This window comes from Lathyrus oleraceus, chromosome 2 (assembly GCF_024323335.1).
Source record: "Lathyrus oleraceus cultivar Zhongwan6 chromosome 2, CAAS_Psat_ZW6_1.0, whole genome shotgun sequence".
Taxonomy (NCBI): domain Eukaryota; kingdom Viridiplantae; phylum Streptophyta; class Magnoliopsida; order Fabales; family Fabaceae; genus Lathyrus; species Lathyrus oleraceus.
In genome coordinates this window covers 33159079-33231167 of record NC_066580.1, presented here as the reverse complement: position 1 = coordinate 33231167, position 72089 = coordinate 33159079, and the positions used below count along the sequence as shown (strand labels likewise).

General features: G+C 33.2%; 2 protein-coding genes and 1 pseudogene across 2 annotated transcripts; 2 read left to right on the top strand and 1 right to left on the bottom strand.

Annotated features, from left to right (window-relative positions):
* Positions 1-21062: 21062 nt before the first annotated feature.
* On the top strand, positions 21063-22420 carry LOC127121779 (transcription factor MYB10). Its single transcript, XM_051052217.1, has 3 exons — positions 21063-21377; positions 21629-21996; positions 22111-22420. The coding sequence occupies exons 1-3, from the start codon at positions 21063-21065 to the stop codon at positions 22418-22420; spliced, it is 993 nt and encodes a 330-aa protein (XP_050908174.1).
* Positions 22421-30023: 7603 nt separating this feature from the next.
* LOC127121778 (glycolate oxidase) lies at positions 30024-32806 on the bottom strand. Its single transcript, XM_051052216.1, has 9 exons — positions 32645-32806; positions 32436-32560; positions 32228-32274; positions 31995-32072; positions 31640-31764; positions 31389-31455; positions 31209-31274; positions 31041-31122; positions 30024-30043 (listed from the first exon to the last, which is right to left on the bottom strand). Exons 1-9 carry the CDS (start codon positions 32782-32784, stop codon positions 30024-30026), a joined length of 750 nt encoding a protein of 249 aa, XP_050908173.1. The 5' UTR covers positions 32785-32806.
* Positions 32807-62926: 30120 nt separating this feature from the next.
* Positions 62927-63621, top strand: LOC127121777 (photosystem II D2 protein-like; annotated as a pseudogene).
* Positions 63622-72089: the final 8468 nt, after the last annotated feature.

Genomic DNA, 72089 nt, shown 5'->3' with positions numbered 1-72089 from the left:
GTTGGCGTTACCATTGACGATGTTGACTAGGAAGGGGCAAGCGTTTGTTTGGGACTCAAAATGTGAAGGAGGTTTCCAAGAGTTAAAGAGAAGGTTAACTACTGCTCCTATTCTGATATTACCGAGTCCGTCGGAACCATTTGAGGTGTACTGTGATGCTTCATTGTTGGGTTTGGGTGGCGTGTTGATGCAGAATAAGCAGGTTATAGCTTATGCTTCAAGACAGCTGAGGGTTCATGAGAGGAACTACCCGACGCACGATTTAGAGTTGGCGGCTGTGGTGTTTGTTCTGAAGTTATGGAGGCATTACTTGTACGGGTCAAGATTTGAGGTTTTCAGTGACCATAAAAGTTTAAAGTATTTGTTTGATCAGAAAGAGCTGAATATGAGACAGAGAAAATGGTTAGAGTTTCTGAAGGATTATGACTTTAATTTGAATTACCATCCGGGTAAAGCAAACGTAGTGGCTGATGCATTGAGTCGGAAATCATTACATATGTCTATGCTAATGGTTAAGGAATTGGATTTAATTGAGCAGTTTAGAGACTTGAGTTTGGTATGTGAGAGTACTCGCAATAGTGTTAAATTGGGAATGTTGAAGTTAACAAGTGGTATTCTGGATGAGATCAGAGAGGGTCAGAAATCCGATGTGCTTTTGGTTGATAAGTTGACTCTAGTGAATCAAGGTCAAGGTGGCGAATTCCGAATTGATGAGAATGGTGTTTTGAAATTTGGTAATCGGGTGTGTATTCCGGACGTTACCGAACTTAAGAAGAGTATTCTTGAGGAAGGACATCGTAGTGGCTTGAGTATTCATCCGGGAGCTACGAAGATGTATCATGATTTGAAGAGGTTATTTTGGTGGCCGGGAATGAAAAGAGAAATTGCGAGCTTTGTTTATTCTTGTTTGACTTGTCAGAAGTCAAAGATTGAGCATCAGAAGCCGTCTGGGCTAATGCAACCGTTGGCTATTCCAGAGTGGAAGTGAGATAGTATCAGTATGGATTTTGTTTCTGGTTTACCGAGGACAATTAAGAATTTTGAAGCCATTTGGGTGATTGTTGACAGATTGACAAAGTCGGCTCATTTCATTCCGATCAGAATGGACTATCCGTTAGAGAAATTAGCTGAGTTGTATATTGAGAAAATTGTGAGTTTGCATGGTATTCCGTCGAGTATTATTTCGGACAGAGATCCTAGATTTACATCGAAATTCTGGGAAGGTTTGCAGAAGGCTTTGGGGACTAAGCTGAGATTGAGCTCTGCATATCATCCGCAGACTGATGGTCAGACTGAGAGGACGATTCAGTCACTAGAGGATCTGTTGAGGGCTTGTGTTTTGGAAAAGGGAGGTGCTTGGGATTGTTATTTACCTTTGATTGAGTTTACCTACAACAATAGTTTTCATTCGAGCATTGGTATGGCACCGTTTGAAGCTTTGTATGGTAGGAGATGTCGGACACCTTTATGTTGGTATGAGTCCGGTGAGAGTGCTGTGGTTGGACCGGAAATTGTTCAGCAAACTACGAAAAAGATTAAGATGATTCAGGAGAAGATGAGAATTGCTCAGAGTCGTCAGAAGAGTTATCATGATAAGAGGAGGAAGTCACTTGAATTCCGAGAGGGAGATCACGTGTTTCTTCGTGTTACTCCGATAACTGGGGTTGGTCGAGCCTTGAAGTCAAAGAAGTTGACACCTCGATTTATTGGTCCTTATCAGATTTTGGAGAGGATAGGAGAGGTAGCCTATCGTGTCGCTTTACCGCCGTCACTTGCGAATTTGCATGAGGTTTTTCATGTGTCTCAGTTGAGGAGGTACATTCATGATCCGTCGCATGTAGTCCAAGTAGATGATGTACAGGTGAGAGATAACCTGACTGTTGAAACATCACCTATGAGGATTGAGGACCGAGAGTTGAAGCAGTTGCGGGGTAAAGAGATTGCCTTAGTGAAAGTAGCTTGGGGAGGACCAGCAGGTGGCAATGTGACTTGGGAACTGGAGAGTCAGATGAAAGAGTCTTATCCAGAGTTATTTGCTTGAGGTATGTTTTCGAGGACGAAAACTCTTTTAGTGGGGGAGAGTTGTAACACCCCGAATAAAATAAGAGAATTATTTTAATTAAGTTAATAATATATTTATTAATTTAATTAAATAAATTGAATTATTGGATTATTATTATTATTATTATTTGGAATAATAATTATTGGAAAATATATAAGTTGGAATAAGTAAAAAGAGTTCATTTTGGAAAATAAGGTTTTCACGTGAAACTCAGAGAAGCGACTGAAAGAGGCAGAGCAAGAGAAAGAGCTAGAGAGCAAAGGTTGAAGAACGAAAAGCTTGAAGCTTAGAGATTGCCGGATTATCTCAGGTAAGGGGGGTTTATCGTCGTTTAATGGGTATTATGGGATAGCATGTAATGGGTAGTGATAAACCGTTGAATTGACCCTAATTGGGATTTAGAATGCTGAGAAATTGTGATGAATAAGTTGTATGAAAAATTGTAATTGAATCCGTAATTGTGTGAGTCGTGGTTCCCAGAGCGTATAGCTTTTTACGGAATTGAAATCGGAGGTCCGGAAGTCCTCCAACGGCGGAAAATGCGGAGAACTCTGCATTCTGCCTTGTGTTAGCGCAGGAACTGCTGTTTTGTCTGCGTTAACCGGTTAACCCAGGGCGTTAACCGGTTAACACTGTTATATTTTGTGAAAATGTGTTGTTTTGCCTGCGTTAACCGGTTAACCCAGGGCGTTAACCGGTTAACACTGTTGGAAAAGTGAAAAATTGATATTTTAATGTTGTGAACATAATTGGTGATTTTCCTATGTTGGTGTGTGACATAGTAGGGATTGAGTTATGTTATGAAGTAATATTGTAGTTAATTTTGATGAGTAATTTTGTTGGGTTTATGTTATAAAGTGTCGATGCAAGTATGACTGAGTTGTTAAGTTGTTCCGTGTACGGAAAGTTGTTAAAAATACTGAGTTGTAGGCTTGATGAGCCAAAGTTGATTATAAGTTGATTATGTTGAAAACCTTGTTGTGTTGCTATTATTATTATGTTGTCGGAATTGTAAAGTCGTGTATGCCATGTACATTCATATGCATTAAGTCGGAGCTTTGCTCACACCACGTTGGCCTGGATTGGCAAATTTTAAGTTGAAAGTTGAAGGCTTATGCCTTAATGCCCAATAAAATGGCAATGATTTTAAGTTGGGAGTTTTACTCCGATTGGTACCACATGCATGACGAGTCGAGTCTCATTTGAGTTGCATTTGATGTTGTTATTGAGTTGCATTTTACGTTGTTATTGAGTATGATATTTGAGTTGATGTGCCGTTACTGAATGCATGATATGATTAGGGTGATTAACGTGTAAATTTACTTAGCATTACATGATGATTTATAATGCTTATTATATCGATTGAGGAACTCACCCTTACAACTATTTTTCAGGTAACGAGCAGTGAGTGAGTAGAAGCTAGTGCTTGGAGTCTAGTGTGGTCTCCTTAGTGGGTCATGCTCTGATAGATGTAACATCGGGACGGGATGTTTTAACTTGTTGAATAATTTTATGTGTAATGTATTACATATGTTGAATAATCTCTATCCGCTGCGTATTTTGCAAGAAGTGTTTATGTTGAATTAAATAATGAGCATGACTGATTTTTATGGTGAAATGTGTGAAGTGTTGTGTGACACCCTTAACTGCAATAATTACTCTGATTTATATATTTGTTGTTGTAAATTAAATATTTGGGGTATTTTAGAAGGGTGTTACAAATTGCGGTCCAAAACGCAGCGGAAATTAAAATTTTCTCCTTTAGAGATCCTTACGAATGGTCATGATCAGTGATAGAATATTTACCTCTTGTGACGATTGAAACCTTTCGTGCAGATCTCTTGTGACGATCAAAACCTTTGATGCAGATCCACGAAGCGATCACGAACGTTGAACGATGACAACGTCTCTACTCAGTCCACACGAACGGATTCCTTCAATCTCAGTGCTAGCTGGTACGAATGAAGGCTTTGAGTGTGTGAGAGAGAGAGAGAGAGAGAAAACGAAAATAATGCAACCGCAAACTATGCTTCTGCACAAGCGTTCTATTTATAGAACCACTTGTGTGGGCTTCAAGCTAAAAGCCCACTTAAGTGTATTTTGGCCCATATCTTATAATATGCCCAAAATCACTTAAGCCCATGGTACCTTACCATATTTCGTATTCTACTCAAGTACACCGTACCTTACGATGTTCTATAATCCACTTAAGTGCACCGTACCTTACGGTATTCCTTAGTTACTATATCTCTCATCAATCCGTCCTTTGTGTGTGACCCTATAAGTTTTCGTGACGTTGGCAATTATATTAAATCACGCATTTAACATAATAAACAGTGAGCGGTATCTAGCAACACATCATTGCTATCCAAGACACGAAAATGTCATGTGATCTGACAAAACCTTTCTGTGATAATACTTATGTGTATAATTACCCTTTTGCCCTTATGTCTATATTGAACACAAGGCATAGACCGTGTCATCCTTGTCCAGTTCAATATTGGACCCATAGACATTTATCCTGTTATGCAGGATGGGAAAATTCCATCTAGGTCACTCATGTCCCTCAGCATGCTTCGTGGAGTACCCATCAACTGTCTTTATGGTTATCTAGTTACGGACAATGTTGGATCAGCAATAAAGCACTCGACTCTACATCTAGGATCCATAGTGGTTTCAGGTCGAAGAGTGGTATACACCATTATCACCATGAGAATAACTTATGACACTTTGCATAACTTTCTATATAGTATTCTCATAGCAGGTCAATCCGGTATAAATATTACTCCTAATATTCATACCTATGTTTAAGACTCGATAACTCTTTATCCATGATCCATGAGATGTGATCATCAGTCTACAAACATAATAGTCTTAATGCTTTAATGTTATTCCACTTCACACTAAAGCTCGACTACGGATACTTTAAGAATAGTGTCCTTATGTTTAATGTGTTCTCATGATTAAGTCACACTTAATACATTAAACAGACTATCTATTCCAGGGACTTTATTAAACAAACGTAATAAAGAAAAATAATTCGATACAAGTACCAAAAGTATTGGCCTCTAGGGCTTACACCAACAATCTCCCACTAGCACTAGAGCCAATCAGGCATACCCTTAATACCCATAGATCTAGTATGGCCATCATGCTTCTGCTGTGCAAGAGGCTTTGTCAGTGGGTCAGATATATTGTCAAGTGTAGGTACTTTACATGTTTTCACATCTCCTCTATCTATTATCTCTCGAATGAGATGATAACGCCTAAGTATGTGTTTGGATCTTTGGTGAGATCTAGGCTCCTTGGCTTGTGCGATAGCACCATTGTTATCACAGTAGAGACCAATGGGATCCATAATGCTAGGAACTATGCCAAGTTCACTAATGAACTTTTTGATCCAAACAGCTTCCTTTGTTGCACTTGAGGCAGCAATATACTCGGCCTCGGTTGTAGAATCAGCAACTGTATCTTGCTTTGAACTTTTCCAGCTCACAGCGCCACCGTTTAAGCAAAACACATAACTAGATTGCGATCTAGAGTCATCCTTATCTATCTGGAAGCTAGCGTCGGTGTATCCAATTACAGCCAACTCTTCCTGACCTCCATATATCAAGAATGAGTCCTTAGTCCTTCTCAAATACTTAAGGATATTCTTGACAACTACCCAGTGAGCATCACCAGGATCAGATTGGTACCTACTCGTTGCACTTAAAGCATACGAGATATCTGGTCGAGTACATAACATGGCATACATGATAGATCCTATTGCAGATGAATATGGAATCTTATTCATGCGATCCCTTTCTTCCTTAGTTAAAGGGGATTGTGTTTTTGATAGACACAGGCCATGTTGCATAGGTATGAATCTTTTCTTGGAATCATGCATATTAAAGTGTCTCAACACTTTGTCTATGTATGTACTCTGACTTAGGCCAAGCAGTTTTTGTGATCTATCTCTATAGATTCTGATTCCTAATATATAGGTTGCTTCACCTAGGTCCTTCATAGAAAAGCATTTCCCCAACCAAGACTTTACTTGTTGTAGGGTAGGGATATCGTTTCCAATGAGTAATATGTCATCTACATATAATACCAGGAAAATGATCATGCTCCCACTAACCTTCTTGTAGACACAAGGCTCATCTTCGTTCTTGATGAATCCATATTGTTTTACTGTTTCATCAAAACAAAGATTCCAGCTTCTGGAAGCTTGCTTCAATCCATAGATTGATCTTTGTAACTTACATATCTTTTGGGCTTCCTCTGGTATGTCAAATCCTTCAGGATGTGTCATGTACACATCCTCAAGAAGATTTCCATTAAGGAAAGCAGTTTTGACATCCATCTGCCATATCTCATAATCATGATATGCAGCGATAGCAAGTAAAATCCGAACAGATTTAAGCATTGCAACTGGTGAAAAGGTTTCATCATAGTCAATCCCATGAATTTGTTTATATCCTTTTGCAACCAGTCTTGCCTTATAGGTATGTACCTTACCATCCATGTCAGTCTTCTTTTTGAAGACCCACTTGCATCCTATAAGGTTAACTCCTACAGGAGGCTCTACCAAGGTCCAAACTTGGTTTGTGTACATGGAATCTATTTCGGATTTCATGGCTTCTAGCCACTTCTCAGACTCGGGACCAGTTATGGCCTCTTGGTAGGTCACAGGCTCATCTTGATCCATGAGTAATACATCACCTTGATCAGTTATGAGATATCCATATCTCTCAGGTAGTTGACGTATCCTGCTTGACCTACGTTGGTCTTGTTCTACTTGAGCAGGTTGCTCTTTCACAACTTCTTGTGTTTCCTGCTCTAATTCCTCCATAGGTGTATCTATGCTTTGTGATTCTTGAATTTCTTCAAGCTCTACTTTCCTCCCACTGGTTCCTTTGGAAATAAAATCCTTTTCTAGGAAAACTCCAGTTCGAGCGACAAACACTTTGCCCTCAGAAGGATTGTAGAAGTAATACCCTCTTGTTTCTTTAGGATACCCCACAAATAAGCATTTGTCAGATTTGGGCTCAAGCTTAGTTGAAATTTGTCGTTTCACATAAACTTCGCAACCCCAAATCTTCATGTAAGACATATGTGGTCTCTTACCACTCCATATCTCATATGGTGTCTTATCAACCCTTTTGGATGGAACACGGTTAAGTGTGTAAGCTGCTGTCAACAGCGCATGTCCCCAAAAGGAGTTTGGAAGATCGGCGTGACTCATCATGGATCGGACCATGTCCAACAGGGTTCGATTTCTTCTCTCAGACACACCATTCCATTGGGGTGTTCCAGGAGGAGTGAGTTGGGATAGAATCCCACACTCTTTCAGATGGTCATCAAACTCTAGGCTTAAATATTCACCACCTCGATCTGATCGAAGAGCTTTAATATTCTTACCTAGTTGGTTTTGTACTTCATTCTTGAATTCTTTGAACTTTTCAAAGGACTCTGATTTGTGTTTCATTAAATACACATAACCATATCTACTGAAATCATCAGTGAATGTGATGAAGTACTAAAAACCTCCTCTGGCTGGTGTGTTCAGTGGACCACATACATCAGTATGTATGAGGGCCAAAAGATCATTAGCTCTTTCACCTTTTCCTGTGAATGGAGACTTTGTCATCTTTCCAATTAAACAAGATTTGCATGTCTCATATGATTCATAATCAAAAGAGTCCAAGAGTCCATCTTTATGGAGTTTGGAAATGCGTTTCTCATTTATGTGGCCTAATCGACAATGCCAAAGGTAAGTTGGATTTAACTCGTTAGGTTTCATCCTTTTAGTATTAATGTTATATATAGGCATTTCGAGGTCAAGGACATACAGTCCATTTCTCATTTGTGCAGTAGCATAGAATATATCATTCAAATAAATTGAGCAACAATTGTTCTTTATCATGAATGAAAAACCAATCTTGTCCAAACAAGAAACGGAAATAATATTCCTGCTAATTGCTGGTACATAATAACAGTTCTCTAACTGAATTATTAAACCACTAGGTAAAGTCAATTCATAAGTTCCTACGGCTAAGGCAGCAACCTTTGCTCCATTACCAACTCGTAGGTCGACTTCACCTTTTGCCAATTTTCTACTCCCTTTTAGTTCTTGCACATTTGTACAAATGTGAGAACCGCATCCGGTATCTAATACCCATGATGCTGAAGTAGATAAATTAATTTCAATAACAAAAATACCTGAAGTTGGAGTCTCTACTCCATTCTTCCTATCTTCCAGGTACTTTGGGTAGTTCCTCTTCCAGTGTGCGGTCTTACCGCAATGGAAGCAGGTGCCTTCTTTCTCTATGCTTCCACTAGGCTTCAAAGCAGCAATAGTGGGTTTGGGTTTGGCAACTTCCTTGCCTTTCCCTTTATCATGTTTGAGGACAATCCTCATGTTTCGGTACCAATCCAGAAAATTTGTCCCAGACAATTTTTCTTTCTCAAGGTTTGATCGCAATATGTTGTTAGAGGTGTTTGTTGTCATGGTTATCTACATAAGGATTAATGAAAATATAAGTATCATCGACATATTTAATTAGGCCTTTAATTAAACATGCTCCCACTATTTTATTCAAAACAAATGACCCTCATCATTTGATTCGGAAAATCCCGTTGGAAGATTTTCTAGTGGGTCGAGATCCATATTTCACTTCGTTCTAAGTCCGCGTAGGCGGATTACACAAAACTAGGTTATTTAGGTAGGAACTCCTTCCAATTGTATCTCATAAAACTCTTGAATATTTCAGTTGGGTGAATAACTCCTTATTCCAATCCATCATATGGATCATTCCCAACTCTTGCTTCTAAACATATATATAATCTTATTATAATTTGTTTAGTTAAGTTTGACCCATTGTTTTAACAGTTGGATATTACAATTATCCCATCGCACCTTACTAATATATAGATCATGCACCTCGCGTAGGCGAAACCTACATTATCCATTACTAGTCTTGATGAGTGTTAAAACTTGGAAAGCATAAACTTAATATTTAATTTGAGGGAATTGCAATTTTATGATCTCACCGGCTTATTTATCATATAAATCGTCTCTCACATGCATCAACATACATACACATGCATCAACATACATACACAATGAAACAGTTATGGCCCCTAGCGCAATTGTTCTCCCAAGCCAATGAGAGAACCTAAGCTAACCTAATAACGATCTAAGCTTCTCCAAGCAAGATCTTCAAGGTTGTCCTCCTTTGATCTTCAAGGTTGTCCTCCTTTGATATTGAAATCTTCTATTTCTTCATAACATTGTCTTCTTCTCTTTCTTCATAACATTACATTCCAGAAGAAACTCGTTTTACATACGAGGGTTTGAGATGAGAAAAGAAGTTACATTAAGAGATCAAAAGGAGAGGCACGACACGCATGTCGTATTTAAAAACCCAAAACAAAATGAAGGAAGACTAAGGCCACAACTGATCACAACAAGGCAATAATAACAAACACATTATTATTATTAATTTTTAATTCCTTTAATTAATTAAAACCAAATTAAATTTCGGCGACCGATCACACTACGCAGAGTTAGCCGGGGGTCAAGGGGGCAGCGCCCCTTGCGGGGTTGGAGGGGCAGCGCCCCTATCCAAAATTTTAATGAACAATTCATTTGAAATGGACATTGTTTTGCATCAACACAACCCTTGCGTAGTCACAAAACAGAAACCCCAAAATTTTGACTCTGTGAGTGTGACGACCGTCATAGGCATGCTTCGACCGTCACAGGCCATGTGAGTGTGACGACCGTCACAAAGCACGTTACGACCGTCACAGGCCATGTGAGTGTGACGACCGTCACAGGGCACGTTACGACCGTCACAGGCCATGTGAGTGTGACGACCGTCACAGGGCACGTTACGACCGTCACAGCCAGCTTGTTACGCTCGTCACAAGCTCGTGACGAACGTCACGCGGCCAAAATAACGGAACTTTGAAACAGTCTACAGACCTCTTCCAAAAAGCCCTAAATTCACAACTCCTTGACGGCACAACCCTTGCGCCGTCACCAACCCTAATGCGCCAATTTCAGACCGTCAAACACACCTCGATTGTTGATTCAGTATGATTGATCAACAGGTCATTGCTTCACCATACTAATGTCGGATTCCGAAGCAAATGACCATTGATCGCTCAAAGGAAAACAATCATTTAGTGTTTGAATGAACGAAACAGAAACAGTATATCACATATACCGTACTTTGCATTAGGATTACTTATATCATATATAAGTTGATCGGTCTCAATTGCGTAACATATGGACGATCGATGTATCGCTGCTTCACCATACTAATGTCGGTACCGAAGCATAGTCAACATCAATCATCCAACTCTTACACTCATGATGCCAAATTTAATTACCCGTTTAATTAATTGATTCATTATGTCTTTTAATCATATTAATACAGAAATTAAACAACTATCTGATTCATGGTTTCGTAAGTGGCTCTGATACCATTGAAGGAGAATTGCGGTCCAAAACGCAACGGAAATTAAAATTTTCTCCTTTAGAGATCCTTACGAATGGTCATGATCTGTGATAGAATATTTACCTCTTGTGATGATTGAAACCTTTCGTGCAGATCTCTTGTGACGATCAAAACCTTTGATGCAGATCCACGAAGCGATCACGAACGTTGAACGATGATAACGTCTCTACTCAGTCCACACGAACGGATTCCTTCAATCTCAGTGCTAGCTGGTACGAATGAAGGCTTTGAGTGAGAGAGAGAGAGAGAGAAAACGAAAATAATGCAACCGCAAACTATGCTTCTGCACAAGGGTTCTATTTATAGAACCACTTGTGTGGGCTTCAAGCTAAAAGCCCACTTAAGTGTATTTTGGCCCATATCTTATAATATACCCAAAATCGCTTAAGCCCATGGTACCTTACCATATTTCGTATTCTACTCAAGTACACCGTACCTTACGATGTTCTATAATCCACTTTAGGGCACCGTACCTTACGGTATTCCTTAGTTACTCTATCTCTCATCAATCCGTCCTTTGTGTGTGACCCTGTAGGTTTTCGTGACGTTGGCAATTATATTAAATCACACATTTAACATAATAAACAGTGAGCGGTATCTAGCAACACATCACTGCTACCCAAGACACGAAAATGTCATGTGATCTGACAAAACCTTTCTGTGATAATACTTATGTGTATAATTACCCTTTTGCCCTTATGTCTATATTGAACACAAGGCATAGACCGTGTCATCCTTGTCCAGTTCAATATTGGGCCCATAGACATTTATCCTGTTATGCAGGATGGGCAAATTCCATCTAGGTCACTCATGTCCCTCAACATGCTTCGTGGAGTACCCATCAACTGTCTTTATGGTTATCCAGTTACGGACAACGTTGGATCAGCAATAAAGCACTAGACTCTACATCTAGGATCCATAGTGGTTTCAGGTCGAAGAGTGGTATACACCATTATCACCATGAGAATAATTTATGACACTTTGCATAACTTTCTATATAGTATTCTCATAGCGGGTCAATCCGGTATAAATATTACTCCTAATATTCATATCTATGTTTAAGACTCGATAACTCTTTATCCATGATCCATGAGATGTGATCATCAGTCTACAAACATAATAGTCTTAATGCTTTAATGTTATCCCACTTCACACTAAAGCTCGACTACGGATACTTTAAGAATAGTGTCCTTATGTTTAATGTGTTCTCATGATTAAGTCACACTTAATACATTAAACAGACTATCTATTCCAGGGACTTTATTAAACAAACGTAATAAAGAAAAATAATTCGATACAAGTACCAAAAGTATTGGCCTCTAGGGCTTACACCAACACTTTCTCCTCAGTTTCATTCACCTTCCATTTTACAAGTTTGCATACTATGGGTGTGGTTCACATGATAGTTTGTCTTAATTTTCACCTAATTTTTTCAATTAAAGGTATGTATGTTGTGATAAATGTTGTTGTATGTTATTGAAGTTTGTTAATAAATGGTGCTTCATGTGCAACTAGCAAGCGGTTAGGGTTCTTTACTTATCACTAATGCAACTAGTTATGTGAACATGGATCTAATAAGAGAGCTGGAAACTTATGTTCGATGTTGAAATATTATATGAGTCTTTCATATAATATTCCCATAGCGAACACATGTTTTCTACTCTCCCTTCTAATTTATCCTCTTCGTAGCTTCCAAGAATGGTTAGTTATCAAGTTCTCCCAATCAATGTTAGTTAATTGATGTTTTTGTTGATAAATGTTATTAGTGAGTTTTTATATGATATGTGATTGCTTGTTTCACTAACCCCTTATTAAACTTGCATTAATTTAAATAGATTTTCGAGACAATAATTAGAAAAATTAAATTATTCTTGAAAATCAACTATGACAATCCAATGTTTATCGAATGGCATGCATCTTGTAATCATGGTTTCCTCTTTAGCATATAGAATTTGATTCAATGCCACAATTTTTTCAAAATAATGATGATAAATGGATGTTAGTCTAAGTCTTTCACACAAAGTTTGATGTTTGCAAAATAAACTACAAAAAAAAGGAAATCAAATTTTGTGTGAAAGACTTAGAAGACATTCATTTATCATCATGAATTACAAGATGCATACAATTCGAAAAACATTGGACAGTTTAAGTTGTTTTTCAAGAATAATTTTTTTTTTTCTGATTATTTTCTCAAAAATTTATTTGAATGGTTGTATGTGGTTAATGAGGGGCAGGGAAAAATAAGCAATCCCGTATTTTTTAATAAACTCTTACGCATACCACAACGGTTGTTTGATATAACTGTTGTGATAGGTAATGCACTAGCTAGCTTATAACCACGGTCACGTGTCCGTTATGGAAACCAACATATATACAATCACACGCTACCTAACAACGGACATACAAACATCATTATATGTATCTTGCAATATCATTATATTTGTTTTCCGTAGTAGTGTCCCTTTTTTGACCATTGTGATAGGGGGTTTTCATAGAAGTGCATGTGGAAATAGGATATCAACTTTCATGTGATATATGAAATTGAAATAAGCTTCCAGTTCCCTTATTTTTTTTCTGTAGCACGTGGTGAAGTGCTAGTAAAATGATAATAGGGATATAGAACTTTTAAAGCCGAGGGGACTCATGGTGTAGATACGACTCCACTAAGATGTAATATCTCACCCTATTCATGTTGCTTAAATTTCAGGAAACTTAAAGAAGGATATGGGTATGGGCAAGATGACTTGAAAACTCGAAGACTCTGGTGTTCATGTTTTTTTACCACGGGGTGATCTTATGTAGTAATAATTGTAGACATCTATTGTATTTCATGTACCATGTTTTGTTGTATTTTGTATCGTACATGTTTCGAGATGTCATCTAGACATTATATATATATATATATATGCACTCAGTTCAAAACTAATGCTTCGATTAATAAAATTCTAGACATGTATTATATTGGGGTGTTATAGTTGGTATTAGAGTAGGTGGATTCTTGACCAAGCTATGATGCATCGTAATAAATTATTTTCTGCCTCATATGTGTGTTTGCATGCATGATTTCCTAATGTCATATTATATAGTGTTGAGCTTGATAAACTTGATTTCAATATGCATGACAGAAAGGTTCATGGATGAGAAACGTCGAAGACGTGGGAGGCATAGAGCCCAAAATGTAGAACCTAAACAAGGGGTTAGAAATGACAAGAGTCAATGGCCTCAGTCTATGCAGTAAATCCAGCAACAACAACATTTTATGTTGCAAATGTTGCAACAGATGCATGGTCATCCCCAACCTAAATCCACTCTACAAAATGTGGGAAGTTAAGGCTTCCGAGAGTTCTACAGGATGGATCCTCCCAAATTTGAAGGTGGTCTCGATCATCTCTTAGAGAACGATTAGCTTAGCGAAATGGGAAGAGTGTTCAGATGGTTCCTTACAGTGAAGAAGATAAGGTAACTTTTTCCATGCATATACTGAGAGACCGAGCGATAAGTTGGTTGGTTAGTGCCTCGGCCTGCATGAGCACTCGAGAATTCCAAAGGTTTGGCAAAATTTTAAAGTGGTGCTTCTTAACAAGTATTTCCCCGACGGCTTGCGAGCTTAGAAAGAATTCGAGTTTCAACAACTTCGTCAAGAGAGTATGTATGTAGCAGAGTATGCTGAGAAATTTGAAGATATGACTGCTTACTCCAATCAATTTGTTTATCCGCTGATGAGAAATGGAAAATAAATCAATTCATGTTTGGGATGTAAGGTGAAATTGAACATAGTATTGCACAACAACAGTTTCATACTAATGTCAATTTTTTGTAGCAATGATATGTTGTTGATAATAGTCTGAAGAAGATTAACGCAGAGAGAGATCAGGAAAGATAAGGTCACAAGGAGCATGGAAGAACTAGTCACCAATTGAAACTAAAAGGCTTTCCTTCAAAAGGATATCAGACTCAGGGTGCGAGAACACCACAACCCTCTCAATGTGCTAGTTGAAAGATATTCCACTTTAAAGAATGCAAGAGATAAGTGTGGAGATGTTACCATTGTAATGGGATGGGTCATATTACAAGAGACTTTCCAAATCATAAATTTCAAGAAGCTACGGGAAAAGGATTAGGTCGGGTGTACACCTTACATGCTAAGAAGGCCAAGAGTAATAATGATCTGATAATTGGTACGTGTTACTTAAGTAATCAGCTTTTGTTTGTTCTATTTGATTGGAGAGTATCTCATTCGTTTATTTTTACCGAATGTATGCAACGATTTGGGTTAGAAGTAATTCCTTTTCCACCTTCGATGGTAGTCATCACCGCGACAAATAGCAATGTAGAGACCTAATAGATTTGTGAGAATTGTTCAATATCTGTAAATGGCCATGTTTTTCTAACTAATCTAATATGTTTGTCGTTCAAGAAGATTGATGTGGTTCTTTAGATGGATTGGCTCTCCACTAGTTATATGTACATTGCTTGTAAGGATAATACTATTTTCATTCCTACCGAAGGAGCTACTCCAGATGATGTAATTACCACCTTATTGGAAGTTACGATTAATATGTTCATCTGTTTATTTGAGAAAGATAAAACTTTTCTCTTGATTCTCACCAAGGATTCAAGTGAAAAGAAGGTTACCTTGCAAGTTGCAATTGTGTGTGAATCTCCTGAAGTATTCCCAAAGGATGTCACTCTTCTACCTTCCAAAAGATAAGTGGAATTCTCCATCGATCTAGTTTGGGGAACTGCTCCAGTTTCCTTTGATTTGTACTGTATGTCTCCAATCGAGCTAAGATAATTGAAAATTCAATTAGAAGAGTTGTTGGAGAATAACTTCATCCACCCAAGTGTGTCTCCTTGAGGAGCTCCTATCTTGTTATAGAATAAGAAGGATGGTGGTATGCGTCTATATATTGACTAGCGTCAGTTAGACAAGGTCATTATCAATAACAAATATCCTCTACTACAAATTGATGACCTCCTAGATCAATTAAAAGAAGCTTGTGTGTTCTCTAATATTGATTTACAATCAGAGTACCATCATATTCGAGTGAAAAGCTCCGACGCACCAAAAACTACATTCAGGACCTGGTATTGTCATTATGAATTTCTTGTAATGCTTTTCGGAGTGACCAATGGTTATGAAATTTTTATTGATTACATGAACCATGTTTTCCAACCTTATCTAGATTAATTTGTGGTGATATTTATAGATGATATCCTAATTTACTCAAATACTTCACAAGAGTACGATGAACATTTGAGGATTGTGCTATAGATTTTATGAGAAAATCAACTCTTTAAAAAACTTAGTAAGTTTGAGTTCTAGATGTCAGAAGCGATGTTCCTTGGTCATGGTATATTGCAAGGATGTGTAGAAGTGGATCCTTTGAAAGTCGAAGATGTTATTAATTGGGAAAGACATAAGAATGTGTATGAGGTTAGAAGCTTCTTAGGGCTAGCTGGATATTATTGGAGGTTCATTAAAGGATTCTCTCACTTGGAGTTTCCAATGACTAGATTCAATCTAAAATAGTTTCCTTTTTATTCGGATCCAGAGTGTGAGAAGATTTTTTTTTGAAATCCAAAGAGAAATTGAGAACTGCTCCCTTTCTAATAGTCCTCGATCCTAACCGAACTTATAAGGTATTTCTGATGCTTCGAAGAAAGAGTTAGGAGATGTTCTAATGCAAAATAATTAATTTGTAGCTTATGCATCTCAGAAACCGAAAGCCTCGTGAAGAGAAATATCCAACACATGATCTCGAGCTAGCTGGTATTATTTTGCACTCAAGGTGGGGAGACATTACTTATATGGCGTACACTTTGAGATGTTCGGAGATCATAAGAGTTTAAAGTATCTCTTTGATAAAAAATAATTGAATATGTGTTAGCGAAGGTGGATTGAATATCTAAAATATTATAACTTTTAGTTGAAGTACCATCCTAGAAAGACAAATAAGGTAGCAGATGCGCTTAGTCGGAAAGAGATGCATATAGTTATGATGATGGTGTTAGATCATGATTTATTGAAAATATTATGGAACCTTGACCTACAATTTACAAGGGCTCAGGCAGGAGTTCTAATCAGCAGTCTGAGTATCACATGTGGTTTGAGGGAAAGGATATGGCAAGGCCATTTGTCGGATGTTGATTTTTAATATAGGGTTGATCATCCCGGCTTCACCCCATCCATGGATGGATTCTCCTGTTTAATCAGAGGATATATATACCAAACAATTTAGAGTTGAGAAGAGCAATCCTAGATGAGGCACAAAAGAGTGAGTTTACCGTTCACCTCAAATCTTCTAAAATGTACCAAGATTTTGAAGAAGGAAAATTGGTGGCCTAGAATGAAGAGAGATATAGCACAATACGTAGTCAGATTTTTAATGTGTCAACATGTGAAGATTGAACATCAAAGATCGGGTGGTATGTTGCAATCATTGGAAAATCCAGAATGGAAGTGGTAAATTATTTTGATGGATTTAATTGTGGGGATACCTAAAAGTGGGAGAAATACCCGCGCATAATGGCCACGTGAAAACATGGCGGACCAATTTTTATTCTTGAGGAATGCCATCATGAGGTGAATTTAATGCTACCCCATCCCCCTTCCCCTCCAACACTAAATCTGGCCAAGTCGGTTGACGTCCCGTCAATACCGACATGTTTTTCCATACTTTTTAAACGTGTGTACAACATAGTCATAGGCCAGACTGAAGAACTTTCAGGTGAGGGTCTCGCATGCTATTTTTCTCTCCCTACGTAGAGGGACGCTCCATCAAGAGGGTGTTGACCTCAACTAGGAAGACCATCGGAAGAACGAGGGGTTCCTTTAGAGAAGAAGGATGGTTGTAAAACATTTCGCCATTTAACAAAAATCGTGCTTGAGGGATTATGTAGTATCCTATTTGGAAAATTCCTAGATCAGGGTGTCCATTGCCTAATAAATGAGCCTCCCTAACATAGTCTAGTGGAGCCACCCACACGACCCATTCAACATACAAGTTAAGTATGAAAAGGTCCTTGTTGACTCTGAAGATATAGCCGGTCAAGCCTCCCTAAAAAAGGAGAACGAGACCACATCCAGGGAACCATAAACTCTAGCCTTGAAGAATTCATATAAATAGACCACCCCTCGAAGGGGAGAGAGGACTAAAGGGATGCACAATTACTACGACCCAATGTTAGCCAGAGAACACTCTGCTCCGAGCAACCTTGATAACATCACTCTAACCGCCTGCCTGCAACCTAACAGCGCCGACCGCCAATATGGTCTCTCACCTCACGAGAGTTGGTCCCTTAAAAAGCCTCAAAAAAATCCCATGCAAAGTTACTTGCCACCGTGAGCTAGTACTCACCCCATTCATGTAATATACCTACTAGGGCCTCTGAGTCTTCCTGCCCTTGTAGGGAGAACACGCACACACATGTACGTTTTTTGACAACACATGCAATATAAGGGGAGACATACAAGATAGGGGGAGAAATCATGTTTTGAGCAAAAACTTCCAATCAATGTGTTTTGTTATCATCAAAAAGGGGGATATTGTGAAGAAGATGTAAATCATCTTTGGAAGCATTGGTTCTGGATGAAGACAAAAAATTATCATGGAAGACAGATCAAAGAAGAAAAAGATTTAAATCATATGTCCATGTTCTAAGCATACAATTGAAAAAAGTATTATTTTGATCAAGGTACTTGTGACAATTTAATTTACTGGTTATACATTAAGTTCTCAAGCATCTCACTTCATCTCAAATCTTCTTGAGGGTTACAAGTTTTTGAATCATGTTTTCATTTATAAAACTTTGTAAAAATTGAAGCAAATTAATTTTAGAAACAAGTACAATCGATTGGATGCTTGGTACAATCAATTTTATGAGCTTTTTGAAATGCCACAATTGCTTTGTTCCTGACTTTGGAAATACACACTATATTCTAACACTGGCAAGTTAAAGTACTTCATAGGCATAAAAGTTTGTCATTCTAAAATTGGAATTAACATTTGTCAAACAAAGTATTTCTTGGAATTGCTGAAAGAAATAGGTCTCCTTCAGTTCAAACTTGTCAAAACTTTTCTTGACCCATCTGTCAATTTGCATTCGAACATAACAAAGCCATTTAAAGATATTCTCAACTATAGAAGATTAGTTGGGAAGCTATTTTATCTCACAACTAACAGGCCTGGTATTTCCTTTGTCACCTAGAAATTAAGTCAATTCTTGTCATCACCAAAATCAGAATAACTATCAAACGGCCTACAAGGTGATAAAATACCTCAAAGGCTCACTTGGAAGAGGGTTAATATTCAGAAGGGATTCAAATCTTAAGCTTCTTGGTTTCATAGATTTTGACCGGGCATGGTGCATGGATACTAGAATATCAACCTTAGGATATTGCTTATTTATTGGTTCATCCTTAATTCTTGGAGAGCTAAAAAACAAATAATCTCTAAAGCTCTTCTGAAGCAGAGTATCTTAGCTTTGTCTTTTTCTAGTTGTGAGCTACAATGGCTTCTTTATTTGATGCAAGACTTAGGATTACAATGTAGCAAACCACATATCTTTTATTGTGACAATCAAAGTGTAATACACATTGTTGAAAACCCAATTTTTCATGAATGTACAAAATACTTGGAAATTGATTATCGCTTTGTAAGAGAAAAGATATTACAAGGATTTTTCAAATTGCTTTCCGTCAAGTCTTAGGACCAACTTGCGATTTTTTTATCAAGCCTTTTCCACCTAAGAACTTTAACTCCTTTAAATCTAATCTTAACATGTGTGACATATATCTTATCAAGGTTGAGGGAGGGTGTTAAAGTACCTAGTGTTAGCTTGATTGCCTTGCAAGTTAACTATTATCTTCATCATATGTTGCTAACTAACTATAACTATAGTGTGACATAAATTGTTTAAACAAACAATATTTTGACAATGAATTCTTGGAGAATAACCGATATTTTTAAATTTTAATAAGTTATTTGTTCCTACCAAAAGAATTTTTTTTTCAGGACTTGCAAACCCTCGATTTTTGGTTTGATGAGGTAAAAAATTTGTCATAAAATATATTATTTATAGTGGTGCGAGTGTCTGCTAGTTCGGGTATCGTTAACATGTCTAAGCTGAAATGTCACCCTTATATGTGGATTAGAATTTGCACCCCTATAGTATAATATACATACATAGCTAGCTATCATCGAGCTAGTTTAGAATTTAATTTGTATACATTTGTATTTGTATTGTAAGTTCAATTAAATTGCATGTTAATTTTTATTATAATTTTTTAAAATATAAATCATAAAATATTTTATTTCATATCATTAAATATTTTATTAAATAGTTTATTCAATAGTTTAATTACCTATATAATTTATTAAATAGTTTAATTATTTCACATTATTAAATATTTTCATTAGTATTTCAACTATTAATATTTCAACTATTTATTATGTTAAATAATTAATTTATTAAATATTTCAAGAATTTGATATGTCAATTATTAATATTTCAATTATTTAATTTATTAAATAACTAATTTATAAAATATTTCAATTATTTAATATTTTAACTATTTAATATTTTAACTATTAATATTTCAACTATTTATTTTATTAAATGTTTCAACTATTTAATGTTTCAACTATTATTTATTAATATTCTGAAATAGTTGGAATAATATGAAATAATATTGTGAGAAATACTATAAAATAATATGAAATAATTATTTAATATTTAATAATATTGTGAGAAATACTATTTAATAATATTCTGGAAATATTTAATAATATTTGGAAATAGTTGAAATAATATGAAAAAAAATATAAAATTGTTACTTAATATTTAATAAATGGGTTAATATGAAATTGATTAATAATGAATTAATTATGTAAAATGCAAAGTTAAAAAAACGGTAGTATTATTAATTAAAAAATAATATCAAATTTTCAAACTTTAATAAACTAATTATTTAATAAAATAAATAGTTAAAATATTAAAAAAATCTATTAAAATATTAATCTAATCATTTTTTAAATAATTATTTAAATTGCAAACTTTAATAATTGAAATATAAAATAAAAAGGTGGCACTTATAAAAGCGTAGTTTATCACATCCGACTTAAACGCCAAAATCATCTCTCAGAATAGTTCTATTTAATTTTATCTTTTTATAATTACAATTGAATTATGATATAATCTTTATCTTTAATTTTGCTATCATTAAATTTGTATTTTACTTAAAAGCGTTGGACCAGAAATGTAGCTGAGGTAGTTTTTATATGTTGGACACAATCTAACATGAGTTATAGAAAAGTGGAGTTTGTCTAGTTTTATCTTCCATATTAGATAATGTGATTTAGTTAGCAAAAAAATAGGAGTTAGAATAGGGTAAATGATTTTTATTCAAACTAGGACTCTCTCTTATATATTTCAACACACTAACACTATTGTTCACGTAGTTAAAAATCACATTCACTCAAATCATGGAATCTTCATCTTTGCAACAAGAAAAATGCAATCATGGTGAGGATACTAGAAATATTGTGTTAAAAAAAGGAACATGGTCAAATGAAGAGGATCAATTATTAAGAGAATATGTGACAAAATATGGAGTTGGAAAGTGGGATTCTGTACGAAAGAAAACAAAGCTCGTTCGAGATGGAAAAAGTTGTCGTTTAAGATGGTTAAATCATCTAAATCCAATTTTAAAAAAGTGTTCTTTCAATGAAGAAGAAGGGAGAAAACTTATTCATCTCTATAATGAGTTAGGACCCAAATGGTCTCAAATGATTTCACAGGTTTGTTTATTCATGCTTCACTCTTATAGAAAAAAAATTTACTTTTATAAAAAAAAATTAAAGCTTATTAGGCTTTCTATAATTGTAACCATTTATAATAGGTAATGTTTAGGGTTTGTTTTTGGTAATAATTTTTTTTGGCATGAAGTCTACTTATTAATTAATAAAATTTAGTGATATGCACGGATATTTTTTTAGAATGACCGATAATTGGTTATATAATTATTTTGAATTTGTTTTTGTTGTGACAGTTTCCTGGAAGAACCGATAACGAGTTAAAGAATTTTATTAATTCCAAAAAAAGGAGTTTAAAAAATTCTAAAAAGCACCTCATTCCAGAAAGCATAAACCAAGTTGATGAGTTGAATAACAGTATTGGAGAAATTAGTAACCAACAAAATAATGCCTCCCAAGAAGAAGAAATGGTTCTACCAAGAATGGAATCTGATCATCAAGAAGATACTCTACATGGTAACTATCTTCTTGATCAAATTTATGATGACAAAAATATCAACAACTGTCAACAATTTTCAACGTTGGCTGATGATTCAAGTATGCTATGCAATAATGAGGAGAGTACTTGTTTCAACAATCATGTTGTCCAAACCTTGGATGATACGTGAGTAGACAATTCAATTTTTTTCCTTTTAAATTTAATTCAAAATACATATTAACTTTATAATTACATTAACATATTTCATGACTTACATTATTATTATTGCTATTATTGCAGGTTTCAAGATTTGGAAGATATAGTTCCATCATTTTCATCAAGTAATATATTTTTTGATCAAGATCTTCCTCCATACAATCTAGACATGAATTATCAACTTCCACAAAAAATGTTTTATGACCAATATCTTCAAAATCCAGATCTATCATCTAATATGTTTTTTGATCAAGATCTTCCTCCAATTCCACAATATTATCCTTACAATCTAAATATGGATTATCAACTTCCACAAGAAATGCATTCCGATCAATATCTCCAAAATCCAATTCTATCATATGAGGAGGCTCAATATGAGATCTTAGAACCTTGATTGCTATTTGAATGTGTTCCTCTTTGATAAACTTGGTAGATACGTGCATAATGTAAAAGATATCTTAGACACATTTAGAAAAAACTTTCCTCCCAAGGATTTATGAAGGATGGTAGACAATAAAAAATTAGTTTACAGTGATTATAATTATAATGTAAGTTTTATTTCTTTAGTTATTATTTTCATTCTTTTAAAGAATCAATTTGTATTACGAACACTTTTTTCAATTGTATTTGATAGAAATATTTTATCTTAATGTGTGCACTTTGAACGCAATATTATTTTGCATGTTTATTTACTCAGTGTCTCATTCATTTATTCTAGAGTTTCCTAAAATCTAAAACGAATGATTTCTATCAAAACTAGTAAATTATGGGCAAGTTTATTTAAAAAATAAATAATTATTATTCAATAAATATATTAGATTTATATAGAAATGTATGTAAGTGAATAATATGTATCGTCCAACATGAAATAATTTCTTATAATGATTTTAGTTTCTTCTTTATACTATTATTGTAACAAAGTTACAAAGTTACATACCATCTCAAAAGATGTACATAAGTCTTAAAATGACAACAGAGTTGCAAAACAGGTTAGATGTACAAGAATAAATGTCTAAACAATACTACATAAAGATAACATATCATTTAGACATATTAAATTTTATCTCTCAATTGAATAAGTCCCAACATTGTAAAATTATTTTATAAATTTTCGGGTTAAGATGTTTTAATATATAAAATAAAATATTAATCTTTATTATAGAAGAAAATTATCAGGTCTTACAAAACTATACACAGAAATAAGAAACATAACAAAAAAATCTTTTGTGAAACTGAAGAAAAACATACACAATGGTTTCATGTCTTGACTTTATTCTTTCCCTCACTTTATAAATGTGAATTGAAGGAAGAGGAGTTTGAACCTGCAGTTTCTTTTAGAGAGATGTATATTTATATTCATAACAAAAAATGATGGAGAATATGTCTCTAGAGTATCGAAGATATTTATTGTACAAACACACCTCTTCACTCCCTTCCAAACGTTTACCGCACAAACACACTCCAAAAAGAGACGGTGAGAAGTTTCAACAAAGCAATTAAACAAAACACAAACCTGGTAGTTACCTCCAAAATTAATTCCATTGGAGTCTAGCGTTTAGGTGGAACCCCGAATGGTTGATCCCGAGGCTTATGTCTCGTTCTCATCGAGCGTTCGTCATTCACTTATAAAACAATCCAACCATTCAAACTTTTTTTCTCACCATCGTGCAATCCTCAAAAACCTTTTTTTTCAAAAAGACATTTTGTCTCGAAATGATGAAAAACAATGCTTCATCCACATATGTGTGAGTTGAGATAAGTGATATTTTCCCGTGAATGTTGGTATGTAGAAATCCATTCAATGTGATGCAACCGTCGGCTCCTCACTTGTTTTGGGTAGCAAACAATGTTTTTTCTTCGATTGAGACAAAGTAGCTTTCGCTAAAATCGACCAATAAATAAATATTTTCTACCTAGAACTACGTATGCCTTGAGTTCTCCATCGCACCTGAAGATACGTAGGAGGAAGACCTGCAATCTTGTCAGGCACATTAATAAAAAACTTTTTGTGACCCCTTTCTTTTTTCTCTTTTCACTTTTAATAGTTCGAAGAAAACAAATAACATAAGCTAACATTCAAAACGCAAGTTTAACTAAAAGGTTCTCGTTGAGTACAACGGACGTGAGGGGTGTTAATACTTTTCCTTTGCGTAATCGACTCTCAAACCCAAATATGGTTGCGATGACCATGTTCTTTTCCAAAAGGTTTTATAAATATTTTTCTATTCCTTCATTGGAATAAATAAAGTTCGGTTGCGATGACTCCCAAAACCAAATCCAAATATGGTTGCGACGACCATGTTAAACACTAAAGGGAATCTTGACAAGTTTGACTCTAAGGCACATAAGTGATTATCATTTGGATTTTCTGAATGCTCTAAAGGCTATAGAGTCTTTAACACTGAGATACGAATTGTTGAAGAATTAATTCATGTCAAATTTAATGATAAGCTTGACCCTGAAAAGTCAAATTTAGTTGAGAAATTTTCAGATATGGAGATTAACTTCTCATAATCTGAAGATAAAAACTCATAAGGAAAAGCAAAGGACGCTGAAGCAAAAGACTCAGAAGCGACTCAACCAGAAGCCACTGTTGGTTCAACTCATCAGAAGAAGAGTATATAAAGAGCCTCTCATTCTAAAGAATTGATTCTGGGAGATAAATACACACCAACCAAAACTCGATCTTCATTCAAACCTTTTGAAGAAACTCTTTTGGGTTTGGTATCTTTGATAAAGCCCACAACTATTGATGAATCTCTTCTGGATAATGAATGGATTTTGGCTATGCAAGAAGAACTGAATCAATTCACCAAGAATTACGTCTAGGATCATGTTCAGAGACCAAATGGTTCCACGTCATTAGAACCAAATGGGTTTTTAGAAACTAACTCAATGAGAAGGGAGAAGTCATTAGAAACAAGGCTCAACTGGTAGCACAAGTTTATATTTAGCAAGAAGGTATAAATTATACATAAACTTTTGCTCCAATTGCCAAGTTAAAGTCTATTCGTTTTTTAATTTTGTTTGCAGTCAATCATAACATCATCCTTTATCAGATGGACGTTAATAGTGAATTCTTAAATGGATACATTTCTAAAGAGGTGTATGTGCACCAACCCCCTGGATTTGAAAGTTCTCAAAATCCAGATTTTGTTTTTAAACTGAAAAAGTCGTTATATGGTCTGAAACAAGCTCCCAGAGCTTAGTATGACAGACTAAGTAACTTCCTTTTAGAAAATTATTTTACCAGAGGGAAAGTGGACACAACTCTTAAGAATGATATTCTGGTTGTGCAAATTTATGTTGATGATATTATTTTTGGTTCTGCTAATGCTTCGTTATGCAAGAATTTCACTAAGTCAATGTAGGAAGAATTCGAAATGAGTCTAATGGGATAACTCAAGTTCTTTCTGGGAATCCAGATTGATCAATGTTCAGAAGGAACGTACATCCATCAGAGAAAATATACAAGGGAACAACGACTTCAATGCATTCTGAAGAAAGAAGAGGTAAGCAGTAAAGTAAATCAAAAGTTATTTAGAGGTATGATAGGCTCTCTCCTTTATCTAGCTGTTTCTAGACCTGATATTTTATTCAGTGTCTGCTTATATGCTAGCTTCCAATCAGATCCTAGGGAGACTCACTTAACTGTTGTTAAGATAATCTTTAGGTATCTACAAGGTACTACTAGTCTTGGTTTGTTTTATATAAAAACGAGTGAATATAAATTAGTAGGTTATTGCAGTGCTGACTATGCTGGAGACAGAATAGAAAGGAAAAGTACTTCTGGAAGTTGTCAGTTTCTGGGATACAATCTAATCTCGTGGTCCAGCAAGAAACAAACAATAATTGCGCTTTCAACAGCCGAAGCTGGGTATATTGCATCTTCTGGATGCAACACTCAAATACTCTGGATGAAGAGTCAGCTGGAAGATTATCACATATCCAAGATTAACATTCCTATTCTCTGTGATAATACTTTTTCTATTTGTTTATCTAAGAATCATATATTGCATTCTAGTGCTAAGCATATTGAAATTAAACATCATTTTTTACGTGACTATGTTCAAGAGGGTATGTTTCACTTCAAATTTATTGATACAGACCATCAATGGGTTGATATCTTTACAAAACCCCTTGCTGGTGATAGATTCCTTTTCATTCTGAAAAACGTATTATGAATTTTTCTCCAGAATGAAAAGATGAATTTCAGAATGTCAAGTCTTCAGAACTACAGATAAGGCTCTAACAATTTATTTGTTGATTCTAAGACATGACCTTTCTGAAGTGGGGAAGTTTCATGAATCGGAAAGGTTCTGATAAGAAGCAATCTTATCAATTTGTCTTCTTGATTCTGAACAGTTGTTGCATTAAATATTTTTCTTGGCGTTTGGTAGTGTGTGGTTCTTAGTGGTGACAGTTGTCCCACTTTATGAATATGCATAATAATGGTATGGCACATTGGGTTTCACATTTATTGGGATTAGGTTAAAATCTCTTACGCTTCCACCTTTTGACTGTGTGTTTCTTAGCTTTTCATCATTGCTTATTTTCTATATAAATCCATTTCACTCACATTTTCACACTACGCTCACAACTACTCCCACACTTTCATACCTCCAAATACCCTATCTATAACTGTTCTTCTTCATCTACAACTTCCGTAAATGGCTGATCAAAAACAACAACAACAACAACAACAAGCTCAACCTCAATCTTCTCCTCAGTCTTCTCCTCAGTCAATCATTGATAAGAACACTCCTCCTCCAAGGAAGAAATATGCGGTAATAATATCCCATTTGAAAACTATCTTATATTCACCGAGATCGATCCGCCGAAAATCTTGGCGTACTACATGGAAATTCGCCTCGAGGATAATATTGATCCATTGGTGGATCCCTTAAATCTACCGGATGACTACTCAGTTGTTTCGTTGCCGCCTCCTACTCCCCAAAACCCTTAGTTTTCAAAATATTCTTCGCATGTGTGTGTTCTTATTTTTTTTCTAAGTGTGTGTGTATGTGTGTGCTTTTTATGTTTATTTGAGTACTTTTTGTATTTCTATTATTTTTTAATTATTTTCGTCTTTGTAAACATGATTATATCATTTCTTCCTTCTGGCATTTTTAATGAAAATATTATCCTGTTTCTTTCAAATATATTCTTTACATTTTATCTTTGTCTTTTTTATTGATGACAAAGGGGGGAAACGTATTTAAAGGGAAGAGTCGTAATTGATTTTCATATATACCTATATTCTTGAATATAAACTCACACATTTATTAATGTTTCTGATAACAACTACTTCAAAGAATAGTTTGTTAATTGTTTTGCATGGATAAGTTCAAAACATTAGAAGCTCTTGAAGTTTTTAAGATCAGAATGTAAGTTACCAGTTTCTAAAGAAATGGTCTACTATCTGAGTTTGAAACTTTCACGTTGCTGTTTGAGAAATCTCTCAACCAAGAATCAGAATCAAGCATCAAGTCTTCAAGGAATTAAAAACCAGGCTCTGATCTTGGTATCAAGATTTGAAGAATTGAATATTCCATGGTAATCAGACTTGGCAAAGGTATTAGTTTCTGAAAGCTCTTTCAAAGATTCAAAGATATTTTTTCAAAGGTAATCAAGCTCTGAAAAAGAGAATTTGAGAGAGAACCAGGCTCTAAAGCTTCTTCAAAAGAATTCAACCAAACTTCTGAACTGAAGTTTATCAGAATGTTGAGTTTGACAACCAATGCTTTGGATAAGATCAAGCAACTTCTGAAGATAAACTAGATTCTGATGGAAGATCATTCTAGTACTTTAAAAAGGTTAATCAGGAAAGTGTTCTTTCATTCTAATTTTATCTTTTTAGGATTATACATCTCAGGGGGAGCTTTGTGCTTCTGAAAGATGTATCCTTCCATGATTACCACGTACAAAATTGTTCATCAAAATACATGTTTTTGTCATCATCAAAGAGGGGGGAGATTGTTATAAAAAGATTTGGTTTTGCATTTATACCTTGAGTTTTGATGATAACAAAGTTGTATTTGTGTGAGAACAATTTTGGTACCCTAATTGTTTGTTATTGTGTAACTTTAATAGCCAGTTCTTACTTTGAGTATAAGACGTGCAACGTCATCAGTTTCTGAACATTGTGTTCCAAATTTCGCTTATTCGCTAATCATGAGAAGTTATGAAAGATATCAAGTTGATGTTGCCATGTTCTTTATTATTATATGTTGATTCACTCCTAAGAAGCTTCTGAAGAGAGGTTAGGTTGCTGCTGTGATGTTATCTCCACTTCTGCTTCTGGACGTGACTCTGATAGTCAAGCTTCTAAAGAATGGCAGGCTTCTGAAGTTTTGTTACTAAGCTGAAGATTTTGAAGATCTCAAGCCAATTCGTTGAGGTTATCAATGTTCTGACTGTAGATTCTGAAGACTCTGAAGATTTTGAAGATACTGAAGACCTCAAGCCAGACTGTTGACATTGTCAAGGTTCTGACTGAAGATCCTGAAGTTTCTGAATCCAGTTGTATGTTTCTTGATTTCATGCTTCATTATCTTTCAACAGAAGCCAATGAACTTAAAGATAAAACCAAACGGGTACGTGATCAAATAGTACATAGTACAAATTAAATATTATTTCCAGTACCTTATATCGTGGGTAAGGACAATATTATTCATCACACCTGTCACTGAATTTGTGGGCGAAGGACGGTACGTAGTATCACTCCTTTCACCTATCCAACAGTCGACATCCATTCTATTTGATATACCCATTTTTCCCTCAAATGGTCTCTTTTCTTATGCTATATAAGTGGGACTTTGACACTTGAACAAAAGGTTGAGTGCTGAAGCGCTACAACATTTGACAAGTCTATTTCTTTGTAAAAAGCTATCAATTTTGTACACGGTTTTTCTTTAAGTGTTCGTAATTCATTTATGAAAAATCTTCTTGTGTGTATGCAACTTGTAAAACACAAAATATTATTCAAATTGTTTGTTTGATTTTCCTTAAGGAGACTAGGATATATTCGGATCCTTGAGAAGACAAATAAGGTTATTCTTTGTGATTCCTTAAGGATACTAGGGTATAGTCAGATCCTTGAGAAGACAAAGAAGGTTATTCTTTGTGATTATTATAATAAGTTGATTACAATGGATTAAGTCCTTGTGTATAAGACGAAATCACCTTGGTGGGTGGACTGGAGTAGCTTTGAGTTTCAAGCGAAACAGGATAAAAATACTTGTATTTTTATCTCTTTGTTATTAACATTTGAGTGGTGTTTTTGAGTTGGTAAAAAATATTTTGTTTTTAAAACCCAATTCAAACCCCTAATTTCTTGTGTTTTTCACACCTTTAATTGGCATCAGAGCTCCGGTTCTGATTATGATAAAAGATTTATCAACACTTCACCGTGTTCAGTACTGATCTAGTTTGTGTGAGAAACAATGGTCACTACTAACATTGTTAACAACAATGAAAGAGATCACTACAGTGCTAAAACACAAATCTTTGATGGTGAGAAATTTGATTCTTGTAAAGATAGAATCAAAAGTTTCTTTTTTGGTTACGATGTTGATCTCTGGGATCTTGTAATCGATGGCTACGTTCATCCAATTAATGTTGAAGGAAATAATATAGTAACAAGTGCTATGACAGATCAACAGAAGAAGGATTTCAAAAATAATCATACGTCCAAAACTATATTGCTAAATGATATCTCTTATACTGAGTATGAGAAGATAACAAATAGAGATTCTTCCAAATCCATATTTGACTCTCTGAGGATGACTCATAAGGGGAATGCTAAATTAAAGGAGACATAGGCTTTAGCCTTAATCCAGAAGTACGAAGATTTCAAAATGGAAGATGATGAAACCGTTGACACTATGTTCTTAAGATTTCAAATGCTTGTTGCAGGACTGGAAGTTTTGGATAAAGGATACTCTACAGTTGACCATGTCAAAAAGATAATCATAAGTCTCCCTAAAAATGGAGGCCTATGGTAACTGCTTTGAAGCTGGAAAAAGATCTTAATAGTATCACTCTTGAAGAACTTGTTAGTTCTTTGAGAAGCCACGAGATTGAACTCGAGAAAGATGAACCTCAGAAATGAGGTAAATTTGTTGCTTTAAAGTCCAAGCCTGAGATGACAAGAGCTTATCAAGTGGAGGAAGAATCAAATGTTTATGATGAAGACTCAAAAGATGATGATGAGTTGTATTTGATTTCTAAGATTTGAGGATTACCAGATTTCAGGATTACCAGATTCAAGTCTCTGATTGGAGCAGGTTTTTAATATATTTTGCACTACTTTACTTTATTTACTTTATCGCACTACTTTACTTTATTTATTTTATCGCACTGCTTTACTTTCTTTACTGTTTACTCGCATCACTTTACTTTAATTTATTTCCTCGCATGCTCTAACTTATTTATTTTCCCGCACCCACTACAACAAACAAGACCTTAGACAGCGCTTTTTTTAGCCTTAGACAGCGCTTTAAAGCGCTGTCTAAACCTCCGCTGCTAAAGGTTTAGACAGCGCTTTTTTAAATCTTAAAAGCGTTGTCTAAGCCCCCCCCCCCCCTTAGACAGCGCTTTGGCCAAAAGCGCTTTATAAGACCCTCTTATTTTAAATTTTTTAGGTATACCTTAGACAGCGCTTTTCAAAAAGCGCTGTCTAAGCCCCCCCCTTAGACAGCGCTTTTTACAAAAGCGCTGTCTAAGGTATACGAAATTTTTTGAAGCTTTTGTTTTAAACCACATTTTTTCCAGGTTTATAAACCAGAATTTCTACCTGTTTTCAACCAGATTTTGACAGACAATTATCACATTTTATATATGCCATTTTGGCCTTTTTTCTACCAATTTTTGGCTAACAAATATATATATATACCAATTCAAACCAATTTTGCCTTAAATGTATCAAAATATATACAAATTTATGTACACATTTACAAGTCATAACATATACTACAAATGTACACATTAATTACACAAATTTATGAACAAACATTGAGCTTTATCATCTTGAGCCGTAAGTACTCCCTTCACTAAAATGGGCAATGGGGTGATTGTTTGAAGCCATTTTACATCCTGTTACAAGTTTTTTCATAGTAGTTATTGTGACTTCCACATTCAATGTCACATATATGTAAAAGATCTATATATCATAGTATCACCTTCCAGGTGAGTGATTGGTCATATAGACCATTAGTCACAGAGATGAGACCACCATTGTCTTTAATCTGCAAGGTTATATCCAATTTCTCAAATAGTTATAGCAAAAGTAACAACATTAAGATGACAATAACAAAAGAAGAAAAATCATCTAATTTAAAATCTCTGTAATGATCACACACCTTATACAACTTTTCAAGATCCATGACTTCAAAGTTCTTCATTCTCAGATATGATGGCAGTATAAATCTGTAAAAATCTCCAATAAACAAACCAGGAATATATATGTTTTTTAAATCTCCAGTACAAACTTCTAATAGTGTTTATCTTAATCTGATTACAAACTCCGCGTGTTCCATGCACCAGTATCTTAGTACTATTTTTTAAATATAAGACTTATCAATTCAAATGAAATTTCGCAATGATTGTCAACCTATTTTTTATGTCAGCCTCTCTACGACCAATGACCGGAGAGTCTGCAGTAAGGAGAATTGCCTTGAAACCAGCCTTTTTAGCTCTTCTCACAAGCTGAGTAACCATATTTCGGTCTTTAAGCAGCTGGGAAAAGAAAATAACAAACAAATTAGATTATACCACTAATAAATTGAAAAGTTAGATAATCAAGTTAGTAATTGTTTGAATGTAGCAAAGATTATATCATACATCAAAAGCAGATTCCTGGTTTAAACTAAGTTGCTTGGAAATGTTTTGAGGAGGAGACAAGTGACACCCACACACATCATAGAAAATATAATAAAGAAGAGACGAAATGAAGAGAATATACTCACATAGAGTTGGAGGAAGCGAATGCCAGGTCCGGTTGAAACAATCTCCTCAATGCTGGAAGTAGCCCATGAGGATAGTGTCTGTCACAAAATTATCAAAATGAATATCTCAAATATTAAATACTCCCTCCGTAACAAAATATATATAAAAATACAGGTATTTCCTTCCAAATCTGGGCCAATTATACTTTTTTTTTGCTAGAGCAGAGAATTAATAAATATGGTTGAAATCAAACCATGATGGTGCCAGCTGCTGATGCTGCTCTAGCAGTAGCGTATTCTCCTACACACAAAAAATGCATAATTTGTTTTAATTTACAAGTATTTCTATATTGTAGGAAAACAATAAACTTCAATGTCAAACACATGAAGAATCAAGAGCTTCTTCTGCATTAACAAAAAGTACATACAACAATGAGCTTAATGTAACGGAAAAATGAGTACCTTCAGGGTGAGCCATCTTTTGCGCGGCTGTAGGAGCAATCATGATAGGCATTGATATTTTGAAGCCTAAGACAGTTGTTGTCAAATCTATCTTGCTTACATCGATAAGAATACGTGGCCTGAACCTGTTGTTGGTAAACATAGATATTGAAATAAGGGATTCAGCAAAAGAGAAGATGAAAATGAAATAAAACAAGTTAGTAGATTACATAATCCTTGAGAATGCATTCCGATTCTCTTTCAAAGTCCACTCATCCTCTGCCCCTGACGCAAAGTAATCATAAATCATCTTTGGCAACTTTTCCTTTGCAATTGCTTCATACTCGCTCACATTTGTTATATTCACCATCTTCTTAATAATAGTCAAGTTACTTTATTATGTTATGTCTACAATATCTTCTGAAAGTGAGATTAAAATGAATAATTACTCAATAACATCAATCTAAACCAGGTAAGAAAAAGAATGAAATTAACACAAATGATTCACTGCCATGACCCCTTCCGGCCTCTGTTTTCCGGTCACCACCGCCCGGGCACCACTTTTGCCGCCTATTCCGGTGAACCACCCCACCATCAGAAGCCACTTTTCCGATCCTGTAGAATGAAATTAACGTAAATGTAAGATGAATAGGAGAGAGAACCTGTAGTTTGGGATGCTGAAGTAAGGAACAAGTTGGAACTAATCAGGAGAATGGAGAAAATAAGATATGATAAAAAAAGAGTCAATGAAGTCTCAGAAGGAGACAGTGACCGTAGCTAGCATACGAGAGTTTGTGACCCAAATACCACCCAGCTGAAATAGAAATTCCAAAGTACCAACTCTTCAAAAAATATTTTCATGATGTCACTTTTTTTTAATGGATTTTTTAATTGATAACGAATCACCAGAAATCTTCTGAACTATAGGATCTCCTTCGTCCTTATCCTTCCGCAACGGCCTCATCCTCACAATAACCTACACAACACATACAGATACAAAATAAGAAACCGGATAATAAATTAACAAGATCTAAAAACCCTAAATGGATGAGAAAAACCTTAACGCCGGAATCGGTAGTTGCCGGGAGTGAATTTTCGGCGGCGATGGTGTCGAGAGCAAGTTTGCGTTTGAGAGGGTTGGAAGAAGGAGGTCTTGGTGGTAACGGACTCTTGGATTTGACATGGGAGGGGGAGTAAGGGACGATGATGTTGTGATCTGAAGGAGGATCGTTTTCTTTGGAGGGTTTGTGTTTGCGAGAAGAGGGTCTGGTTTTGGCGGAGCTGCTAGGGCTTGATGAAGATGGAAGCTCTGCTGTGTCCCTCGCTATTGGGTTTCTTTGAAGCATGAAGTGCTTTCCAAAAGCGCTTTCTAAACCCCCACCTTAGACGGCGCTTTTGGTTTTAATTTTTTTTTTAATTGAAAGACTTTAAACAGCGCTTTCTCAAAAGTGCTGACTAAGGTCTATATTTAAAAGCGCTTTCTAAAAGCGCTGTCTAAGGGGGGGTCTTAGACAGCGCTTTCTAAAAGCGCTGTCTAAGACCCCCCCTTAGACAACGCTTTCATTATTTTTTTAGAACATTTTCCGTGTTTTATTTTTATTTTAACCTTAGACAGCGCTTTCTTTTAAAAGCGCTGTCTAAGATGCGCTGTTAAAAAATCTTTTTGGCGTAGTGACCGCTTTACTTTCTTTACTTTATTTCCCGTTTGTTACTTTCCGTGCAAAAATCTATTTACATAGCTCTACATTTATTTGCAAGTTCTTGTTGAAACTCAATCGCACACGTATCACTTTAATATGTCAAATCTTACTTTTTAATCACATGTTTTATTGTTTACCATAATCATGTCCAGCTAAATCATTAGTGCTAGAATGTGAGAATCGTCGACTCGACGATACTCCATATGTTGTCTCTATAAGAGTGATTTTGGGGCTGTTTTGACTTTAATACATTTTTTTGTGATTCATCTGATCGATTACTACGAAAGTAGTACCATGAATAAGTCGGGTAAGATTGAAAGTTGTCTGACACTTAAGATAAAATTGGTTAGTTTTTTATTAATAAAAACAGCGGAAGCACTTTGTTAATTAATTAGGAAAGTTTAATTTTACCAGAAAGAGGTTTTGAAACTATTTTTGGACGCGTTTATAGGTTTAGAATCCGGTTGTCTGAGCATATGCCAGAAACCCTTTTAAGTTAAAGTTTTCAATCAAAATTACTTTTCAACTGAGTTAAAGAGGTGATTACATAAAAAGGGATTTTTTACTTTAACGCAAGACGCGACCATTGCAGCGTGAGCGGCTGGTATAGATTAAATATAAAGTCTGATTCCAAAAAATTGAAAGTGATGGTTCCCTTTTAATTAACTCATTTTAAAGGAAGAAAACATTGCCCCATAGGTAGTTCTAATTAGAGATAATAGGAGTACTATGGATTGATGTGATCCACGTTCCAGTATTACATCTTTGAATTCATTTAAACGTTATTATTTTCAATCTGTTTTTGTTCCAAACATTCTTGATATCGCCTTAGATACGCACCGTAACAATAGTTAATGATAGATTGACATTGGTCTCTATGGGATCGATAATATTTTATATTACTCTGACGTGCTCCGTATACTTGCGGAAAACACGCACCAAGTTTTTGGCACCTTTGTCGGGGACCAATTAAGTCAAATTTCGTACCCTATTGTTACACCGTCTAGATTAAGGAAAACCCTTGTCGATCAGGCGTCTATAGTAGGGAACTTCCAGAGTCTACAGGTGTCCAACGCCTCGCTCTCAGCATGAGTCCATCAGCTCCAGATTTTCCAAAGTTCATGCCACTAGAGCCGAAGCCGTCATCCATGGCATCAGGACCAGACAGGAGAGGGCAGTGGAGGCCATTAGTAGCATATCGTCCAGGTTCTACCGTTCCTTTTTTACCTTTTAACGAAACATTGGGGATAATTTTCGGTTTAAGTGTGGGAGAGGAACCTTATTGTTTTCATTTTTTTATTTATTATCATTTTTAGCTAGATTTATTGTTTTAGTATTATTGGTTAGGAATTTATTCACTAGTTTAGTTTGTCTGTTGTGTTAATTCATGTGTCGTCGAGTCTTTATGCGTGGTTTTCTGTTGTTTATTAATTCGGCCATTTCATGAGCCATACAAAAAAAATTGAAAAAGAAAACAGGTGTTTAATTTGAAGTTTTAGGCTATTAGAAAAATTAAGGATAGGTTATAGAGATTTGGGAAAGCCCCCAAAAAGACCAGTATCGTCTTAACACCGTAAGTCTCCTAATTATAGAGATTGATTTGGATATTTGTTATGCCATGGCCCTAAAATCTCACCCCTAAATAAGTCTTTGAGTAGTTTATCCTAGCAGTCAACCTGAATTACCATCGAGTAAGCGGACCGATGCAAATAGGTGAATGGTCCCATGTTAAAGAGAAAGAAAAAGAAAGGCAAAACTCTTGAAAAGTAAGAAATAGAAAAAAGGAATTCTCCTTCTAAGTTAGGTGACTCTCACCCGGTCATTTAGTCTAACGACTGTGAAACCTCTAAGAATATTGCATATTCATCAAAAAAATTGACATAATATGGATCATGGTCACTAACAAGTTCGTTTTCCGTGTGTAAACAGATAACAAGCTTAATGTGATTGTGCCTGAATGAAAAAGGACGAAAAATGGGATGATTAAGTTAGGCCTAGGCATAATGACATGATGTGAGTTGGTTTGTATAGGAAGGAGATTTATGACCGCAAATGCGAAATATGTTGTTACGATACCCATAGTTTGCGATTTAGTACCTATCAATATGACCTTGAGCGAATTAGAGTATTTAGCCTAAAATACTTACATGAGCATCACTATTTTTCTTCATAAGCTCATAAATGTTTGCTTGAGGACAAGCAATGGTTTAAGTGTGGGAGATTTTGATAACACCAAAACACATTACACATTTGACTCGAATTGCACATGTTTTACTATCCTTTTATTATCATTTCTACTGTTGTGCTGGTACTTTTCATTGTTTTCAGTTACATAGCCTAGAAAAGGCCTTACTCTAAGAAACAAAGCAAAACGGAGGAAAATGGAGAAAAATGAGTAAAATATACACATGGAGTTCAACATGGCATTCGCCATAGAGGTAGCCACGATGAAGATGACGTGTCCCACGTCCCAACAGTCACGAAGATTGGGTCCATCCATTTTGGGAACATGGCGGTCGCCATTTTTGATTTTGGCGCTTCTGTCAAAGACAGTTGGAGATTCACTCCCATGACCACCATTTTTCTCTCACAGGAACATTAAAGGAGTTACGTGATTCTCTAGGTCTAGTACTAGTATAAATAGGACATAAAGTTCACAGTTTTAATCATCCAAGCTTAGCTATAGCATAGGCCATATATCCACACTGTTAAAGTGATAATTTGTCACATCGAGGGGTTATCACAGCATTGTAGTTATTAAGTTTGGAGCATCGTAGTCGTAGCATTTAATCTTGTTGCCATTTACATTTCAGTTGTACCAGATTCAAGTCTCTGATTGGAGCAGGTTTTTAATATATTCTACACTGCTTTACTTTATTTACTTTATTGCACTACTTTACTTTCCTTACTTTATTCCCATCGCTTTACTTTGATTTATTTCCTTGCACCGTTCTACTTTGTTTATTTTCCCGCACCGCTTTACTTTCTTTACTTTATTTTCCACTTGTTACTTTCCGTGCAAAAATATATTTTCAAAGCTCTACATTTATTTGCAAGTTCTTGTTGAAACTCAATCGCACGCGTATCACTTTAATATGTCAAATCTTACTTTTCAATCACATGTTTTATTGTTTACCGAAACCATGTCCAGTTAAATCATTAGTGCTGGAATGTGAAAACCGTCATTTCGACGGTACTCCATATGTTGTCTTTGTAAAAGTGATTTTGTGGCTGTTTTGACTTTAATATAATTTTTCTGTGATTCATCTGATTGATTACTACGAAAATAGTATCGTGATTAAGTCGGGTAAGATCAAAAGTCGTCCGACACTTAAGATAAAATTGGTTAGTTTTTAATTAATAAAAACAACGGAAACACTTTGTTAATTAATTAGGAAAGTTTAGTTTTACCAGAAAGAGGTTTTGAAACTATTTTTGGACGCGTTTATAGGTTTAGAATTTGGTTGTCCGAGCATATGTCGGAGACCCTTTTAAGTTAAAATTTTCAATCAAAATTACTTTTCAACTGAGTTAAAGAGGTGATTACAAAAAAAAAGGATTTTCTACTTTAACGCAAGACACGACCAGTGTAACGTGAGCGGCTGGTATAAATTAAAGATAAAGTCTGGTTCCAAAAAATCGGAAGTGACGGTTCCTTTTTAATTAACTCTTTTTCAAGGAAGAAAAAATTGTCCCATAGGTAGTTCTAATTAGAGATAATAATAGTATGGTTGATTTCCGGTGTGGAAACCAACAACTGGGATGTATTACTTGCTTCACATATACATAACCCAACCATCCGATACTTCATCCGCATCCTGCAAAACACTATTTTTGGGCGACCGAACAACAGCAAAGTCAACGCCAAGGAATTATTTTTCCTCCACTGCGTCTTTGCAGCAGATACACAGGTAAACGCTGCCTCCTTTCTATTTCATCATATCCGCACCCTATGTGCTAGAGGCCGTCAACCTTTTGTAATTGGTGGATTAATCACCACCATAGCACTTGGCTTAAATCTTGGGGATCGACTTCAGAATTTACAATCTCTCCCACCCCTATTGATGGATATAAGCTACTGTCGGTCCAGCCGCCTAATCAAAAACAGGGTAGGCGGAGGGTATTACCTTATGGTGAACAACCAGGAAGTCCCAAGTGTTGTTCTACCCAACATTGCCCTAACAGATGTCACCAATCCCAACCGCCACATCTATGATCTGAATGCTCCCGAAGCCACCGAGCCTACACAAGCAAACCCGCCTTCAGACGAGTTTGCCGAAATGGAGCAGGGTGATCAGGTTCCTGCACAACAATCAGTCCCGCTCAACCCTTCCGATAATGCAGCTGGTCCATCCTCACGACGTCATCGACGAAGAAGGCCAGCAACCAACGACGACATCATGGATGCTATCGATGGTATGCAAACGCAGAATCTCGAAGTGATGCAGATGATGCGCCAGATGCAACAACAACAGGAAGCGAGGAATGCAATAATCGATCAGCGGTTCGCTCAGTTGCTCAGCAGGTTTGATGATTTGGAAGTACGTCAAAGATCCCCAGGTCCAAGAACACGCGGCGGAAGGCAACATTGACTCTAGCTTCTTTTTCTTTTTGTATTTCTTTTGTTTTCTCTGAAACATTGGGGACAATGTTTCATTTAAGTGTGGGGGGGAAAACCTTGTTCTTTAAACCTCCCATTTTCAAGTATGTTATCTTTCCCTTTTCATTGTTATTCCCTTTGCTTTTAATAAAAAAAAAATATTATTATAATATATATTTATTCTAAATTAAGTCCCTAGTGTGAGAAAATTTCCATTATCTATTCCCTCAAATTTTCATGAGCCATAACAAAAATTCAACACACTCAGTAAATATAAAGGTTGCTTATTTTATCAAACTTGAGTGAAATCAAGACAAAATTATTACCATACCAACGCTCTAAACAAACCTCAACATGTTAGATCAGAAAGGTACCTGTTATACAAGTCCCTGGACTTTTAACTTTATAGTAACCCCGAGTAGTTTATACGAGAAGTCAGCACCATCTTAATAGCAAACTACGTGGAGGACCGATGAATATAAGTGAATGATTCCCAAAATAAAAAAATATATATATCAGGAAATGCACTAACTAAGTTAGGTGATCCTTACCAGATCATTTAATCTAAAGGCTGTATATCATATGAAAACATGATACGAAAGATCCATTATGAGTTGGTTCAGCAGGTATCTGGTGCTGAACTTGGTAGGGCGGACTACGGTCCGATCCCCCACAATTTGCAATGGACCGAAAAAACAAAGTTATCCGACCTATGTACCAGAGCTTCAAGCTAAAAAGGGGATCAGAATCACCAACCGGTCACTCCACTATGAGCGCAAAACGATAAAGGGCTTAATGTGATTTCGCTAGAATGAAAACGGGTGAAATAAGAGTAAAAGAACTAGGCTGGTTATAATAGCATGACTCAAACTGATTTGCATGACGTAAAGTTATCAGATGCGGTAATGGTAGTTCTTGATGTCGAGATTAGACTCAAGTTGCTTCTGAACAAAATCTACTTGCAACCTAGTACGAATTGATGTGTGTTTTGAAATTTCACCTGGCTAAACTTTTAAACGATTTCTATACTGTATTTTGCTTGAGGACAAGCAAAGGTCTAAGTATGGGGGAGTTTGATAACATGAAACTATATCACATTCTAGGACTCGATTTAATTAAATTATATTATTATTCACTTCAATTTATTTCATTTTATTCGATGCTACTTGGTATTTTGCTTTCTATTTATCTCAGGTAGTTTATTTGAAGCACAAGTGAAAAAGGAAGAAAAGGAGGTGCAAAAAGAAATGAAAAGAAGCAAATTCCACCAAGCCAAAGCCCAGCCCAAAAGCACAGGCGCTGCGCCTGTGACGAGCGCCACACAAGGTGTGACGAGCGTCACGCCCTGCCTACTTGTGTTACGAGCGTAACACATGGTGTGACGGACGTCACACCATTCTCCTATATGTTTGGCTTCAGAAGCGCAACAGAGGCACGTTGAAGCCTATTGTTACGCTTGACTATTGGAACGTGAGGATTTTTACACGGAAAGCTTTTGGAAACCGTTACAAAAAGTGAGCAATATAAATAGTGGCTTTTGGCAAACCCTGCAGCTGGCTCGGCCGTCTCTCTTCTTCGTGCTCTTTCTATTCCAGCCGTGCAAAGCATACTTTACAGCATTATTTTTTATAGTTTTTACTTTTCTTTGCAATTTCTATTTTCTTTTTCAGTCAAGCTTTCAGTACTTAATTAATTTTTCACACAATAGTTTCTACACTGGAAACTACTGTGTATCTTTTACCGGATCTAACCTTACGTTAGACCCTAGGTTTTTTTTATTCCTTCACTTTTATTTTCCTGTCCGACTGAAGAATTCAAGAACAAATCCAACCGGTCTGTGGTGGAGTGTTCAAGATTGCCATTAATTATTCAGGTTCTTTAATTATTGTTTGAATTTATATATGCCCTGCATTATTGTTTATTTATATTGTTTGCCTGAGATGGATTTATTTAAGCATGATGATTGTTTTGATCTGTTTAGCATGTCTGGCTAATTTATTTAGGTATCGGTATGTAAAGTAAGTGGAATGAAGGAATCAAAACTAAGTTGGTTTAATTACGTTTAAAAATTAAAATCACTCTTTTTATGGTCTCAATTTACAGGTTTAATACCAAGGTTTTTGTACGAGAGTAAAAGACTAAAGAAGTTAAAATCAATAGAGCGAAAGTTTGAGTTTTTAACTGGACAGTGTAAATTGGACATTAATTCTAAATCAGGGCGAAAGCAATTTTTAGAGTAAATTAAATTCTAATCTTTTTCAAAAAGTATTTTTAAAAGTTAAATGTGAGGACGAGAGTTAAGCATTTGAATTTAATTATATAATCTAAGTCAACAGAGCGAGAGTTTGAGACGAGGGTGTTTAAACGATTAGTATTTTCTTAAAAAGAGTTTCTATGGATTCTATTGTTTTCAAAAAGTGATTTTGGACTTAACTAATAAGTGACAGCTACGTTAATATAAAGTCATAGTCTATTCAACAGAGCGAGAGTTTGAGAAAAGATTTTTAATCAATAGTATCTACTGAAAAGATTTATTTTAAAACCAAGAAACCAACGAAGATTTGATTCCCTAATTACGACGAACTACATACCGATATCCGCTTAATTGATATTTAATTTAGATCTAGTTTTAGTTTTAACTTTTCCCCCGAAACAATCAAAATATCATCCGCCTTAGCTTTACGAAGTAACCATAGAATACGGTATATCGATTCATAAGTCCTTGTGGGATCGATATCTTTTAAAACTACGCGATAGAACTGTGCACTTGCAGTTAGTACCCCAATCGACTCATAAAGTCGCGATCAGATAATACTTATGCAATTTGTTTATCAAAGAATCTTATTTTATTCTCCAGAGATAAACATATTGAAATCAAACATCGTTTTATAAGATATTATGTTCAGAAAGGTGTTATTAATAAATACAGACAATCAATGGGCTAATATCTTCATAAAATCCCTTGTTGAAAATAAATTTGATTTTATTCGTTAAAATATGAATATAGAACTTTGTCCAGAATAAAATAAAATATTTTTTAATATGATTAGACTCTAGAAAGTCAAAATAAGGCTCTGAGATATATTGGCTCTGAACTAGTTGGCCCTTTGAAGTTAGAAAGTTCTCTGGTAAGAAGGTCCTAAGTTAGAACCCTTATGCGATTTTCTGTCTTATGGACTCCGAGTTCCAGATATTAATGGCGGTAAATCAAGTATTTATGCATGGCTCTAAAGTAAGACAATTATCCTACGTTAAAGTAATTTGAATGGTTGATGTGACCCATTGGAATAATATTTCTTGGTTCAAGAGAAAATCTTTTCACTCACTTCCCATTGTCAGATTGCGTGTGTTTTTCAAACATTTATTTCCCTTTTCAAAATAGTTTTATTTAATGTATTTTTAAATGTTTTAGTTTTTGTCTTTTCAATTATCTATAATTATAGCTTATGAAAAGTGTGCCCCGTTGTGTGTCTTGGTTTAAATGTTATTAATGTAGTATGCATTAGTAACTGTTGAGTCTGTTTTGTTTAAGCTTCTATCTACTCCCTCCTAAAACATTTTAACTCCGTTTTCCCTCTCTATTTAAACTCCTCCTTAGCTCTTTTATTTTAATCTTATATTGCATTTGTTAATCTCTTTCTAATTTTTTTTTATCTTCCTTACTTCTTTCAAAATCTCAAAATGTCTTTAGTATGTGGAGTTTCCTGTCCTCTTACCATAGCTTCTGAAAAATTTGTTGACTTCAATGAATTCAAGAATCATGGTCTTGATCTTCTCAGTCACGTTTGTTCCCAAAAATGGGAGAATTACTTCAACATGCTAAATGGACCAATCTATCCCATTCTCATAAGAGAATTTTGGATAAATGTATCCCTCTTGCAGCTTAGACAAGCTATTTCATGCATTAAGTCTAATGTTTTTGGAATTCCCATCACTCTAACTCTTCCTCTAATTGTTAAGGCAATCTTATGCAAGGAAACCGGGGTTCATATGGACATGTACCTAAGAACAAGTCCCTTCCTTGAAGTCACTCCAGACAAGATCCTTGCCACCAATCATAATCTGGCAAATGACCCCTCTCTTCTTCTCAAGGCAAAAATCTTGCATCAACTATTATTGTCAACTATTCAGCCATATAAAGATTCTTTGGGAACACTCCTTGTGATGACAAGCATCTTATCTTCTTCATCTTGTCGAGAACTAAGATCAACCTTCCCCTCACTATCTTCAACTTTTTGTATAAAAAGATTATTGCCTCTCACGAGGAAATATTTTTTCTCATTACTGTTGAAAGAGTTCCTTATGAATTTTTTCCTACAAGAAGGAATTGTTGAGAACATGCAGAAAGCTGGGTTAACTGAGGCCCTAGATAGTCATTGGAGTCTGAAGCTCGAAATAGCTTGAGACAACTCTAGTGTTGAACCCTCTCTTCTCTAGTTTCTCCTTTCCCTATTTTCTTTTATTCCCGTCTTCTTGTTTTTTTACCTTCTTTTATATTTTTTCTTATTATCAATTTGTTTTACTTTTCTCTTGTTTTTACTCTTTGTTTTGCATTTACTTTCAGTTATTCTATTTCGTTTTTATTAATATTTTTTATTGATGACAAATGGGGAAAAATAAATATGATTTTGAGATATCTTGTAGTCCTAATAAAACCCAAACAATGCTAAAATCAAGCTGGACAATAATTTTTTTCTAAAGTCTCAACCCGGGAGGAACTTACAAACCTCACTCTGAAGAAACTAAGAAAACTTTTATAAGTATAAAATTCAAGGGGAGCTTACAAACCTATCTCTGATGTTTTATAAATACGATTAACCAAGTAAAAATTGCTCATCAAATTATATGAATTTGTCATCATCAAAAAGGGGGAGATTGTTGGAACAAATTTGATCCTACAACTATCCTTGAATTTTGATGATAAAAAAGTATAGATAATAATTTGTACTCTAACTATTTTGATAAGTATACAGAAAATAGAAAACAGATTTTGACTCTGAAGACGTCCAGAGTTTGAACTAAAAGATAAAATTAAAAGCATGTTTTACAAAGAAGTCAACTATGTCTTGTCAAGTCAACATTTCTGAACAAAAACCATCCAGATAGACTCTGATAAAAGTTGTGAGTACCAGCATCTAAAATTCTCAGAACTTTACTCCAAAGACTCTGAAGCCTCACCAAATTATGAAGACAGACTTTGAACTCTAGTCAAGCTTCATCTTCTTGTATAAGAAGCCTCTGACTAGAAGATTTAAATCCAAAAGTCAACAACTATTAATGTGACTGAAGTACAAAAGAAAATATATTTTCTATGTAAAGTATTGTACTTTGTACAAAAGAAGATTCTCACGTTCCATCATCCTCACAAATTATTTGCTACAAGCGTCACTCTAATGTTGCAATATGAAGTGACCTTCATACAACGATTACATTGAGGATATTCCAACTTCACCCTCCAACAAATCTATTTATTCCTACATAAAGAGGTCTTTTTAAGATTGGAATAGAGATGAACTGATATATATATATATATATATATATATATATATATATATATATATATATATATATATATATATATATATATATATATGTATATATATATATATATCAACACATACACTCAAAGAGCATATGTGAAGTAGAAAAATAAATGAAGTATTTCTCACACTCATACACTTAGAACATTTTCCTTGAATATTTTTGTTAAGTGTAATATTTGATTTAAACTTGTGTACCTGCTTTTTGAAGAAACTTGTATCCACAAATCTTGTTTATCTTAACCTTTGGTTAATTTCCTTGAGAGACTAAGTGTAGTTAGAATTATCAAGAAATCATTGACAATTATTCTTTGAGTTATTTTTCTTAAGAGACTAGGGTATAGTCAGAATTTCTCAAGAAATCTTAAATTGTGTGTGTTTGAGTTTATTGTAATCAATTTGATTATTTGATTAAGTTCTTATTGAGAACGCAAAATCACTTAGGTGGGTGGACTAGACGTAACTTCCTTAGCAGCGAACCAAAATAAAAATACTTGTGTTATTATCTTTATCTTTATCTTTGTTGTATGGTATACTGGATGACATAATTTTTTAAATCCATAAACCCAATTCAAATTCCCCTTTTTTGTGTTTCATTCACCTTCAATTGATATCAGAACTCCGATTCTATTTATCGACTCTTTATTAAAAAAGTTTAATGGCTCTGATATATATCTTCCTAGGGCATAATATATCTGACTAACAACTTAATTTAATATCACCGAAATTAATGTCAGACTGTGTTCTACTAACATATATGATACTTACCAAATGATTTTTTGAAAAGTCAAACAAAACCAATGACGAGTTAGTTAAGTTGTCCTTAGATACACGATAGCATAACACCCTATAACAAAAAAATTTCTTTTTGAAAAATGTGTCGAATGAAAACTATACTAAAACTAATAATAAGAACAACAACAATTAGAAGAATTATAATATTTTCCCCTATAACAAAGTAAAAAATCATATTTAATTTCATGTTAATTCTAACTCAAAATATAGATATAAAAAAATCAAACTCATAACAAATTGCAACCAATTTGTATTTTGTACGAGCACATTTAGTAAAACAAATAAACAATCATATAATAGTTAACATGTAAAAGCAGAAATTATAATCAATTGTTCAATTGGTTCATAAATAATATTCCAAATGAATATGTTTGATTTTATTCATTTGATTTGAAAATAAATCATAATAGTCACATATTGTAAATATTATGTATTAAACCAAAAATCGAGTCCCAAATCTTAGTGCTTTTTATTCTTAACTTATTTAGATTATGAGTTTAATAGAAGTTAAAAAAATATTTTTATATATATATATATATATATATATATATATATATATATATATATATATATATATATATATATATATATATATATATATATATATATATATATATATATATATATATATATATATATATATATATATATATATAAAATCAAAATATTTTAAAGTGTCAAATTATATACATAATTTAAAATTTATGAGCCGACTTGATGAAATATATAATTGTCATTGATTGAAATGTAAAATTAATTTACACTAATGCACCATCTCTTTTAAATTATTTATAATAATAAAAAATAATTAATTCACATTTAAACCTAAAACTATCTATAGTTATAAAATATTCAAATGGGCTTATGAGCCAAATCTAAATATTTTATTTATAAAAAAATAAAAAATAAAGGACAAAAGAGTAATAATACTAAACCTAGATGCAAGGGAGGGTTTTAACATCTTTTAACCATTATTTTTAATGCTATTAAATAAATTAAAAAATAGATAACAACATATAGAGGTCTTTTGGTATTTTCCCTGTAAAAAGATATATATATATATATATATATATATATATATATATATATATATATATATATATATATATATATATATATATATATATATATATATATATATATATATATATATATATATATATATATATATATATATATATATATAGCCGGTTCTTTTCCTGTGCAAGCTGTGCAGTAGTACAATGCCTCACTTTTTGTGGGGCCTCAAATTAACTATTACTAGTAAATATAAAAAAATTAATAAATAAAAATATTTTTGTATCACATATAATAAATAAAATATTAAATGCTGAAAAATAGGATATTTGAAAACCAAAGGTTTTTTTTCTCCTTTCTCACACGTTCTCACTTCTCTCTCCTCTCAAACGATATTCTCTTCTCTCTTTGTCTGTTAGAGTTGTTTGAAACTAGAAAAAAAATCTTATTTTTCCTTTTCAATACTCTCTTTTATCAGGTTAGTTTATTCAATTAGTTACTTTCTATTTATTTTTATTGTGATTATTTGATTTTGAAGGTAGAAAAAATAGTAATTTTATATTAATTTTAAATTTTAGGGTGAAATCCTATTTTAGTTCCTGTATCAATATTGATTTTAGATTTTAGGGTGGAAATGAGAGTAACTTGTGTTCTTTATAAGATTATAATGTATAAATAAATAAAATTTTAGGGTGAAATGAGATACTAGTATACTGTATATACTACTCAGTAATATCAAAATTCAAAACAAGAATATTGTTGGTGTTGGTGACGATTATTATACCTACTTTTTCTCCTAAGACCAAATTGCAATTTGGAATCTTTCAAAGCAAAATTAGTATGTATTAGTATTGATATTTTGTATGATTAATTTATAATTTATTTAATTAAATGTAATTTATTTTCTTACTATTAATTTATAATTTGCTTTTAATTTATAATTATTAATTTTTTATGGTACTATATTAGAGAAGAACACAACATAATAAAATATAATTGAATATTAATTAAAGTCTTTTCTCCATGATTTAATTATTAATATTTTTTGATGATTAATTTATAATTTCTTTTATTTAATGTAATTGATTTTTTTTGTTATTGATTAGGAACACAATTTCACAACAGGATAATTAGTAGATCATCGACGGACACAAAAGACATTGTGAGAAATTTCAGGTTTTTCTTATTATGCCTCCTAAGATGCCTCATAAGAATAGAAAATTTGAATGTGGAAATGATAAACGTAAGAAAAAGAAAAAAATTGAAGAGTTAATTCAATCTCAAGTAGGAGCTCTTGATAAATTTTTAATCAAAGAACCACAAGTTTCAAGTGAAAGTCGTTATGTTGATAATATTGATAGTTTGCCTATTGAAAATGATAATCTTGATAGTGTGCCTATTGAAAATGATAATCTTGATAGTGTGCCCATTGAAAATGATAATCTTGATAGTGTGCTCATTGAAAATGATAATCTTGATAATGTGCCAATTAAAAATGATAATCTTGATAGTGCGCCCATTGAAAATGATAATCTTAATAGTGTGCCCATTGAAAATGATAATCTTGATAGTGTGCCAATTGTTGATGAAGTTAATAATGATGATGATGCCGATGATGATGATGATGATGATGATAATGTTGATTATGATATATTTGATCCAAGAAATTGAGATCGTCTTCAACCTAAACTGATTGATTTATTGGTTGTGAAAGGTCCTAAAAGAGATAATTCTATTCTGAAGTGTCCTAGAGATAGTTTGAATAAACGTTTTACGGCTAATTTGTATACTAGAGCTTTAGCAAATGGAGAGGTGTGTGATAGAGATTGACTTGTTTATTCGAAAGAGCTTGGTAGAGTATTTTGTTTTTGTTGTAAATTTTTTAAAAATGGGATTGTTAGGGGACAATTAGCAATTGAGGGTTATAGTGATTGGGTACATGTTGGTGAAGGAATTAAAGAGCACGAGTTAGGCATGGAACATGTTAAAAATATGACTACTTGGTATGAGTATCGCAAAAGGCTACAAAAATTTCAAACTATTGATAAAACAACTCAAAGATTAATTGAGAAAGAAAAGGATTACTGGAAAGATGTTTTAAAAAGAGTTATTTCAATAGTGAAATTTCTTGCTAAACATAATTTAGCCTTTCGCGGTTCTAAGGAGAAATTGTACGAAGATAGCAATGGAAACTTTTTGGGTTTGATTGAAATGTTAGCTGAATTTGACCCAATCATCCAAGAACATGTTAGACGTGTTACAACTCAAAAAGTTCATATTCATTATCTTGGGCATAATATACAGAATGAGTTGATTTCATTGCTTGATTCTGCGATTACAATTGAAATCATTAGAAAAATCAAACAGACAAAGTATTTTTCAGTGATACTTGATTGTACTCCTGATGTTAGTCACCAAGAGTAGATGTCTTTGATAATAAGATATGTGGATATTTCTCCAGCTTCTGTTAGTATTGAGGAATCATTTTTAGGATTTTTGAATGTGAATGATACAAGTGGTCAGGGGCTTTTTGATGTTTTACAAAATGAATTGAAAGAACTTGGTCTCGGCCTATTTGACGTGAGAGGGCAATGTTATGATAATGGGTCCAATGTGAAAGGAAAACACCAAGGTGTGCAAAAGAGATTTTTAGACATAAATTCGAGAGCCTTTTATACTCCTTGTGGTTGTCATAGTCTTAATTTGGCATTGTGTGATATGACTAACTCTTGTATTAAAGCTAGGATTTTTTTTGGAGTTGTTCAACGCATTTATACAATTTTTACCAATTCTACTAAGAGATGGCAAAATTTGAAAGATAATGTAAAAGGGTTGACTCCAAAATCATTGTCATCCACTCGTTGGGAGAGTCGTGTAGAAAGTGTCAAAGCTATAAGAACTCAAATGTTAGAATTTACAAAAGCTTTGCTTGAAGTGTCAGAAAATGATCTTGATCCTAAAATACAAAATGAAGCTAAATCCTTAGCAACAAATGAGCTTGGTGATTTTGAGTTTTTGATGGCTATAATTATTTGGTTTGAAATATTATCTGCAATTAATTCTGTTAGCAAGATTTTACAGGAAAAGGATATGCTTATTGATGTTGCTATGCAAAAAATTAAGGGGTTGATTTCGTATTTTGAGGGATATAGAGAAACAGGTTTTTATAAGGTATTGATTAACGCTAAGGAAATTGCGGTGGAATTGAATATTGCCCCAATATTTTCTCAAAGGCGTATAATTAAAAGAAAAAGGCAATTTGATGAGAATTTGAATATCCCATCAGTCGAGCTATCAGAAGAAGAATCATTCAGGGTTAATTATTTTCTTTACCTTGTTGATCAAGCTGTTGTTTCTCTTAATAAGAGGTTTGAGCAATACCAAGAGTATGAAAGTATTTTTGGTTTCTTGTTTACTTCTCACAAGTTACAATCATTAGATGATGCAACTTTGAAGTCTTGTTGTACTAACACTACTAGAATAAGTCATTTTAGCCTCCTAGTTTAGAGTCGGCCACCGACACGGACACTAATAGTGTCGGCTAAGCCTACACTAACGGACTCTATCAAGGTACATCTTTTAAGACAAGTTATTTTTTTATCAGTGTCGGCAAAACCGACTCTACTTGTTATGTTATCTTTGCAGAATGTTTGATTAATTTATTTAGAGTCGGTGAGACCGATTCTATCTAGTAGCATTATTTTTTAATTACTATTTATTTACTTAGAGTCCGCTGAGCCGACTCTACTCTTATTTTATTTATTAATTAGAGTCCGCTTGGCGGACTCTATGGAATTTTCTATTTCGGACCAAAAATTACGCGACAGCTTATTTCCCTCTTTCCTTTTCCCTCGTCATTTTTCACTCTCCCTCCATTTCATTTCACAAAACCAAAACCCTAATTCCATGTTAATTCGTGAATCCCTTTTTTCCCTATTTCGTGAACCAAATGAGGAGAGTCTGGATCAAGAAACAATTAACTCTATCCTTTGTTCTAACAAAGGCGTTCTCCATGTTTTTCACTAAGCCAAAGGTTCCGCCGCGCCGGAAATTGCCTCTGGCAGTGGCGAAGGTCAAAACCTCCAAATAAACATATCAAATTGCTCGCCTTGACTCATCTTCCACAATCTAAAATCTTCTTCCTCTGATTTTTAACCAAATTCTCAAACCGAATCGAAATACCTATGAACCCTAATTCACGAATTCAAAAATTAAACATTGTGATGAAGGAATCAAAGCCTACAGTGTTAGGACTTTGATTCCTCGGGTTCGAGGCTACATGACTGCAACTTGAATCAAGGAAAAATGGAAGAAGAACGAAGAAATACTACCTACGAGGATGAGAAGTTCCCCGGTCTTGTAGGGATTGATGAAGATGAGGATGAACAAAGAACAAGCTCCACTCAGGTAACTCTGAATCTATTGCTCCTTATTCTCTCTGATTCTTTATTTTTCTTCTCCAATCTCTTTAGCCTATAGGTTCTGACTATCCTTGTTTTGTGGTTGTTGTTCTTGTGATGTGTATGAGAGATACAGAGAGTTGAGAATTTAATGAGAGTTGAGAATTTGATGAGAGTGAGAGAATTTGTGATGAGCGATTGGTGATGATTGAAAAATGATTATGTGTAAAAAAATGATTGAATGATGATTCTGCAGTGACCGGAAATGATTCCATCCCTTAAATGATTGATGATGATGTTGATTTATAGAGTGAGAGCGGTAATAGATCTGGGTAGCTTGGGAAATCACAGTTAGAAGTTAGGGCAATGTTAACTATGTTAGTTTTTTCAGTTGAAGTTAGTTGTGATGGATAACTCTCTTAGCTTCTATTAACCTTGTTTTTTTAATTCAGTTATGATGTTAGAGTCTAAGTTAGTGTTAGTTGCACTTAGTTAGTTAGGAAAGAGTTAAATTTTGTTTGAACTGTCTGTTATGATATCAATTAGTGAAGGAGAGCATTGTTAAGTTGAGTTAGTTCAGTTAGCAGGTTAGTGAAATGAAATGAAGTTGGACTATCATAGCTTGAATGGATGGTGTGATATTGGTTTAGTTAGTTATGGATAAATCTGTGATGCTATTTTGGTCTAGAGTTAGGTGTTAGTGATTAAGATTCGAGCTAGTTAGTAGTTAGTTGTAGTTTTATTAACAAGTTAGCTTGTTAGTTGAAATTAGAGTTATGTTGACAGTTAGTAAAGTTAGGATGGATAATTGTGATGTTAGTTTAGCAAGCCAACTGTTACTTGTTAAAATGATCGTCAAAATGAAGAATGTTTAGAATTATGAATTTCCAATGGAGGATGTTAAAATAGCAAGCAAGTGTAACTGTTATGACTTTCCCAAAGGTTTGAATTTGGTGCAAATTGGTTCTTCCTCTTCATGCTCTTGAGTGCAGCAACTTGTCCATGTATTTATGTATGCAAAGTAGATTGTTGATAGGTTGTATGTAGGTAGTTTTTACACTTGCTGGTTTGGGTTTTTTATGGCTATGCAGAGATGCTTGACTCAATTGATATGATGGTAATTTGATGCTTAACCGACTGTTAGGGTGAACTAGTGCTTTAAATGTTAAACTGATATGTGATTGATTGTTAGCATGTATGGGACTGGTTTGATAAAACAATTAGGTTGTTAAAGGGTGAAAGCAGAGTTAGGGTTGCTATATTCTGTTTGAATTTGGTTTGAGTTAGAATGCGATTAGCTTGACTAAAAATGTTAAGTTGCAGTTATGATAATTTGTTAGTTGGAAGTTCTGTGAAATGGTGTGGGGGTATGGTTCATGATAATATGTATATCAAGTGTATGCAAATAGAAGGTTATGTACTTCTGTGATGTTAAAATGATTGAACTGTGATGTTTAAACTAGTGAAATCGAAGCTAGTTAAATGTGAACAAATTGCCGAGGCTGCAACGACCCAATTACAAGAGGCTAACGAAGCAATGCGAGCTGCAACCGAGGCTGCAAAAGCTGCTACCGAGACTGCACAAAGGATGGAGAGGGAGATGAATGCTTGGAAGGAATTTATGATGAAGAAATTTGACAGTTCAACTTTTGTATCACATTCTCATCATTATGATGACGATTTGGATGATCAATCATTAGATGAAGATTGATCTTGTACTTTTAGTAGAACGAATTAATCTCGGATGTGATTACTTTTTGTGTATGTTTTTTGAAAGTTAATGTGGGTAGAACTTTTGTAGTTTCTTTCACGAATGTTTAAGATTGTTTCCAAATGTTTTACCATAAATATGATATTGTTCGGTTGATGGAGTGGATTGAAAAAATTTGTTCGAGTGAGGTTGTCATGTTGCAACCCGACTCTAAACATCTTTATTGTCCTTTTTTGTTGACTTTAGAGTCGGTGTATGCAAGGCTAAATATTATTATAGACTTTTCTATGTTGACTTTAGGGTCGGTGACACGGAAGCTATCTTTTTTTCATGAGTTTTATAAATTGACCTCAATGCCAGTCGATCGATGCATACAAAAAACGTTGACTTTTTTTGTTGACTTTAGAGTCGGACATGGCAACGCTAAACATAATATTGACTTTTCATGGTTTTGAAACAATATAGCGTCGGTCCCATTAGTGTCCGCGTTAGCCTCCGTTCCACCGATGCTACGTAGCCTCGGTGTATCTTCAGCCGACGTTACACAGTAGCTTCGCACCTTTTACTCAAGGCCCGACACCGACGCTAAACCGACACTAACCATATATTAGTGTCTGTTTTTCCACCTTTAGCGTCCGAAAGTGGCCGACGCTAATAACTGTTTTTCTAGTAGTGTAACTTTGAGCAGGCATTGAAACATAATGAGCAATCTGATATTGATGAGAATGAATTTTTTGCAGAGTTGAAGTTACTAAGAGAAATGTTGCATGAAGAAACCATAAGACCTACTGATATATTATTATTTTTAAAAGGCTTGGATTGTTTTCCTAATACAGTTATTGCATATAGAATCTTATTGACTATTCCTGTGACAGTTGCTTCTGCAGAAAGAAGTTTTTCAAAATTGAAGTTGTTAAAAACTTACTTGCGGTCTACCATGTCACAAGAAAGGCTTAATGGATTGGCATTAATAGCTATTGAAAATGATATTTTGGAGACAATAAAATATGAAGACTTAGTTGACGATTTTGCTTCAAAAAGTGTTCGTAGGAAGGCTCTTTTTATGTAGTTAGATAATATAAGTTGTAAGAAATGGTGTTAGTAGTTTAAACAATACCTTTGAACTTTTTAGTACTTCATTTGGTTAATATATAATTTTATCTTTTGTTTGTCATTTTTAATCATTAAAATTATATATATATATATATATATATATATATATATATATATATATTCCATCATCATCATTTCAAAATTCTTCAATTTTACTCCTCGGTGGATTTGATCAACCAAATCTGTCTCTTTTTTTTTTTTTGTTTTTTATTTTATTTTATTTTATGTGACGTGTCCTACCAACTGAATTCTTAGATATTTTTTTAAGAAAGATATGTGAGATGGAAAGTTATTTGTGTGTCTGACTATTAAGTATTATGTAATTTTATAAAATAAATTCTTAATTTTATTAAATTTTATAAATAGATTAATTAATATTTTAAATAATAATAAATAAATAGAATTGATAATATTTGTTGTAAAAATAAAATTGAATGCAAATATTGTTTACATTTATACACCAATAAATATTAATATGATAATCATATATTATAATTATAACGATTGGGATGAGGTCATATGTAATTGAGACATTAGTTATTTATTTTTTTAATATTTTATTAGTGTAAATTAGTATAAAGGAAAGAGCAATTTAAATAGTTTGGTGGTAGTTAGTTTTAATAGAAAGATAGTTGAAACTTAGAAAAAAATAAAAAGGGAAAAAGAAAATGAAGGGTTAAAAAATTAATAATGAAAGTGAAAAAGTGTGGTAAAAAGAATTATGAAAGAGATTTAAATTTTGAATTAAAAGAAGAGAATGAGGATGGAGAAAGTTGAAGTTTAAAAATGAATGATTGGAATGAGATGGAGAAAGTTGAAGTTTAAAAATGAATGACTGGAATGAGGTCATATGTCACTTTGTAGTAGATTATATTGGAAAAAACTTGAAACATTAGTCATTTACTTTTTTAACCTTTAGGTAATGTAAATTAATATTAAGGAAAGAGCAATTTAAATAGTTTGGTGGTAACTGATTTTAATAGATAGATAATTGAAGTGGCGTGAACAAATATGGCAAGGCAATATCAGGAGAAGGTTCACCTATAATGCATCTTCTCAAATTATATACTTGGTATTTGAATTAAAGATTTTAACATTTTTAATTGTACTTTTAAATTCAATTTTTGTATTTATTTTTTGAAATTGGTGAAAGGATGAAAATTAGAATAAGACTATGTGAATAATAATAATAATAATAATAATAATAATAATAATAATAAAATATAAATCATAAAATGATATTTGTAAAAAATTTAGTTGGATCCATTTATAAAAAAAATTATATTATTGATGTATAACAAAATTATTTTAAAAAATTATAAAAAATATTAACATGCAATTTAATTGGATTTACATTACAAATGTATATAAATTAAATTCTAAACTAGCTCGTTGATAGATATGTAAGGATATTATATTGTAGGGATGCAGATTCTAATCCACAATATTCCACTTATTCATCTTTAAAAAGTGAAATTGCAGCTAGACATGATAAAAATACTCGTATGTGCAATTATTCGTCTAAATCCACCACGAGTTCGACAGAAAAAATCCTCTTTGACTGAGTTCGAGTTTGGGTTTGAATTTTTCTCAATTTTAAAATATGGATATGAGATGAGTAATGACAACATTAGTCATGAAGTTTCTCATTACAATGATGAAATCAAAGAGAAAACCAGAAAAGTAGAGAAAATGGGAACAAACGAAGATATCTCATTTTGATTAAAAAAAGTTAGTTATTTGATGTATTTAAAGGAATTATCAGACCTGGTAGGTAAGAGATAAAGTAGCTTCCCATCTAACCTTCTATAGTTTAGAATATCTTCAAAAGGCTTGTATGTGCCCTGATACAAATTAAAAGATGGATCAATATGAGTTTTGACAAGTTTAGACTCAAGGAGACACATGTCTTTCAACAAATTCAAAAAATACTTTCTTTGACAAATAATAATTTCAATTTTTGAATGAGAAACTTCTACTCTTATGAAGTACTTTAACTTGCCAAAGTATTTGATTTTAAATTCAACATAAAGTTTGGTTTTCAATCTATCAATTTCATCCATGGAGTTTCCAGCCAAAATGATATCATCCATACACTTTGTAGTGCACTGAAATATGAACCATTATTCAGTGTGAAGAGGGAATAATCTGAACCAGATTATTTATATCATTGATTAACTAAGAATGATGTTAATTTTATACCATTTTCTATTGGTTTGCCTTAAACCATAGAGTGACTTCAAAATTTTGCATACTTGATTTGACTTTGGACTAGTAACACCTTGTGGCACTGACGTGTATACATCTTCATGTAAATCTCCATTTATAGATACATTATTTATATCCAATTGATGCAAGTTCTTGAAATTTATGGATTCCAATTCAAGTAGTGTCCTCACTTTGCCACATGTGAAAAATTATCAAACAAATCAAACCCCTCAACATGATTATAACCTTTGGATAATGGTCTAGCCTTGTACCTCTCTATAGTCCTATATTTACCTTGTAAACCAATTTGCTTATCATAGGCTTGATACTAGGTGGAACATAAAAAAAATCCAATTTTTGTTGTGCTTCAAAGCATCCAGCTCAGAGTTCAATGCCTTGATCTAACAATCATACTTCCTTATTTCTTGGTAACTATCTGGCTCAGAAATAATGGTGATAGACAAAGTAAAATGTTGATGTGAAGTAGAGAGATTTTTTAATGAAAGAAAATTCTGAATAAAATTAAGTATACTTGAAAATTTTTGGTCAGCTGTTTTCTTTGAAAAACTGCATATGAAGTCTGACAAATGACTAGACTTTTGGGTAGTCGATTATATCTTCTCAATACTTATGGTGGTTCAGGTACTAACTCATTTTGTAACTCAAACTCATAAATATTTTATCATTGGACTTGATAATTACAGTAGATTCACTTGGATTATTCTTTGCAAATCCAAATTTAAAGTCACTATTCTTTTCCAAAAGTTCATACTCATGATAGAAATTCAATATAATTACAAAGTCAAGATTGTTAGGACAAATAGTGGTCCTGAGTTTTCCATGTCTGATTTTTATTCTTCAAAAGGTATAGATCATCAAACTAGTTGTGTTAAGACCTCCCCCCTTCCACAAAATGGGAGGGTGGAAAGGAAGCATCAATACATTTTAAATGTGGGGAGGACTTTACTTTTTCACTCAAAATTACCAAAGCAGTTTTTGTCTTATGCAGTTCTTCATGCGACTTATCTCATAAATCGTATCCCTAATCCTTTACTTAAAACCAAGTTATCATTCTTTCATAGATTTGATAGTAATCCTGATATCGATGAATTAAAATCTTTTGGATCACTATGTTATGCCTCCACCTTACAAAATCATAGAACCAAGTTGGATTCTAGAGGTAGAAAAATATTTCTTAGGATACAAGCAAAGTGTCAAAGGTATTGTAATCCTAGACCTAAATACCAAAGTCATAATCATATATAGACATGTTATCCACCATGAACATGTTCTACCATATTGTAATCCAATTCAACCATTCCTTTTGGACATACTATTTTGATAATGATGTTGAACTTGAACCTACCATACTAGTTAATCATGATCATAACTAAATCACAAATCCTACTGTACAAAATAATGATCATGAAATTTTTCATTACTATGATGAAATCTAAGAGAAAACAAAAAAAAAGTAGCTAAAAATGGGAACAAATGAAGTCATCTCATTGATTGAAGAAAGTTAGTTACATGATATATGTATGTGTAAAAGTTAGTTTCTCTAACAAACTTCAACTAACTAACTATAACTAACTCTCTAGTTTGTAGTGCTCCTCTATATGTGGTGTACCATTAGAAAAGCTGAAGCATACGATGAAGATACTAGGTAACTTGCAGTGTAAGATAGCTAATACAGGGTCCTATAACAATTAGTACCCACCCCGAACATGTCCGATTGATAATTTAAAATATTTGATTTTGATAGTTTAGATAATTGAAGTGGCGTGAACAAATATGGCAAGGCAATATCAGGAGAAGGTTCACCTATAATGCATCTTCTCAAATTATATACTTGGTATTTGAATTAAAGATTTTAACATTTTTAATTGTACTTTTAAATTCAATTTTTGTATTTATTTTTTGAAATTGGTGAAAGGATGAAAATTAGAATAAGACTATGTGAATAATAATGATAATAATAATAATAATAATAATAATAATAATAATAATAATAATAATAATAATAATAATAATAATAATAATAATAATAAAATATAAATCATAAAATGATATTTGTAAAAAATTTAGTTGGATCCATTTATAAAAAAAATTATATTATTGATGTATAACAAAATTATTTTAAAAAATTATAAAAAATATTAACATGCAATTTAATTGGATTTACATTACAAATGTATATAAATTAAATTCTAAACTAGCTCGTTGATAGATATGTAAGGATATTATATTGTAGGGATGCAGATTCTAATCCACAATATTCCACTTATTCATCTTTAAAAAGTGAAATTGCAACTAGACATGATAAAAATACTCGTACGTGCAATTATTCGTCTAAATCCACCACGAGTTCGACAGAAAAAATCCTCTTTGACTGAGTTCGAGTTTGAGTTTGAATTTTTCTCAATTTTAAAATATGGATATGAGATGAGTAATGACAACATTAGTCATGAAGTTTCTCATTACAATGATGAAATCAAAGAGAAAACCAGAAAAGTAGAGAAAATGGGAACAAATGAAGATATCTCATTGATTAAAAAAAGTTAGTTATTTGATGTATTTAAAGGAATTATCAGACCTGGTAGGTAAGAGATAAAGTAGCTTCCCATCTAACCTTCTATAGTTTAGAATATCTTCAAAAGGCTTGTATGTGTCCTGATACAAATTAAAAGATGGATCAATATGAGTTTTGACAGGTTTAGACTCAAAGAGACATGTGTCTTTCAACAAATTCAAGAAATACTTTCTTTGACAGATAATAATTTCAATTTTTGAATGAGAAACTTCTACTCTTATGAAGTACTTTAACTTGCCAAAGTATTTGATTTTAAATTCAACATAAAGTTTGGTTTTCAATCTATCAATTTCATCCATGGAGTTTCCAGCCAAAATGATATCATCCATACACATTGTAGTGCATTGAAATATGAACCATTATTCAGTGTGAAGAGGGAATAATCTGAACCAGATTATTTATATCATTGATTAACTAAGAATGATGTTAATTTTATACCATTTTCTATTAGCTTGCCTTAAACCATAGAGTGACTTCAACAATTTGCATACTTGATTTGACTTTGGACTAGTAACACCTTGTGGCATTGACGTGTATACATCTTCATGTAAATCTCCATTTATAGATACATTATTTATATCCAATTGATGCAAGTTCTTGGAATTTATGGATTCCAATTCAAGTAGTGTCCTCACAGTAGTGATCTTTGCCACATGTGAAAAATTATCAAACAAATCAAACCCCTCAACATGATTATAACCTTTGGATAATGGTCTAGCCTTGTACCTCTCTATAGTCCTATATTCTTTGTGTTTTACCTTGTAAACCAATTTGCTTATCATAGGCTTGATACTAGGTGGAACATAAAAAAATCCAATTTTTGTTGTGCTTCAAAGCATCCAGCTCAGAGTTCAATGCCTTGATCTAACAATCATACTTCCTTATTTCTTGGTAACTATCTGGCTCAGAAATAATGGTGATAGACAAAGTAAAATGTTGATGTGAAGTAGAGAGATTTTTTAATGAAAGAAAATTCTAAATAAAATTAAGTATACTTGAAAATTTTTGGTCAGCTGTTTTCTTTGAAAAACGGCATATGAAGTCTGACAAATGACTAGACTTTTGGGTAGTCGATTATATCTTCTCAATACTTATGGTGGTTCAGGTACTAACTCATTTTGTAACTCAAACTCATAAACATTTTATCATTGGACTTCATAATTACAGTAGATTCACTTGGATTATTCTTTGCAAATCCAAATTTAAAGTCACTATTCTTTTCCAAAAGTTCATACTCATGATAGAAATTCAATATAATTACAAAGTCAAGATTGTTAGGACAAATAGTGGTCCTGAGTTTTCTATGTCTGATTTTTATTCTTCAAAAGGTATAGATCATCAAACTAGTTGTGTTAAGACCTCCCCCCTTCCACAAAATGGGAGGGTGGAAAGGAAGCATCAATGCATTTTAAATGTGGGGAGGACTTTACTTTTTCACTCAAAATTACCAAAGCAGTTTTTGTCTTATGCAGTTCTTCATGCGAATTATCTCATAAATTGTATCCCTAATCCTTTACTTAAAACCAAGTTATCATTCTTTCATAGATTTGATAGTAATCCTGATATCGATGAATTAAAATCTTTTGGATCACTATGTTATGCCTCCACCTTACAAAATCATAGAACCAAGTTGGATTCTAGAGGTAGAAAAATATTTCTTAGGATACAAGCAAAGTGTCAAAGGTATTGTAATCCTAGACCTAAATACCAAAGTCATAATCATATATAGACATGTTATCCACCATGAACATGTTCTACCATATTGTAATCCAATTCAACCATTCCTTTTGGACATACTATTTTGATAATGATGTTGAACTTGAACCTACAATACTAGTTAATCATGATCATAACTAAATCACAAATCCTACTGTACAAAATAATGATCATGAAATTTTTCATTACTATGATGAAATCTAAGAGAAAACAAAAAAAAAGTAGCTAAAAATGGGAACAAATGAAGTCATCTCATTGATTGAAGAAAGTTAGTTACATGATATATGTATGTGTAAAAGTTAGTTTCTCTAACAAACTTCAACTAACTAACTATAACTAACTCTCTAGTTTGTAGTGCTCCTCTATATGTGGTGTACCATTAGAAAAGCTGAAGCATATGAGGAAGATACTAGGTAACTTGCAGTGCAAGGTAGCTAATACAGGGTCCTACAACAATTAGTACCCACTCCGAACATGTCCTGTTGATAATTTAAAATATTTGATTTTGATAGTTTAGAATATTAATTACTTTTTTCATACATTGATGTTTATTTAGTACTTTATTATATAAATTATTTGAAATGTATGTTTGGATATGGGGAAGATAAAACCATCGTCGCCCCGTTGTCATGCCTAATTTCAGCCAATAAATTATTTGACATATCTTTTTTGAAAATTTCATTGTGTTTGATTAAATTACATATAAATTTTATATAAGCTAAATAATTCATTCAGAGTATATTAGTGATCGATTTTATTTCAATCTTAATGGAATGATTTTCTTTCAAATGTCTTTTTCTACACTCTTTTAAAATATTTTTAACTATGAAATTGTCTAAATTTAAAAAAAATATAATTTTTAACTCATATTTATATTATTTTATTTTGAAAACAAGCTGATTTAAGAATCGAGAAAATGTTTTAGAAGAAAAGCATCGAGAAAATAGTATGCCTTTTTTAAATAAAGGCAAATTATTAAATAAAAAAGGAAAACAAAAAGGGATGAAGGGATATAAAACCTAACCCATCAGAAAGATAGAAAAAAATGATAGTTGAACATGCCCACCCTATATCTTAAAAAAGTTTCAAAAACATAAATAGTAAGTCAATTTCACCAAGTGTCATAATAAAAAAAAATCTCCATAAAGTAATCTATCTTTATATGCATTTTCCTCTCTGAAAATGTGACATATATTGAATATAAAGGAGAATATAGTGTGCAAAATATTCTTTCATTTAATTAAAAGTTACCGAGGGACTACATTCAAATTAGAAAAGCATGATTGGTCGGTATTGAGCCAATTTCAAGTCAAAGATCTCTCTAATTCTTTTTGTTAGCATAATCGATAGCAATCATGATTTTATGAAATTCGGCTTGAAAGGAGGTGAAAACTCTAATCGTAGCAGAGAAAACTCCCAAGAATATTATTAAATTATCCCTAAATATGCCATTATAAGTTAATATTCCACAATTTTCTCTTGAAGTTTCATTCATGTTGCACTTAATCTAGTTATTACTAGAAAAACATCAATTAAAATGTATGATTTTATATACAGAAGGGGGTTGACATTTGATGTCAAAGAATTTAATAATTATAAATTTGTAAATTAAAGAGTACGTGTGTCCTTGAAAGAAGTAGATGTATATAGACCAGTTGTAACATGAAGAATGTCTATATCAAAGTCAATTTAGCATTTTGAAATCTAATATCATTTCTCGCATGCCTTGTTTTCTAAATAATTATAATGATAAGAGTCATTATCAAATTCTGAATTTGAGGACTCTAACTTCTAACAATATGTTTAAATAAGTTTTCGTAAGTAGTTCTATAAATGTTAATACCAAATAATCATTTCATTCAATTCCAAAAAAGTAAACTGTACTTGCATATCATAAATAAGTGGTTTGTAATTTCCATAAAATGATTACATAGAGAGCATCTTGAAATCATATGCATATCCGTTCAAATCAAGTTTTATTGTCTATTGCAATAACATTATGCATTAGTTTCTAAATCACTAATGATTTAGCATGTGGTATGTAGGGATACCAAATGAATTTAGTTCAAGAAGGTTCAATGTGATCCCTCCTCATATAATTATAAACATCTTTAAAAGATAGATCACCATTTGTAGAGCAATTGCAAATGAGTTTATCAATAATAGTATTATCAAATGACAGGTTAATTTTCAAAGTATATTTAACAATTTGAGGAGGCAAAATGGATAAACCACGAGGAATGTTTCAATTGATATCTTGGATAATTAAATTGACCTTAATAGTTTGAATAAATTGAACATCCACTATAAATACTTAGAATAAATCTTTAATTCTGTATTCCAACTAATTGTTAGTTTATAACTTAATGTTCTTTTCATTACCAACCTGCTATATATATTATATTCCTCTAGAGGGAATTTTTTTTTATAAATATTGTGAAATACTCCACTAATAAATTAATTATGATTTCATACAAAAAAAAAACATGAGATTATCATTGAGTTTAATTTTTATCAAATTTAAATTTTTTATAAGATGATTTACATTTCAAACTTTGAAATGATATTAGTAATTTTTTTCTTTTTTGAGTAAAATAAATGTAAAACATTAAATAATTGCGATGAAAAATGCATCGCTTTCTTTTCCTTCACTTTATTATATGAAATCAAATATATACTTCGTTATGTGACAGTCAAAGGCCCAAATAGACGAATCACAATCATTATACAATGTATATAATCATCACACGAGAGATGTAAGATACATTTTTTATCTTCACTTTTAACTTCATTTATCTTTTGGGAATTGACTCAAATGACGCCCTTTTAGCTCAGTGGTAGAGTAACGTCATGGTAAGGCGTAAGTCGTCGGTTCAAATTCGATAAAAGGGTTTTTTTATCAAAAAATGATAACAATAGTATTCCTATTTGAAGGAAGATATACAAATATTCTTGATATTTGTAAGAAGTTTCTGTTTGTAATAAAATAAAAAAATCCGAAGGAATAGTTGAATCTCATTAAAAAATTGAATTTAGAATTGAAACTCTATTAAGTTATCAATCGACAAAAATATAATTTTTCTATTCGAAACCCAGTCGAAAACAAGGAACAGTCTACAAGAAATCATATCATATATAAAATGAAAAAAACCTCGAAGGTTCCATCCCTGAAGATGCTAGGAGGTGTTCGGAAATGGTTTGAAGTAGTTGGGTAGGAGGATTACTATGACTATAGCTCTTGGTAAATTTACTAAAGATCAAAATGATCTATTTGATATTATGGATGACTGGTTACGGAGGGACCGTTTTGTTTTTGTGGGTTGGTCCGATCTATTGCTCTTTCCTTGCGCCTATTTTGCCTTGGGGGGTTGGTTCATAGGTACCACCTTTGTAACTTCATGGTATACTCATGGATTGACAAGTTCCTATTTGGAAAGTTGTAACTTCTCAACTGCAGCAGTCTCTACTCCAGCTAATAGTTTAACACACTCTGTAGGGTCTTGAAGCATAGGGAGATTTGACCCGTTAGTGTCAATTAGGTGGTCTGTGGACTTTTGTTGCTCTTCGCGGTGCTTTCGGATTAATAGGTTTTATGTTACGTCAATTTGAACTTGCTCGATCTGTTCAATTGCAGCCTTATAATGCAATCACATTCTCCGGTCCAATTGCTGTTTTTGTTTTTGTATTCCTTATATATCCACTGGGCCAGTTTGGTTGGTTCTTTGCGCCTAGTTTTGGTGTAGCAGCTATATTTCGATTCATTCTCTTTTTCCAAGGGTTTCATAATTGGACATTAAACCCATTTCTTATGTAGAGAACTAAAAGTGAATTGGATATTGAAGTATTAATCTTACAATTCCATCCCACACCACCGTATCGGAGATCAACACTACCACTTTAAGAGTCCAACAACACCAATTCTAGTTCACGTGTGGAACAAATACCCACCTTATATAATACACAATATTTACACTTAAGAATAACTAAAGTTCAAAATCGAAAGGAAGACAATTTTAAAGTTAGTTAGATATTTTTCGACAGATAACAAGTTAGGAGTGTATAAGTACATTAAAAACATGATTCAATTAAATCTTTTTCAAGTCGATTGAAATCTATCATAATTGACAATACTCTAGACAGAGTCAAAACATAGTAGGGTTGGATAATTGCACTTTACGACCATGCTTTATGTACATAGAGTCACAAAGCGAAACAAGATGAACATTGTAGAGTCATGGATTTGAAAAATTAGCATGAGGATAAGTAAACTTAACAAGTCGAAAAATAAAAGACATTAAGTCGAAATTAGGGCATCATTTACCCCATAATAAATCTAACATCTCATGCATCATCCGTGTAAATAACTACATGAAAATTCATTTTCTATATGCCATGATCTATGGACTAGAAATACTATTTTTTTCTATCAACACTACAGTGTATCTTAAGCACTTTATACTTTTCATTTTCAATATGCCACGATCCATGATATATTATATTAGAATTTGTCTAAATTAAAGCCAACTGACCTAATGAACCTAGAATAACATCTTGAAAAATTGGTTTATGACTTCATATATAGGTTCATAAAAAGGTTGGAAAACATTTTTGTCTCGTTTTTTGATGAATTGGTTTATACATGAATTGACTTTATCCCTGAGAGCAGTCCTTGTGGGATATGGAATTATAAATTGATAGGAATCAATTTATTAACAATTGATATGTATCATGACCTTTCTTAATTGATTTGATGTGAAAACACACCACTAGGCCGAATCTCGTACACATTTATAGTGTTGGGAGATCTTCAAAGTCTTATTCATAACTGAGATAATCAACAATATATGAGATCAATCTACCAATTACTATATATCCATCTATAGTATTAGAAATCCTTTCGGTTTCCCCCTCGGTTGTGACCGATAACCGAGGTGATAGGGAATTACAATACCACTTTTTACATCGGTTGTGTGCTTAAGCGATGTTAAATCTCTTGTATTTTTAAAATAGTTTTTTACGGAATACTATTCACCATTCTCTTATAACCAATGCGATAAGAATTTCGTGTAAATATATACTCATAACTTCTATTAAGTGGTAATGCGGAATTTGAGTAAATAAGTGTCAAATGACATGAGATCCAATATCATGATGAATGGAATAACTCATGAATCAATTGTCAACATTTCTACAAAATTACAAAATAAGCTATTGATTACAATATGTTTGGATTCTCTCTTTGTAAGATCCTAACTTAATCTTTTGTACATGTATCAAAGCACTAGTTGCATCTTAATGTTTACAATGCATTGCAAAGAGATTATCACATAATTATCACAATTATGTTTATTCATAAAAAGCAAAAGTGTATTTAAAACAAGAATTTAATTCTAGTATCATTGACTTATCGTGATTTTACATAAAATTTCAACGACAAAAGCAATAAATATAAAGCAAACAACATGATAAACAAAAACCAATAAAAAAAATACGTAGGCATACAAACCCTCTCTCTATTGTTAATCATACAAAAATCTCTCATAAGAAAAGTATAAATTAAACAAATATACTACAAAAGAACATAATTCATATTAATTTTACCTAACTAGATCCATATCATAGAGATACAAACCATGTGCACAGAAAACAAAGGTATAAAATGAATGAAATATATTCAAATCAATGGCAAAAATGAAGTATAAGATGTGAAAGAATACTTAGTTTTGAAAACTAAAAATCCCACATAAACAAGAAAGAAACTTGGAAATGAAAAAAAGCCTAATCAGAAAGTTTGATGGAGATAGAAAAGGTGAACGATACCCGTATACAATAACATGGTAATTTGTCTTCATGACAATGGTAATTTTACAAGAAGAACAACCATTGCAGTCCGACAAATAATAATATTTTTTCTTTCATTTAAGACAAACAAGACATTGTCTATATATATTTTTTTTAAATAAAGAAATTTTACATAGATATGTTATGTTTGATGTGAATTGATGAATTGAGAATATTTTGACCGTTGTTTATTTATAAATGGACGATAAAGATTCATTCCTTAATATTTTTATGAAACTGGACAAAAGGTTTCTCCTCGGTTGTCAACTCAATTGAGGGAATAGATCATGAATAAAATAAAAATATTATAAGGTGCTAAAATATAATTGGTGTAATATGAATGCATGTCCCTTAAAGATTTCCCCCCTTACTTTGTCAACTCAGTCGAGGGAATAGGTAGTATTTTTTAAAATAAAAAAATGTAGCGTGTCTTTGGTTCATATATCTTGGTTGGTTGTTGATCGAGGTGAAAACTTTGTTATAGAATCTACTCTCTCTGATCTCATATATAAGTAATTTTACAAAAAAAATCATCCTGAAAGAAAAATGTCTAAATGTATTATTTAAATATTACATTCTTTTTAATTTTATCTCTATTTTTTTGTTTTGGAAATCGATTAAAATATATAAATGTGAAAAAATATTGATATGTTTAGAATAATGATATTTAATGTATAATTATAAGTGACCTTTGCTTATATTTAAGACCATTAAATTTTGTTGTTGCTTATATTTGAGACTAAAGGGAGTATTTTTTGTTGTAGTGTATGTGTATCAAAACACAAGAATTATCATGAGAAGAAGGAGTTAATTAGGAATTGCTTGAGGGATATACTTTATTGACTGTCATTTCTGATAATAAATATATCAAAACATATATTAAGACAACTATAAATCATGTTGAACATGATGTAATGAACAGAGAATAATCAGATTTTGATTGAAAATAATTTATAGAAATCAAATTAGAAGACAATTTAGAGAACCAATGTCTACTAGATTGTTATAGGCGATATATGAACTTATTTAATTTTCATACATGATTGTTTAAAGTATAAGTTATGCATGTAAATTTCTTCATCTATAGTGTCATGAAGAAATGCATTATGAATATATAATTGGTGAATGACTAATTTTTAGTGGCAGCAATTGAAAGTAAAAGTCTCATAGTGGTTAATTTAGCTACAATATAGATTTCCAAATAATCTATGTATTCTATTTCATTAGATCTTTTGGCTAAAAATCTAGTCTTATATCTTTTTATGGAACCATAATTCAATTATATATCATGTTTTATTGAGATTGAGAGCCCAAATTTCATTGTTCATGGCCTCAATCCATTGTTGGGATTTAATTGCTTCTTTGTAAGTGGTAGATTCCATGGAATTGTTTAAGGATGACATAAAAATCAAAATGAGATTTGGACAATTATCATATATAAGATACAGAAGAAATAAGATACAAAAGAAATAAGATTCCATGAATTTTTGTGTCTTATAGATTTCCTAGTGGGGATGATTTCAAAATATTTAAAATGCTTAGGAATGTTTGTGCCAGGTGTGACTTGGTGGTGATTTTGATGTGTGGCATACTTGTTGTGAAATTCTCATAGTTTTTATTTTGAATCAAATCAAAGAATATATATAATTAAAAAAATCAATGAAATAAGGCGATCGCAAGGATCCAGCTCACTAAACAGACAAAGGACAACCAAAGAAAAAAAACTCTAAGCTACACCATTATATTAGCAACATCACATATAAGTTTAGGTCGCATCCAACCCCTATAAACAATATAGTCTATAATTTTGCTAACTATATCGTGTGATCTATATTTCTATCAAAACAAGTATCATTCATATATTGCCAAATTCCATAGATGGTCCCAGCAATGGCAATCTTCATGATGGTAGCTTTATAGATTTTACCTTTAGTGTATCTTTCTATCTATTTGATTTCCTCCTTATAGTCTTGTGGGCTATGTTGCACCTCCATCCAATGGAGGATACAATCCCAAATCTCAAATGTGTTCTTGCACTAAAAAAGAAGGTGATTTATGGATTCATCAGCATTACAACATAAACTGCAACTGCTATCTTGAATCATCTCAAATCTGATTAATCTATCTTTAGTAGCCAATTTTCTGTGACACGCAAGCCAAAACACCAACACATCTCTATGGCGCGTATAATTTGATCCCCGTAAATGGCTCCTGCTAACTCTGGTATTGTCTTCAATCAACTCACAATACACTTTCTTCATGGAGAATATTTGATTGCTTATCATGTCATCCCAAAGTTGTTCCATCTGGTTAACATAGTCTCGCTTTTGCATGATGTGCTTCATAATCCAAGAACTACTGCTACTAATATCAGTAGTCATCACATCCTTTCCTTTGAGGTAGTACATATGGATCCACTTGACCCACATATTATCAGGCTTCCTGCATAAATTCCATATGCACTTCAACAGGGACTGAACATTCCAAATCTCAAGATTTATCACATTAAAACCACCTCGATTGATAGGGATGCAAGTCTTCTTCCAAGCTACAGGACACTTCCTACTATTCCCAGACTGACCAGTCCAAATGAAAGATCTGCAAATGTAATCAATCTTCTGGATAACCATCTTAGGTACTGGGAAGCATTGCATCTAATACTGAGTTATGGCATGAGATATGCTTTTGACAAGTTGGATCCTACCAGCAACACTAAGAAGCTTTGATATCCAATGCCTAACTCTCCCCACTATCCTATACACAAGGGGAAAGTAATGGTTAATATTGAGCTTTTTGTTGGACAGAGGAACACCAAGATATATGACTGGCAATTAACCTTCTTCAAAACCCGTCAAGTGAATTAAAGATCTCTTTGTATTATCATAAATACCTCTACACTAAATTTTATATTTGCCAGGGTTAACAATAAGGTTAGTAGACTCAGAGAACTTTTTAAAAGCATCAAGCATCATCTCCACTGACTTTTGGTCCTCTCTACTGAAGAGCGGCACATCATCAACAAAAGTGAGCAGTGTATGAAAATACTTTTTTATAGAATGTGATATTTCTAGAGATAAAAGTGTTTTTATTATGCAAGTAAAAAAGGAGACAACCTTTAGTGTTAGTTTCAAAACCTCTACATATACATTGCCATAGGATCTAATTTGGTCATATTAGACATTAAGTAGAGGAAAATCAAATATATTTTAAAAAAATTAAGATTATGAAGTATGGGAGGGTATTTGGATAGAGATTCAAAAGGATTATTGTTTAGAACATAATTACAAGTTGTGTTAATTAAAAAAGTGGCATGATGAATACCATAAGGCCAAAATTATCGTCCTAGGTGACATTCAATAAATTCTTATGTTTTCTTTCAACAATAAATTTTATTGAAGTGTCTCAGCAAAAGAAGTTCTATGGGAAAATTCCTAGTGAGTCATAGAAAAATGACCTGAGGAATTCAAATCCATTGTCATTTTTAAAATAAGAAGAACAATAGTGAACGAGTACCATGTATGTCAGGGTAATTGGAAGAGACAAATTATGGGAGTAAAAAGTGATGTGGATATGGTAATGGGTGGCGGTGACCATGAACAATGGTATGTGTGGATTAATGGAGGTGGTTAAAAGTGAAAGAGTGAGAGAACTTGGGTAGGGTTTCTTAGGTAAATCGTCATTGAGAGAGAAATGGTTGATATAACGAAATAAAGTGAGGGAGTGGTGTGTCTAGTGAGTGTGTGTGAAAGAAACTCTAATACAAAACGTGTTTTGGGATAGTAGTTGTAGTACCTTGATTTCTTATGAGTGACAACTTGGGTAGGTTTGTGAGGTGAATCATTGAGAGATAAATGGTTTATAGAACGGAAGAAAGTGAAATAGTGGTGTTTGAAAAAAACTCTAATACAAAATGTGTTTTGGGATAGTAGTTGTAGTACCCTAGTTTTGGCCGAGCAATGTTATATATTTTCTAAAACATCAGTATAATTTTTTTCATTTTTATTGTATTTTGGTAAAAAAAATCTCAAAAATAAATAAATTAAGAGTGTTATTCCTTTTGACAATTATTTAAGCAAAATTTCTAAGAAAAAAGTGACATTACATTTTATTTAATTGCATTTATCATCATTATTTTTTTTTCTTTTGAATTTAAAAAGAAAACAAAAAAATAACATCTATTTGTTTTAAGTATGGATTTTTAATTAAAAAAAAGATTTAATGTTGTTGTTGTTATTATTTTTATTATTATCATTTTGGATGTCAATTATTGTGTGCGTCATGTTCATTTCTCATCCCCAACTCATTCAAATAATGTTCTATTCCCTATTATGTAGTTCCCGACCAAAGATCCAACACCAAATAAATATCCGTTAGATTATCTCCTGCCAATTACTAAATTCCAAATATAAAGATCCACACGATCATCAATCGGGTTTTAACCTATCGGAGTATACTACAGATTTTGAACTAAAAATTCTGCGAGGAATGTCTGATATTCCTTTTACGCATATTTTTTTTTAATTAAATATAGTTTAAAAAATTTAGTTATATACAAGAATTAAATTAAATTAAATAATGAAATATAGCCACGTGATTTTCACGCCACAAACAACATTAAATTAGTTGCCACATGAAAATCATGCCACAACTTTGCCATTAAATATTAATACAATTTAAACAATTTATTCATATATGGGAATTAATTTAAATAAAATAATACAATATAAACAATTTACAAAAGCTAATATGGTATGTTCATCAACAAAATCTCCCGATTTTTTGGTATAAGTCTTTGCAACTATCTCATTCATTCATGTGGGTCTCCCCAAATCCTTAGATTAACTAATAAAATTAACTTTAATTAAAAATATATAGGAAATCAAAATATAACTTTAAAAAGTAGTTATAATTACCATGCGCCGAGCATGTTCGACGATACTAATGCTTCCAACTGCATTAAGGTGACCCCCCTTTTCAGATGCTCTCATTTTTTTTGCAATTTCAAATCTTTCCTTAAAATCGGGTGAATCCCAATAGACAAGAAGTTCATCAAAAACTTCCTTTCCTATAATGTTAGAATGAACACTTTCCTCTTCCCAACCACGTCTAGCACACCATAGCATGTCAGAAAATCAGATTGATGTTCTGCCCCGCCAATGTTTTTCAATCCTAGCCTCGCTAATTACTCCTAACGTACACTCTTCCTGTAATGTTGTATGACATTAAAATTAATCGTTAGATGATTATAATTAAAAAAAGTAATTAAAATAACAATAACTTAAAATAAATTCGTTATACCTTAAATTTGCTAAGCTAAGCATCTTTATCACTCTTGGAAAGTTCTCGAAATCTCTTCAAAGATTTTCTATACATTTATTGAATAACATAACTTATACATTTGGCAGCAAACCGACTCGGCTTGAAAATAAACAATAATAATTTGAATAAGTATTATTAAATCTAAAAAAAGGCAACATGTTTACTTAAATTAAAAATTCATAAATTAGAAACTTACAATTTTCTACTAGGTCAAATATAGTATCTTCCATCAATCATCTCAAACTAATTCGAATGTGAAGTGAGATCCCGCCCCCCATGATCGTCCTCATCCCCCCCCCCTTAAGATCGTCCTTATTATCATCCTTATACTTCCCCTAATGATCCTCCTCACGCGTAGGTATGTGTGTGGTAGGTGAGGTGCGAGGTCTCCCAATATGCATGGATGGTAAAGGTATGTGTGTGATAGAAGAGGTGTGAGGCCCCCAAGGATACATGGATGGTAAGGGTATGTGTTTGGTAAGTGAGGTGCGAGGTCCCCAAGGATTTATGTATGATGAAGGTATGTGTGTAGGATGTGGGATCCCCCAGGCTTCATGGATGGTGAGAGTATGTGTGAGGGATGCGGGGTGCGGGATCCCCCAAGACTGTATGGATGGTGAGGGTATGTGTGATAGATGATGAGGGAACGAATTCATGAAGGATGAGGGCACCTATGCGAGTTCTGGAAAGCTAACACCTCAATCTACTGGTATGGAAAGCTAGACACCCTAGTCTGCTGATATGGAAAGCTAGACACCCAGTCTGCTGGTATGGAAAGCTAGATCCACCAGTCTGCTGGAACGGAAAGGTAGATCCCCCAGATGGGCTAATGAAAGTTGGATTTCCAAATGGTAACATAGGATAATCATGAGGGAAGAGTAGTGACATAAGAGGTTGAGAACTAGATATAAACATGAGATCTACCTAACTTTGTGGGGAGGACACATGGCCAACGGAGGTGCCTCACATGCCATTACCCTCGGGCGTTGATGTTGGGTCTTCTTACTCTTACCCTTATTAGTCTGGGGTGGCATTTTGTCTATTTTGAGAGAATACACGTATACTAAATTAACACAACGTATACAACTAATTCATTAACATAATTAATAAATCAATGAAACA

Excerpts from the sequence above, each read along its gene's own strand:
- LOC127121778 (XM_051052216.1), bottom strand. The coding sequence starts at position 32,784 with ATGGTGAATATAACAAATGTGAGCGAGTATGAAGCAATTGCAAAGGAA. Across the intron at positions 32,561-32,644 it reads AATGCATTCTCAAGGATTAT|GTTCAGGCCACGTATTCTTA; the intron begins GTAATCTACTAA and ends TACCAACAACAG. Across the intron at positions 31,123-31,208 it reads ACCAATCACTCACCTGGAAG|GATGTAAAATGGCTTCAAAC; the intron begins GTGATACTATGA and ends AACTTGTAACAG.
- LOC127121779 (XM_051052217.1), top strand. The coding sequence starts at position 21,063 with ATGGAATCTTCATCTTTGCAACAAGAAAAATGCAATCATGGTGAGGAT. Across the intron at positions 21,378-21,628 it reads GGTCTCAAATGATTTCACAG|TTTCCTGGAAGAACCGATAA; the intron begins GTTTGTTTATTC and ends TTGTTGTGACAG. Across the intron at positions 21,997-22,110 it reads GTCCAAACCTTGGATGATAC|GTTTCAAGATTTGGAAGATA; the intron begins GTGAGTAGACAA and ends CTATTATTGCAG.